Source organism: Pezoporus flaviventris, unplaced genomic scaffold (genome assembly GCF_033815535.1).
Source record: "Pezoporus flaviventris isolate CSIRO_AGI_PZ_B2104156 unplaced genomic scaffold, CSIRO_AGI_Pfla_v1 ptg000215l, whole genome shotgun sequence".
Taxonomy (NCBI): Eukaryota; Metazoa; Chordata; class Aves; order Psittaciformes; family Psittacidae; genus Pezoporus; species Pezoporus flaviventris.
The window spans coordinates 432,115-493,609 of NW_026892763.1; the positions used below are offsets into that span (position 1 = coordinate 432,115).

At 50.0% G+C, this 61,495-nt stretch overlaps 2 protein-coding genes across 2 annotated transcripts; one reads left to right on the top strand and one right to left on the bottom strand.

Moving 5' to 3' along the window:
• Positions 1-8,161: 8,161 nt before the first annotated feature.
• On the top strand, positions 8,162-9,436 carry TPBGL (trophoblast glycoprotein like). The gene has a single exon (XM_061442155.1). The coding sequence runs from the start codon at positions 8,197-8,199 to the stop codon at positions 9,271-9,273; it is 1,077 nt and encodes a 358-aa protein (XP_061298139.1). The 5' UTR covers positions 8,162-8,196; the 3' UTR covers positions 9,274-9,436.
• Positions 9,437-20,224: 10,788 nt separating this feature from the next.
• Positions 20,225-60,166, bottom strand: PGM2L1 (phosphoglucomutase 2 like 1). The gene is made up of 14 exons (XM_061442152.1): positions 60,039-60,166; positions 45,004-45,171; positions 38,462-38,568; positions 36,256-36,340; positions 34,743-34,826; positions 32,867-33,060; positions 31,339-31,528; positions 31,028-31,125; positions 29,814-29,994; positions 27,910-28,003; positions 26,264-26,393; positions 24,888-25,077; positions 23,833-23,966; positions 20,225-20,695 (listed from the first exon to the last, which is right to left on the bottom strand). The coding sequence occupies exons 1-14, from the start codon at positions 60,147-60,149 to the stop codon at positions 20,593-20,595; spliced, it is 1,869 nt and encodes a 622-aa protein (XP_061298136.1). The 5' UTR covers positions 60,150-60,166; the 3' UTR covers positions 20,225-20,592.
• Positions 60,167-61,495: the final 1,329 nt, after the last annotated feature.

The following is a 61,495-nucleotide window of genomic DNA, read 5'->3' on the forward strand; positions in this document are numbered from 1 at the left end:
AGGAGGGCAGGATCCCCTCCCTGAGCTGCTGCTCACGCTCTGGGGGTGCAGCCCAGCACACGGGGGGGTTCTGGGCTCAAGCACACACTGAAGCCGGGTCATGGGGAGCTCCTCCTCACCCAACACCCCAAGTCCTTCTCCTGAGGCTGCTCCATCCTGTCCCCCCCCCAGCCTGGGTTTGTGCTGGGTTAAGTTTGTCTCAACGCACCTCTGTGTTGAGAGGGATTTCTTAATCCTGACAAACAGACCCCATTTGTGTATCTGAGCTGCTACAAGGAGGGAAACGGGGTCCCTGTAAAACTTCATGAGCATTTTACGTGCTGGATGTCTCCCACTCATCACCAAGAGCAGGGCCGCTCTGCGCTGGTAAGAGCACATACGTTTAATAAGGCAACATAAGCCATTAACACGCAACAGAAAGGGTATGAAGAGGATTGCTGGGCTCCAGCAGAGAGCCACCTCTGTCCATCACTGCTTCCCCCTCTCCCGGTGCAGCTCAGCCAGCTGATCCTATCGATGCTGTTTAATGGTCATCCCTATGCTTCCTGCCTGCTGTGGGACGGGCAAGGTGGTAAAGGGCTCTGAAGGGCTCCTCACTTGAATTGTCTCTGTCCTCGTGGCAGAACACCCCCTGGAGCCCCTCAGACCCGTTTATCTCTTTGCATTGCTTTGGAGAGCTATTATCTCATGCTTTTGAGGGTGTCAAACCCATTTCCAGAGTGACAGGGTGTGATGGAGAGCCCGACCTCCCGCTACCCCATGCTGCTCGGGGCTGAGCTTCATACCCAGCTGCAGAGCTGCCTGTAGCATCCCCGATTACCAAGTCAAGTGGAAGCCAAGGGAGGGATGCTATTAGAGAGCGAGCGGCTGACGGGTTGCTCGTGCTCCCTCCGCGCTCCGACATGTGCTTCTGTGGGATATATTTCATTGCCAGCTGAGCTCTTGCTACCACACCAAGCAAATCAAAAGCTATCCATTTTCCTGCATGTGGGACCAGGGGGGACAGCCCGATACAATTACTCATATCAGAGCTGACAATTAATAATGGAGACATGACAAATTACACACTCACCTTGAGAATATTGCATTAAAGCTCAGTGAGGTGGCCCCTGGGCACCCTGAGTATGGAGATGTGAGGTCGTGGTTTCGATGCCTGATGGCAGAGGTAAGCTCTAAGGTCCTCCTGTGAGAATGGTGAGGGCAGGATGGAGGGATGGGGATCCTTGGGGATGCGGCTGTCACCTGGGGACATTGCTATGGGGACACCCTCTTGGAGCAACCTGCTCCTGGGGGCTTCCCTCTTCGTCCTCGCAGGATGGGGCATGGCATGGAGGAGGCTGAGCCTGGCCCCCAGGAGGCCGTGATGATGATGATGGTGATGATGGTGTGCTGATGTGTAAAGCTTACCCTTAACATGGGGCTGCAAAAGTGCCAGCAAAGCAATTCAGTCAAGGACATGCAGCTCCACTGCTCCCACACCACCCAGACCCCTACATCTCTTTATAGCAGGCAGTGAGTTTACAAGATCCTTAGGACACATCACATCGGCATGTCCAGGTCAGCAGCCCCAGCACCAGCTAAGCCTTAAGCATCACCCCTTTGCAAGGGGGAAAACCTTGTGATCATCCCCTTCCAAGCCATGTCACCCCATGAATTACCTCCGGAGCCCAGACTTGCTGCAAGACTACCATGGGGCTTGCTGCCATAGCCATGGACTAGAGGAAAACCAGAGAGAAGAGCCCAAGCAGGCCATGATGCACGGGGTTTGCTGGTACCCAACCCTGTGAGTCCTGAGCTGGGCTGGTACAGCTCCCAGATCTCACCCCCATGGCTCAGCATGAAGATCCCATGAAAGCCAGGGGGATGAAGAGCTCATCCCTTTCCTCTGTCCTGAAGCAGAGCCAGTTCTGAGCTGTTTGCAGACAGGGGATGTATTAATACCCAGCTTCGGCAGAGCAAGGCTGCAGGAGAAAGGCTTGGAGCCAAGGTGTCTTCACCAGGAGGACATTGGACCCTGGGATGGATCATTCACAGCTGGTAGCAAGAGGATCCATTCTATTTGGGGTTGTGAGGACCCTTTTGAAGCAGCATGGGAGCCCCTGATGTGCAGACACAGAATGGACGTCTCCGATCAGCCCCAGCCCATGATTAGCCTGTGACCTCAGTAGCACAGGTTGGGATGGTAGCACACAGGACCCAAACGATCCCATGTCACATCCATAAATTCACTTAATCTCCTTTTCTCCCTGTACCTTGGTGAGAAGTGGGAAGAGTCCGTGGTGCCCCCTTGGACCATCGGTGGGAATGATCCCGTTGGATCCCATCATGATGAGGATGAGTTCCTCCCCATGTACCAGGGATGGGGACGGTGACTTTTGGGGACCACATCCCGCTGGCACGGCTCACCGCATCTCCTACATCCGAGTGGGATAAAACTTCCCACATCGGTGTTCTCCTGAGCTTTCTGGGGATGAGGAGCACTCTGACTCCTTGGGAGGGTCAGCCCATGCAGGTAGAGGAGCACCGCGGGCAAAACCACTGATGCAAGCAGAGCCAGCATGCCATCAGGAGGAAGAGTGTGCCCTCGGGCTATTTTTGGCTTGTTCCTCTTCACCATGGAGCCACTGATCTATGCTATTGTCACTGCTGTGACTAAGGGCTCTGCAGTTGGAATCGCATCCAGCCAGGGTCGGAGAGGAGAGGGTTGCATGCGGCTCTCAGGGGACTGGTAATGGGAGAGAGCCCTTCACCTCCTGTTTACACTTTAATGCCCATCCAGGTTATTCATTATTTATTGCTAATGTATTTATAGAGCATTAGTAGCTTAGCAGGCATGTGGGGAATGGTTCCTCTCTCCATCGGATAGCGTGGTATAAATAGAGCGGTTAAACACAAGACGGCTCTGCCGACCCGCTGCCTTTGTACCCGAGCCCTGCTGAGCTTAAGGGACCATCAGTCCCCTCCTGGGCCTTGTGGCTTTGCCATGGGGGATTATTTGTCCTGCTGGGCTGGTCCAGCATTGGCTTTGTGTATCTGTTGTGTTCTGGGTACATAACAAAGCCAAACCCGGCTGTGGGCACCCAAAGCCTCGCGCCTCAGCACCCATTAACCTGTGCCCTCGTCTGGCCGTCACAGTCCACATCTGCAGGGTTCCACCTATATGGGGTGAAAACCCACCCTGATGACGCCATGCCCCATGCTCAGGGGATCTCAATTCAATGCCTTCACTTTCCCCCTGCCTCTCCCTCTGCAGCTCATCAGGAGCCATCCCCCCAGCCCAGCTCCTACCACAGCGACCACGACCAGCCCCAGCAGGGCTGCATTTGCAAGCCCATAATGTTTAAATGCAGGATCCTTGATACCATCTTAAAATATGCAGCCATTAGCTCAGCGGGTCCAATTCCACCCTGCTCTCCGGATGCTGATGCATCAATTAGCAGGGATGAGACCTTGTGGGATGGATGAAGGCTGTGCTAGCACAATGACCCTCATCATCCTCTAACCAAGGGGGATATGGGACTGAAAGGGACGTGGAGCTGCTGGAGCGAGTCCAGAGGAGGCCTTCAATTGGGTTAAAAGTAGATTTTTCCAAGCCTTTTGCAACCCCAAGAAGATGCAAGCAAAAGAGGGAGAGAAATCCCCTGGGATGAAGCAAAACCTGAAGCACGACCACTCACTTGAGTGCCAAACCCTTTGCAGATCCAAGTGGGAGGATTTTTCTAAGTGTGAGAAGTGTCATTTCCAACAGATTTCTGTGGGAAATGTCAAAAGAAAATATTCCTCATTTCCCAGCCTTTTCCCAAGGATCCTCCTGCAGAGAAACGAGGAATTCCGGTGTCACGGGTATGAGTTTCAAAGGGATGCTGAGCAAAGGGTGAGAGCTGGGTTCAAACCCTGCAATTTACTGATTAGAGGATTTCCCAGCAGTGAAAGGGATGCTCCCACGCTGCCCCAACGCGGTGGCTGGGGCAGAGAACCACCACTTGAAAGGGACCGTGAGGAACAGCAAGGAAAACCCAAAGGGAGTCAGAAGAAGAAGCAGAAATGCCCCATCCAAGGGGGCAGAGGAGGGAAAGCCACCAAGTGGGGTGGCTCCATTCTGCTCCTTCCTTCTCTGTCCTGACATATCTCATGATGCTGTCACAACCCTTCCCCACGACTGATGCCCAGGCTGTGGTATGATTCTATGGTTCTATGATTCTATGGTTCTAAGAGCATCCCCTTGCAGGAGCAGTTCAGCCTTTGCAGAGCAGGACTTGACGCTGTGCCCAGAAGCTCAAAGGCCAGGAAATGATTTAGTTTTCCTCTTTAAATAACCTATGATGTCTTCAGCTCTTCCCTTCTCACCAGTCCTGTGTGATGGGGGAGACCGAGGGCCATGGGTTTAGTGATGCTAACTGCCAGCTCAGGGCTGGAGAGCACCAGAAGTGTTTCTGCACCAGCCGTGCTCTCCTGCTCCTTTCCTGGCACGGACTCACCGCCTGGAAGCACAGGGACAGTGGGAAGCTTTACACCCAGCTCTGGTTTTCACCCTGCCTGCAAACTGCAAGGAAAACCCAAGCGAAAATAACATGGATGATGACAGATCCCGAGACCCCAGCGAGATGTGGGGAGGAGGAGGAGAGCTTCAGCCTCATTTTGCAGCAGTGGGGAATGAGGAGGGGTGGAGGGGGAAGGAACGAGGCCATCACCGAGAGAAGGAGCCAGAAAAAGCTTTTAATGTCTTTTTGGTCCAGGCTTTACTGAAAAGCCACCTGCAACCAGCCAACAAGAGCGGCACCAGCAATAAGGAACCAGGGTAGGATGTAGTGGGAAAGGAGCTGGGAAGCCCAAAGGGCTTCAGCTCTGAACCAGGGAATCATCCCTAAGAGAATCAGCCCCTGTGTCCAACCTGGCCTTGAACACTGCCAGGGATGGGGCAGCCACAGCTTCTCTGGGCACCCTGTGCCAGCGCCTCAGCACCCTCCCAGGGAAGAGCTTCTGCCTAAGAGCTCAGCTCAGTCTCCCCTCGGGCAGGTTCAAGCCATTCCCCTTGGCCCGGCCCTACAGGCCCTTGTCCAGATAACACAGAAGGGGAAGGAGAAGCAGTGTCACAGAGCGTGAGGCTTTGCACTGGTCAACGAAGGCACCGTGTAAGTAATCAGTTCTCTTTGGAAACCTCCAGAAGAGAGCAAGGCGCTGAGTAACGTGTGCATTGAATTGTAGGAACAGATCACATCAGCCCAACCCAACCTCATCCTGTGCCATGGTGATGGGCATCGGTGCAATGGGGATCTTTCACGCAAGGAGTCTTTGGTGCTGCTCCAAATGCAGAGTTATGGTCTAGGAGGACCCCAAACCCACCCATGTCTAACAAGGGGTCAAAGGGGAGCCCATGCTTGAGGAGGTGCAGGGTTCAGTGTGACCATTAGGGATGAAGAGCACCAACCTGGTGGTCAATGCCCACATGTCAGGACTGAGAGTGCAGACGGGTTAAAGGGGTGGAAAACTGATCCAGGGCCATCAGGAAGGACAGGGGAATGTCGGTATAGAAGGGAGGAACACACAGGACCAATAGAGGAGATCATAAACCCAAAAGGGACCCATTTTGGGGGGGATGATGACAGAGATGTCGTTCCGCTCCTTGGGGTCCCTGGACACTCAGGACAGATAGGACCCAGCTGCAGAAAGGTCAGAAAACAGCAGATTTGAAGAGAAAGAGGGGGAGATCTTGTCCTCCACTCCTGCATCTGAGAGGAACATCGGTCCTGAGCTGGCTTTGGGCCGAAACAAGGAGCAGAGATGCTACAGCGTGGAGGGGAGCAGCAGTTGCAGATGCTGGCGCAGCTCCCCAGGGGCTCCCAGCTTTGATGGTTGATTCATGTCCCATGCTGGGAGTTCATCCCCCCCACACACACACACCCCAGCCATCCCTGGGGATGCTGCAACGGGCAAGGAAAGCACCATGGCCCCACCAGACACGAGTCCCCAAGTCCCCAAAGCCACCCTGCTGCAGCACGGCACGAGAGCACTCGGCTCCTCCAAGCCTTGGAGCATCTCCACCCTTCAAAGTCAAAGGGTTCAGCTCAGTTGGAGCTGCAGAGCGCCTCGTGCTCTCCCATCACCTCTAATGTCATTTGCTGACCATGGTTTATGGCTTTTGGAGAGGGAGTGATGAGCCCTGCTTCATCCTTGGGGTTTATGACAGAGGCGCCTTCTCAGAGGGGCCACAGGAGAAGGACTAAAGCCATGTCCGCATCCCAGCAGATGGGAGCTTGCCAGGACATCCATGCAGCACAGTGGACCCATTGGCCACTTAGTGAGACATTAAATACAAGCAATTAAATGTGATCAATGGGCCCCAAAGTGCTTTTTGGGGGAGAGGAGGGTCCGTCCAGGAGCGCACGACCCACATCCGCCACTCCCCACTCCTTCAATGTGAGAGGGGACACTGCCCCACGCTCAGGTGTTTGATGGCACACAATTATGTGACATCTTTCCAAGTCGGTTCTTCTCCCCCTGCCTCTTCCATGAGCTTCCTTGAGTCCTTGGGCTGCTGATTGTCACTTTAAATATGGGGGTTGCTCAGTTTTGGGGTGGTTGGGGGCAGCATCCGAACGCTACCCTGTCCCTGCAAAATGCAGGCGGAAGGAATCCCAAGGTGAGGAAGAAGTGGAATCCTATGGGAAAATGAAGATCCAAGAGAAAATATGCCCAGGATGGAGTTTATTTAATGTGACCCACAGTTCAGGTCTGGGATTTAGAGGGATTTAGGCACCCAAAAGGGGTCCAGCACCCAAATCCTGCTGCTGACCACGCTGCTACTCCTGGCTCCAAACACAGCATCACCCCAGCATCCAAAAATCCCATGCTCATTCCAACACCAACCCTCATGGATTTGGGATTGTAATCCCCCACGGACAGCCCCCTGGAATGGCAGGGAGAGCAAAACAGGCTTTGCAGCAGAGGTAATGCCTTTTATTAGCCTGGCAGATACAATGAGGAGAAAACAAAGCCGGGAGCTCTGCTTTTCCAAGCCGGGCTAATAAAAGCAATGACCTCCCCATCGCTCAGCATCACCTTTCCTGGGAGTGCTGGCATCCCGGCGGCTGGACCTCATGGCTCCCCACAAGGCTGGGAAGGGGATGGGCAACCACAAGGGATGATGTGATCGAGTCCCAGAAAGCAGAAGCAGCGATAACTTGGAGGCGGGGGTGATCCTGTCTGTGCCTGTCTCCAGGCTGCAACGCGCAGGGATGCTGTGGGGTGTCCAGCCTGTGGGGACCAGGGTTGGAAGGGGACTGAAAGAGCCCCCCCCCTCTCCTCCATGGGCTGGAAAGGGACTGGGACAGACCCTATCCCTTCCCAGGGCTAGGGTGGGGGGGACCGCAGCAGCCCCCTGCTCCCCCCATGTTGGGAAAGGACCGGGAGAGCCTCCAAATCCTCGCGGGCTTGAGAAGGGATCGGGATGGCCGCAAAACGTTCTCCGGGGCTGGAAGGGGACCGGGACAATTCCCCCCTCCCCAAATCCGCCCCCCCGGGGGGATGAAGGGTGACAGGGACAGCCCCCAGCCCCTCCCGGGCTTGATGGGGATGGGGTCACCCCCCCAAACCCTCCCCGGGCTGGAAAGGGACAGGGGGACGGTGTCCCCCAGGGCAGTGGAGCGTGTCCCCCCCCTCCCATAGCCCCCACAGCAGCGGGGCACGGTGGGGGCCGGAGCTTGCGAGCGGGTCCGAACCGAGCCGAGCGGAACCGAACCGAGTCAAGCCGTGCCAAGCCGAAGGGAGCTAAACAGAGCCGTGCCGAGCCGAGCCGAGCCGAGCCGAGCCGAGCCGTGCCAAGCCGACCGGAGCCGGGCTAAACCCAGCCGAGCCGCGCCCCCCCGACGGCAGCCGCCCGCGGCTCTCCCCCGCCCAGCCCGCAGCGCCAGGCAGCCCAACCCAGCCCCTTCCTCCTCCTCCTCCTCCTCCTCCCCATCCTCCTCCTCCCCTCGTTCCCCCCCCCCCCCCCCCCCAAGCCCGATTTGGGCAGCGGCGCGTCCGGTGGTGCCGGGCAGAGCCGCCGGGTGCGTGCGCGGCGCCGGAGGCAGCTGAGCCCGGGGGGGGGGGGTGAGTGCAGGGAGGCAGGGTCCGGCCTCCCCCACCCTCCATCACCCCCTGCACCCCCCCACGGCACCCCCCGGGCCCCCCCTTCCCCTGCATGCCCGGGCAGCGAGCATGGCCCGCAGGCAGGAGCGGGCAGCGGGCAGCGGGCGCTGGCTGCCCTGGCTGGGCTTCGCGCTCCTGCCGCTGGCCGTGCCCCCCGCCGCCGCCCCCGGGGGCTGCCCGTCCGCCTGTTACTGCGTGGCCACCCCGGAGCAGGTGCAGTGCCGGTACGAGAGGCTGGAGGAGCCGCCGAAGGAGCTGCCGGTCACCGTGCACAACCTCAGCATCGCCGGCAGCAACCTGAGCGTCCTGCCCCGCGCCGCCTTCGCCGCCCGCCCGCTGCCGGACCTCCGCCTGCTCCGCCTGCGCCACGACAACATCCACAGCATCGAGGACATGGCCCTGCAGGGGCTGCCCGCGCTGCGCACCCTCGACCTGAGCCACAACCCCCTGCTCTCGGTGGCCGCCGGTGCCTTCGCCGGCGTGCCCCTGCTGCGCACGCTGCAGCTCAACCAAGCGCTCTTGGCCGCCCCGTTGGAGGACCAGCTCGCCCTGGCCGTGGGCAACCTCAGCCTGCGGCGCCTGGAGCTGGCGGGCAACGCGCTGCGGGCGCTGCCGGCCTCCCTCTTAACCCCCGGCTTGGAGGAGCTGGACCTGCGCAACAACTCCCTGCAGCGGCTGGTGGCCGCCGAGCTGCGGAGCCTGGATGCTCCGGGCTTGAGGGGCTTGAGGCTCACCTTGGGAGCCAACCCATTGAGCTGCGACTGTGCCCTGCGCCCCTTCCTGGCCTGGCTGCGCTCCGCCGCCGTTGCCCGCGTTCCCGATGCCCGCAGCCTGCGCTGTGCCGCGCCGCCGGCGCTGCGCGGGGCCGTCCTGCTGCGCCTGCGGCCCGAGGGGCTCGTGTGTGCGGATGCTGAGGGCGGTGAGCCCGGCAGGCTGGAAACGGCCTCGTACGTCTTCTTCGGCATCGTCCTGGCCCTCATCGGCATCGTGTTCCTCATGGTGCTCTACCTGAACCGCCGGGGCATCAAGCGTTGGCTCCATAACCTCCGCGAGGCTTGTCGTGACCAGATGGAGGGGTACCACTACCGCTACGAGCAGGACGCTGATCCACGCTGTGCCAGCGCCATCGGTACCCCCGGCCTCTGACGGCATCCTCAGTATCCCACCGTCCCTGCTCCGGCATCCAACCACCATGCCGTACCTCGACACCTCTGCTCCTGGCATCCTTCTTGCCTCGTCCCCATCCTCATTCCCTTCCCCGTTCCCATCCCCATCCTCATCCCCATCCCCATCCTCATCCCCTTCCCCATTCCCATCCCCATCCTCATCCCCAACCTTATGCCCATTCCCACCCCATCCTCTTCTCCATCCCCATCCCCATCCTCATGCCCATCCCCATTCTCATGCCCATTCCCACCCCATCCCCATGCCCATCCCCATTCTCATGCCCATTCCCACCCCATCCCCATGCCCATCCCCATCCTCATCCCCATCCCCATCCTCATCCCCTTCCCCGTTCCCATCCCCATCCTCATCCCCATCCCCATCCTCATCCCCTTCCCCGTTCCCATCCCCATCCTCATCCCCAACCTTATGCCCATCCCCACCCCATCCCCTTCTCCATCCCCATCCCCATCCTCATGCCCATTCCCATTCTCATGCCCATTCCCACCCCATCCCCATGCCCATCCCCATTCTCATACCCATTCCCATCCCATCCTCTTCTCCATCCCCATTCCCATCGCCTTGCCATGGCACCAGTGAAAACTAGTGTCTGAGGATGAGCCGGCCTCGGGGATGAGTGCTGGGGTGCATCAGAGTGGGGTGCACCCTCCCTGGAGGGCTCTGGACCAGCTCTCCCTACCCATGCCCCAGTCAACCCTGTCGCACTGATTCCAGAAGCAGAACTGGATCCATTCACCCCATCCCAGTGCCCGTGGGCAGGGGGAAGCACATCCTGATCCTCCCCATGGGATACCAGCACACGCAGCCCCGATGCTCCCGGGAGGATTAGGAGCAGCTTCCCATGGTTTCTCCGTTGGACTGCGGGATCCACAGTGAGTGTTTGCTTGGCGCATCCCGGGAAGCAGCGGGCCATACCTGAGACTGTCCTCCTGGATGCTCCTGGAGCCTGGACTTGACTTTGACCATGTACAGCTCTCTTTCCTATTAGATTTCTATTTGAGAGAAGCAAAACTGAATTTCCTGATGCTTTCCCCTTTTATTTTGCTTCAGACAGAGGAAAACGCTCCATCCGGCCGCTCCCCCTGGGAACCCACATCCTCTTCCAAGCCCGTTGATCCGTTTCATTTTGATCAATGACATTCCCAGCTCTTCCCAGGCACAGAACCATGCAGCTGGGTCGGAAACTCCTCCGGCAGCGTGCATGTTCCCCAGCGCACACGGGGACAGCCCTTCTCTAAGATGTATCCTAGACCAGTGTCAGCACTTTGTAACTTAAACCAAGCGAGCGCAGAGCTCTCGACCTCCTCCACCCGCCCGTGGTTGCTTTAGAAGCTGTTGTATATCCTAGAGCAAATATATCTAAAGCTGCATCCACGCCGTGGTCTATTTTCTGTAGAGCTCCTTGCGATGATTCCCGATATCCCCTCGGCTCAGGTGATGCTGATGCTGGAGGAAGGTGCCTGTGGGCTCCTTCCGTAGTTTTGCTGCTGCTTGGAAACTTCTTTTCCTGGCTTGGTTTGGTGGGCAGGGATGCGGAGAGGTTTGTGCACAGAGCTTGGGCTCTGCCAGTCCCGATCCTTCCCTCGTAGCAGGGGCTGGAGCTCAGGAAAATTATCCAGGTGATGGTTTCCTAAAGGAGGTTTTGTCTCCCGGGTGGTTTGGTGCCTAATCCGTGCGAGAAGGGAGTGATGAGGGATGCTGCGAGAGGCAGCACGGCTGCGACCCGCAGCATTCCCAAAATGGGAAAGCTCCCCATAGCTTTTGCACTGTGGCACCCTAAAATGCTGAATCTGGGGGCTTAAAAGTGAAGTGTTGCATTGGGATGCATCCGTGTTTGCCTTCCTCCGTGCCAGGAGGATGATAGGGGAAGCTGGGCAGGGGTGAGGCTGGAGGCTGCATCCTTACATCCGTGCTGGACCAGCCCCCCGTGTTTGCTCGGTGTTTTGGGATCCCTGATGCAAGGAGCAGCAGGAATCCGGTGCGTTGGGTTTGTAAGTGAGGGGTTTGTGGGATTTATGGACCCTGAGCCTCCGTGTGTGTGCGTTCAGCTGCCGGGTGGAAAGCTCTGCTGGGGGAAAGCACAATGATCCCCATCCCAGAGGCTTTGGGAAGGATGCGACCTGGCGCAGGATCCTTTCCATTTGATCCCTTTGCTTTTCCCCCTTTGGCTTTTTCTCCCAGTATCGAGGTGGGCAAACTGGGAAAAGGGAGCTGATGCAGAGCCATGCGTTTGGGCTGTGCTCAGGCAGGGATACGGCACCAGGAGACAAAATGAGTGTCCTGGATGCTCTGGGCTGGTCCTGCTGAGCTGGGAGCTGCTTCCCCACTGGAGCTCAGTCCCGATTCATGGGGAAGCCCCAGAGAGCCTCATGGCTCAGCTCATCAGAGACGAGCTGCTCCTCCCATCTCCTGAGGTTTTCTCCCTATCCTATGGGTCTGTGGGCTCCATCCCCACCTCACCACCCCATGCAATGAGTTATTGAGGTTTATGGGGAAGAAATCTCAGCCTGCCCCTCGCCGCCATCCACTTTCCCACCTCCTCTTTCCTTTTCCCATCCCCACGCAGCCAGAACGAAGCCGCAGAGCAAGGGAAAAGGCAATGGGGTGGGTTTGCACATCTGGCAGCCACATCTGGCAGAGCACACCATGCCAGGAGTGCACACTGCTGGGCATTGAGGGCTGTCCCGGGCTGCGACTCAACCGGAGCAGCATCAATTCAAGGGGATGATGATGGGAAATCCTTGAGATTTAACATCTGGCAGTGAGGAGGGGAAGCAGCTGGAAGGGTTTCATAGAATCATGGAATCCTGGAATGGTTTGGGTTGGAAGGGACCCTAAAGCTCATCCAGTTCCAGCCCCTGCCACGGGCAGGGACACCTTCCACTAGAGCAGCTTGCTCCAAGCCCCATCCAACCTGGCCTTGAACACTTCCACGGGTTCTTTTTGCAGGCAGATGGGTGCTTGTTGGACCAGGAATCGGAGCATCCGGTGCCTGGAGATAGATAATGGGAAGGAAATTGCCTCCGGGCAGATAGGAAAGCAGCCAAACTCATCCAGACCCCAAATCCCTTTGGGCATGAGGGTGGCTGGTGTGGGCAGCTGGCTGCTCCGGCTTTCCCTGGGCTTGAAGGGAGGGTTGTGGTGGGGTTTGGTTTCCAGGGAGGAGGATATTCCTCCTTTCCACAGTGGGATATTGGGAACATCGTGGTCCCCATCCTCACTGGGTACACTGAGGTTCATGCACCAGCCCTCCCTGGGGAGGCAAAGCCCTGTCACCCTGTGAAGGTGACATGAGGGTGGTCAGATGTGGTGGTTGGGTGGGCAACCAGCTGCAGGAGCTTAATGCTTGTGGCTTGCTGATGCGAATGCTATTCCATACAGCACACACCCCATGGATGACAGAGCAGGAATAGGGAACCTCTGGACTAGCAAAACCAAGACTCAAAAGGTGCTTTTGGGTCCCCAGAGGCAGCTGCTCTCATGTTTCCAGGTGGTCCCTTCCCACAAAGGGCTCTGGAAGAGGGATATGAACCTCCCAGTGAGCTGGTGCCCAAGAGGAAAATCATCCTGATGGCTCCTTGAGCCAAATGAAACCCAGGATAGAAACAGCATCTGGGCTACGAATCAAGTGCAGGATGCTCAGAGCCCTCTGCAGTGGCTCGTCTCCAAAAAAGAGGGGAACCCCCCAAAACTCTCTATTTAAAAGCCCTGCGTGTGAGATGCTTATAAAGCCACCGGTGTTTTTGCAGCCCCTGGTCTTTCAGATCTGGTTTTCTTCCCTTGTTTTCCAAAGAAAATCCATGCAGGAGCCAAGCAGTGAGATTTAGACAAGGGGGTGGATGTGGGTGCGGCTGGAGTTGGACTGGGCAACCCTACCTGCATCGTGCATCCATCCATCCCTCCCTCCATCCATCCATCCATCTTCCCCCTGCACACATCCCTGTGGGATGTAGGTGCTCGTGTCGCTGGACCAGCGCATCCCGGGTGTGTTTTTGCTCAGGTTCAGTGGAAGCTGCTCTGTGGTGCCGGGATGCTGAGCGTGGTCTCAGTGCAGAAGAGGCCAAAGCTCCCCGTGTGGTGATTCCTGCTTGATTCATCAAGTGGAGATACCTGGGCTGAGCATCATCCTGCTCCCTGCTGACATGGGGCTGCGGTGCCCTGGAGTTTGGGCAGGGAAGGAAGTCAGTCTCCCCCTTCCAAGCACGCACAGTGTTAACAACAGCTCATCCCCTCCAAGCACGCTCATCCCAGGAAGCTTCACACCACGTTCCTTCATCCCCATCCTCTGTGAACAGCGATGAAGCAGAGGAGAGAAACCCTCTGTGCTTTCCATGTATTCCTTTAGGATGAGGAGGTGGGAACCGTTATCCTGAAGCACTGGGGAAACCGAGGCACAAACTGAACCAGCTCCTGCTGTCACGGAAGGCTTTGGGCACAAACCACACAGAAATGGGGTTCAAACCACACGAGGTTCACTGAGAAGTAGAGGCTCCAAGGCTGTGACAGCCCCTGCTCTGTTTGTCCTTCCTGCAGCTCAGAGGTGGCCCCTGCAGCCTGCCAAGGAAATTGGGATTAAACAGGATCCCTGCTACGCACCCGGAGTGCTTCCATTGGCCAGGCTGGGATAATGCTGGAGGTGCAGCAGCAGGGTGCAAGGATGGGCAGGACAGGGACCTGGGCAGGAGGAGATCACAGAATCCCAGGCTGGGTTGGGATTAAGGGACCTTAAAGCTCCTCCAGCCCCAACCCCTGCCACGGGCAGGGACCCCTTCCATAGAGCAGCTTGCTCCAAGCTCATTCTTATCCCTACATCCCTTGTCCCAAGCCCCTCTCCAGCTTTCCTGCAGCCCCTTCAGGCACTGGAGCTGCTCTCAGGTCTCCCCTTCAGGAGCCTTCTCTTCTCCAGGCTGCCCCAGCCCAGCTCTCTCAGCCTGGCTCCAGAGCACAAGGATCACCCCATGGATCAGAGACGGGCAGGGGCAGGCCAGGCAGCACCAGGCTGGGATGCTCAAGCAGGGCTGGATGGGAGGCTGCTCCCCACACCCCAAAGGGGGCTGACCCCCCTGTCCTCATGACCTCCCTGCCGCACAGGTCCCCCTCATCCCCCCTGGGAGCTGGCCCAGCACCACTGGGCAGATGGGGAGGGATCTTCCCCCCTAATCTGGATTATTTCTGACAATAAACCTGCTTTCCCAGCTGTTTTAAACATGGTTTTGGCACGTTGGGATAGGCGGGATTGTGGGATGAGGGAGAAGCTCGTAGGGGTGGAAGTGATGGGTAACACAGGGAGAACACGTTGCTGTCCCTGTGCCACTGAGGTCCACCTTTTGGCACTAGAGCATCCCTGAGGTGGTTTTGGCCGCACATCACCCAACTCATGGGGTTGGGATCATTCGTGGTCCTTATTCTGGACACTCAAGTTTTCCCCTATCAAATGCTACTGGGAAATAACTTACATTGAGGGACTGGTGTCCCCAAACCCATCTCTCCTCACCCCATCTCCCATCCAAAGCAGAGCTGGGATCTTCTGCAGCTCCCATCGGGCTAAAACAGCTTCTGGCCATGCTGATCCCCATCAGCCAGCTTTGGGGGGTCTCTTAGAGAGCTGGGATGAGCAGGATGATCCCTCAGCTGCATAAGGATGCATGGGCCCCCGCTGAGCTGCTCCATCCTCCCGGCACGTTCCCAAGCACTCATCCTGACATTTACAGATCCCTATTTTTAGATGATCATCAGCTGCATTCCTAATTGGTGAAGCTCCTCGGCCTCAGCTCGAGGGAGACAAAACCAGTCCCTTCCCTGCAGGTCCCTCCCCCTCCTGTGGTCTTATACTGGTGGGACTGGTCCTGTGGTCAATGGTGCTACATGAGAGCTGCTCGCTCATTCACTCACCCTTTACCCAGACCTTCCTGCTTCAAAGGATGCCCTTGAGAAGGACTTTTCTGTGGTAGCTTTTTGGGGGGAGTTTTCCATGTTCTTCACAAAGAGGAGCCTAAAAGAATCTCTATAATGTGCAAGTAAAGAACCCGCACCCCAGCACCTTGGAGATGCTTCTCTGCAGGGGCCCAAAGAGCCCCTGAGCCCCCAAACCTATGGAGATGCTGCTCTGCATGTGGAGAATGGTCCCCTGTGTCCTCAATCCATAAGGATGCTGCTCTGTATGGGCAGGATGGACCCCTGAGCCCCCAAACCCATGAAGATGCTGCTCTGCATGGGCAGGATGGGCCCATGTGTTCCCTAAACCCACGGAGATGCTGCTCTGCACAAGCAGGATAGACCCATGAGACCCCAAGCCCATGGAGATGCTGCTCTGCATGGGCAGGAGGTACCTCTCTGTTCCCCACACCCATAGAGACACTGCTCTGCATGGGCAGGATGGACCAATGGGACCCCAAACCCATGGAGATGCTGCTCTGCATGGGCAGGATGGACCCCATGGGACCCCAAACGCATGGAGATGCTGCTCTGCATGGGCAGGATGGACCCATGGGACCCCAAACCCATGGAGCTGCTGCTTTCCACCCCGATGGGGCAGGCTTCCAGAGCAGCTTCCAGCCCTCCCCTTTGAGATGCCCACACCAGCAGCCTCAGAGGGGGTTTCCATGCACCCCGTGCAGCCATCTGACAGCTCAGCCTTGGGAGGACAGAGGAGCTGGGGACCACAAGCAGCCCAGGAGCTGCTGCTCAGGAGACAGGGGCTGGATTTGGCCATACCACTGGGCTTGGGGGCGGTGTTTCTGTTCCTTGCTCCATGCCTCAGTTTCCTTTTAACATTGAGTGTGAGAAGGCCGTGAAGGCTCCAGCAGAAGGAAACCTTCCAGGGCAGAGGGACCAGCAAGAGGATGCTGGGACTGCTCTAGTGGGAATCCCTGGAGCTGAAGCCTCTCCTTTGGGTGGGCGCTGCCTTTGGGGTGGATGCTGTTGGGGACAGCATCCTGATGCGAGAGAAGAGATCTCACCCAGCATCATCAGGGCTTCAGGGAATGCTGCTGGTCCTGGGGCATCGCTGTCAGTGCTCCTCCTAGCCCAAGGTAGGAACAGTTCCCCACCAGCTCAGCTTTTGGGCCACCAGCATTGGACTAAGGAAGACAGAAGAAAGATGCAGGATTGCTACTACGAAGAGAAGGTTTTATTACTTGTAACACTTCATTGAGCTGAATCCACAGAGCAACACACAGAAACGGTGCAGGAAAGTGCAAATTCCCACTCTGCAGTTGGAGGACTCCTGGTTTTACAGAACAGGCACTGGGTAAACAAGAGCACAGAGCCAGAACTGCCCAGGATTCGAGACAAGGAGAACGATGCAACTTGAGATACTCCTGTCACCTCTGTACAAAGCTACTCAGGAGCAAAGGGGAGGATGGGGAATGTCCTGGGTCTTTTAACCAACAAGGCATCACCATGCAAAGAGCCCCAACTCTTACTTGAGGAGAGGGCAAAAAGGGGGGAGGACAAAATGAAGTGATGCCAATATTGGTTTGCAGATTAAAGAGAACATCCAAGTGCTTTCCAAAGCAGACCGCACGCTCCACCATGCCCCCTATGATAGAAACCATGACTCCACTTCCCCCTCAATACTCCCTTTAATAAAGCAGGAGGTGAAACCCCCAACGCTTTGGGAGCCACACAGAGCAGGGACACAAAGTGCTTCCCGAGTACTGCTACAGCATGGGTAACACCAGGGATCTCACCACACAGGTATCCTCCAACAGGAGATACATCACCAAGCACCACCCAAGGCAGGTAAAGGAGGCCAGGCAGTGATACTGGGTGCTGTAACTCGCCTCAATACCTGAAACACATTGCATTCTAGCTCTCAGTTTACTCTGTGGATGACAAAGCCAAGTATTTCCCCTCCTCAGAAGGAAGAGGTGGGTATTTGCTGTTAAGGAAATGAGACCTCCTCAGGCAAAACCCCAGCCCAAAGGAAACCTGGCTCCTTGGAGGTGCATCCTGCTGGGTGCAAGGGAAGTGAAGGGCAAGTGATGCACGACTGACCCACCATTTGGATGGGCACCAGGACACAAAGCAGGGGCTACATGACTTTGGGCTACAGCTCAAGCTGTGCTTGAAGCTTCCAGTCACTCACCCTGTGTTAAACACGCTCCCTCCTCCTCCTCTTCCATGCAGGAGTCGAGATTCAGTCGTGCTGTGGCAGGAAGCATCCTCTAGAGGGGCAGGAGGAGACCCCTGAACAGCACTTGAAGGTATTTAAGCCACACACTGGCCACTGTATCACAACTAGAATAAACCACTCAGCTAAAAGCTCTGTGTTATAGATGTCCAACCCTGCCTGGCAGCCCTGTGCTTACAGATGGCCTGTCCTAGACCCAGGGAACCAACTTCATCACGTATCTGAGGGAGACAGAGGTCAAACCTGTCACATCAAGAAGGGAAAGGGCAAACCTGAGCCCTCCTAACTTCAACAAATGCTAAACCCAAGTCATTGCTGTCCAAGCACAGTTAAAGCCAATGACTGGCTGCAGACCAACTCTGAAGAGGCCTATTTTAACTGGAAGCTCCTAATAAGCACCATCCACGGTGTACTTTGATCTGTTATCTGCTTCCTATTCAAGTCGGGAAAGCCTTTGTTCTTATCTGGAAAGTAGTAAAGAAGAGCTGACAACTGAAAGAAGGCTGTGCACAAGCCCAACAAACTCCAACACGATGCAGAACAAAGTCAGAAGTAAGATAACTCCACAACTTCACATAACAGAAGGGAAGCGAGATCAGAGGGAGGAGATAAAGGAGGAGTTCCACAAACGGAACAGTATAAATATATCCAACAGTTCAAATACAGTAGGAAAACAATGGTAGCAGCAGCTTAAAACCAGCAATAACTATTATACCCTTAAATACATTCAACACGTTGTGCCTGTTGCTGTCATACATCTCTAACTCACTGCTCAAATCTATGGACGAGAAGAATTCCAGGTATTAAACTCCCTGTTATTTGCCTTTATTATTAAAGACATTTAAACTATGAACAGTTACCAACTTCTAAGAATGCTGACTGGAAAACAATTTGCTTCCATACTGCATTTATAACACTTGTCTACTGATAGAAAGCAGATCCCTGGGGGAAGATGCAGGCTCCTGCTCTTTGCAGGAGCATCAATGTTAACTCAAGACATAACTCCTAATGCTAACTGCTACGATACACACAGAGCTGGCCTTACCACACACACTATGCTTTTTAAACCTTTGTTCAAACTTAGGTTCCAAGCCATTTGTTCTCTATTACTAAAAGGCTATTGAAGAATGAATCCAACCTGCCCAAGGCTTTACTCTGCTGCCACTGAAGGAATGATGAGTCCTCATGCAGCTGGGATCCAGATCTGCACCTCTTTGTGAAAGCTGAAGCCAAAGCAGCAGTCAGAAGTACCTTCACACCTCCTGACACCTGCCAAGCACTGTACAACAACATGAGGATACCCTAAGTGTAAATGCTTTCACCCCATTCCCCCCATCAGTCAAATATACAGTCAAAGAGAACCAACCAGGTTTTTTGGCATTAGATACATTTCACCCCATTGCAGAACAATCTGGAAGCATTTCCTCTGAAAGTAATAAATAAGTATCAGTGGCCAACAAGACTTTGTGCAACACAGACCTCCTGCAGCACAGGTACATTCATATACAGCAAAAATACTTCTCCATGGTTATAGTGCAAAGCTGCTGTCAGCATGAAATACCTAACATGAACCTCTGGTGCTCTTTGGAGCTGTGGGAATGGGACACATACAAACCCACTGCCCAACCCTGTGGCATCCAGCTGTAAGGGTATAATAAGAGAGAGGACAAACGGAGGGATTTAACAATAGTGGCAAGACAAGAGCTTTAAATTAAGTGCACCTTAGGTTCTTCTCACCTAACCTTCAATATAGCCCTTAAGAGTTTATCTATTTCTTTTACTGTGAAGTGATAGCAGGGAGATATCCAGAACATACTGACCTTATTCTGGAGCCTTCTATAGCCATTCAGGACACATTAACAAGTATTACTCTCAGTTAATCAATACCCAGTTTTCCTTGAAGCACTGCTTCAGTTAAAGCATCTTTCATGGCTTTTCTATGCCAAAACGTGGCGTTTGCTTTCTGAAATCCTACCTATGTCCATGAGAACTTCTGTACTGGCCTATTTCTTGGGGGGGAAAAAGGGATGAGCTGTGCCATTTTAATCAAGCAAACGTAGGAAACAGATGGGAAGTTGTTAGAAACATGCCTTAAAAGAGAAAAAAATACTATTGTGACTGCTCTTGTAACAGAAATCAGCTTACAAGACACCACAAAAAGTAATGGCTTAGTAACTAGGAAAGACAATATGATGGTATCTGGGTCTCACCTCCATGTCCACTCCTTTTGTAATACACAGGCAATAGGAATTCAAGCCATAAACCCCCCAAAAAGTCACCAGCTGGAATTTACAGTCAAAGTTACTGGATTATTTCTGACACCTTTACTAAAAGGTTTAAGATCTCTTTCTCCCTTCAGGGCCATGGGCTAAAAGAAAGCAGGTGCAAAGTAGCTCAAATGGGCAATTTAACCAGGGAATGAGTAAGTCTCTATCCCTCTGGAAGCACTGTGTAATCCAAACCCAGGCTGCAAGTGGAGCTCTGTGTGGTGCCACTATTGTTACACCGTTGAGTAAATAAGGTACACACAGGAACGTTACAGCGCACCAAGAGCACCTTGGACAACAGAAGGTTACTTCAGGAGCTGAAAAAGGTCATATTGAACAACTTGACTAAACAAGGAATGCAAAGCACTGGACTCTACCTCCACTTGTTGGGAAATGAAGAGCTGTCATGATACCTACACTCACACACAACAGCTAGGAAGAAACAGGCTTCTTTGTCAGGCTGGAGCAATCACTTCCTTTAAGTGACTATCTGATTATAAAGCCTTTAGCCCACAAAAGCTATTTGATACCTGAAATGAGTTGAAGACATGATCTAGTGGTTAAGATCTGTCTTAAACCTGCGAGGGCAGTTCATTTGCATTGGTGCAGGTTAACCATGTCTTTTGGTCAAAAGGATTGAGAACTGTAGTAAGAAAAGAAATTCCATCCTTTTCTCTCACCTCCTCTCCTTATCCCAATTTGCTTTTCCAATGTTCTTTTGGTGAAAAGCCTGACAAAAGAATGCTCCTTTATAGAATAAAACCATAGCTGTTTAACACACATACACACACACACATATATATTAAACTGAGTTGTGTTCTTGGTTCCTTTGTGACACAGGGCAGAGGGTCACTGCTCTGAACACCAGGGCCAGCAGATCTAAGCCGAGCGCCAGATCAGTCCATTCTTATCAGGTTCAAGGAAATTCTCAATCAAAGCTTCAATCAGCTTCTGAAGCTCTTCTTCCAGCACGTTTCTGTCACTGGACAAGAGAACAAGATGGTGTCAGAGGTCTGATACACACCAAGCATCCATTTACAACCTGAAAAGCAGGATCTGATGGTGATGGAGCTGTTACGTTTCCTACCAGCATCACAGTGTAGAGACTCCAACCTTCTCACTTCAACCAGCTACTTTTCCATGGGGACTATTGCAATATCAATTTAAATTCATTTAATTAAAGAACAAATTAATCTCCACTAGAGGGCTCCAGGCTGGCAGAGGGGACACGACAACTCCTAACTGCAAAACCAATGCAAGACTGGTCAGACACGGAGTGTAAATGGGTTTAAAAGAAGAATGAGCTACCAAGAGGAGGTAGAAAACCCATATTTTCCTCCACACAGCATCCAGATGCCCATCTTGGGTGACATGGCTTAGGCTGAGCTGTCCCTGCCCACAGCAGGGGGTAATGGAACTGGATGATCTTAAGGTCCTTTCCAACCCAAACCATTCTGTGATTCTATGATCTAAGTTTTCTGATTGTATTTTGGCTAAAGAGCCATTTAGGAGGATTGAGTAATCAAGGCAAAGTGTCGTGGCTCAGAAGAGGACACTGTAATGTGCTGATCCTTTCCCTATTTAAATGCCCAGACATTCATTTGATCCGCCTGCACTAATGCATTGCAAAACTGCTTTAAAAATGCATAACCCTGTGCCAGAAGTCTCAGTGGAAGGAGAGGAACTCAGCCTGGTTTTAACAGAGAACAGGCAAAACAGGCTTATTTACATCTGCTTGCTTCATTTGTGGAACTGAGACTCCATCATTGCACTTCAGGACACCACTGCCTCTTAAAGAGGCCACCCCAAAATGCTGTTGTTAAACTGCCTTTCCTGATGTTCAGCTCTTAAGAATAACCAATAAACAGGAACCCAGAGTACTTGGAATGCTGTTACAGAGAGGGATGTCTTTGGAGGTTCCTACAGGCCACTTTATGCCTTGAACCAGGGAAGCTTGAGAGCTTTTCAATTTAGAATCATAGAATCATTTAGGTTGGAAAAGACCTCTAAGGCCACTGAGTCCAGCCATTAACCCAGCACTGCAAAGCCATCACTAACCCGTGTCCCTAAGTGCCACATCTATTCATCTGTTAAATATCTCCAGGGAGGGTGCCTGCAGCCCTGCCCTGGGCAGCCTGTTCCAATGCCTGAGCACCCTCTGGGGCAGGGATTGTTCCTCAGCTCCATCTAAACCTGCCCTGGTGCAGCTTGAGGCCGTTTCCTCTTGTCCCATCCCTTGTTCCTTGGGAGCAGAGCCCAGCCCCTCCTGGCTCCATCCTCCTCTCAGGCACTTGTAGGCAGCCATCAGGTCCCCCCTGAGCCTTCTCTTCTCCCCACTGAACCCCCCAGCTCCCTCAGCCCTTCCCCATCACACTCGGGCTCCAGGCCCTGCACCAGCTCCATTCCCTTCTCTGGCCCCACTCCAGCCCCTCAATGTCTCTCTTGCAGTGAGGGGCCCAGAGCTGAACACAGGATTCAAGGGGTGGCCTCACCAGTGCCCAGTGCAGGGGCACAATCCCTGCCCTGACCCTGCTGCCACAAGCCAGGATGCAGTTGGCCATTTCGTGTTCCTGATAAGAATGGCCATTAACCACAGGTAATAACAAATTAAATGTCAATGCACTTTTCTGACTTACCAGAACGAACAGCAGCAGAAGCTTAAATGATGCAAAGCGTCCTCCTGTCTGTTGTTCCTCTCCCCACTACCCTTGTCTGGCCTTTACTTGTGTTAAGATTAGGTAAAAGACAGCATTTCTAGCATTTGTTTCTTCCTTTTTGGTGCAGCTTCTTACCCTAAATATACCTCGCCTTTTCTTTCACCAAATGGTATGTTGCCCACTCCCAGGTTCATGGAAACATGTTCTAGCTGAAGTGAGAATTTCCATACCCACATAAGTGCTTTCACATGCCACACGAGCAGAAAGCTCTCTGACTGAATAAATAGCAAGGTTCTAGCAAAAGCTGCCACTCAGAAAACTGGGATATAGAATCCCCACTTCCCTGACCTGCTCTTATTCCATGGTCACTACAGAACAACTAAAGCATGATGCAGAACATAGGCCATACCTGTGTTGATGCCCTTCATGTAGCTCCTCCCTGGGAGGGTGCTGAGGTGCTGGCACAGGGTGCCCAGAGAAGCTGTGGCTGCCCCATCCCTGGCAGTGTTCAAGGCCAGGTTGGACACAGGGGCTTGGAGCAAGCTGCTCCAGTGGAAGGGGTCCTGCCTGTGGCAGGGGTTGGAACTGGAGGAGCTTTAAGGTCCCTTCAAGCCAAACCATGCTGTGGTTCTATGATTCTATATACAGCAATAAAGCACAGATTCCACAGCAATCTGTGGAAAACTGCCTAGGCATGGATTTGTGTGTCCCCTCACATGGACATTTTCCAAGCAAGGGCTATCTACCACTCACAATCTATCCACTGACTGCCTAAATCTGACCAAAACATTCAGTGATAAAACCATGCTCAGCCTGAATTCCTGCCAAGAAGTAGAAAGAAATAGCAAATCAGAGGCCCCTATATATTATTTCTATTCTCTGCTCCACAGGAATGTTGGAATAAGAGTCTAAAAGGGGGAATACTGCTGCAATTCAGGTTAGGAATCCAGTTCAAGAGCTGGTTCTCTCCATTAGCCAGGCCAAGAAGCTAGGCTCATACACACTCCTGATTTCACTGGTGCAAACACACCCTGTATTTGCACCCACCTCTTTTAACTGGGAATAGCTTAATCGAGGTGGCTGTCAAAACGGGACAGGCCTTTACTACTATTCCTGTAGCTCAGAGCAACACAGATTCCCAAATGCAGCAAGAATTCACCAGGGTTTAAGCAACGTGCCATCAGCAGCACTTAATCACTCTTTAATTTGAAGTGAATGAGGAGCTGGGTTAATAAATGAGTCTCCTCATGCAGCAGATGCCGAGGATTCAGTTGTCTTATCCACTACAGAGGGGCTCCCTTAGGAGCAGGAATGTGCATCACTGGCGAGTTTAACAGGCTGGAACAGTCAGTGAGGCTCAGGTCTCCAAGGAGGTAGCAGAGGAATCACCCACAGGCAAGGAATTGGTTTCTTTCTACTGACTTTCATCCCAAATGCATGTTGTAGTGTGCTCTCTGCTTACCTCTGCTCAGGCAGTGCACACATCTCTGCGTAGTACTTGATCTTTGGCTCTGTCCCACTTGTCCGAAGGGTGGCAACGCAACCATTTTGGAAGGTGAAAGTGATCATCTGACTGCTTTTACTCACTGGCAGCACCTATAAAACCAACATCATCTTATTACACAAGACCCCAACTTCCACAAAAGGGGGTGATTTTATGTTTGCTTGGTGTTAACTACAACATTCAGTACGTGCAAAGCTAAATAGACATGCTGGAATCCCCCCCTGTATACATCCACCAGCCAGTGCAAGGCAAGAACAAGTCGTTTCAGTCTGATGAGACTCAGTGTTTAAGGATAACAGAATGGCCTCTGGCTCCAATTGGAATTCCAACATCTGGAAGCCTGCTAGACAGCTTCAGAGTTGAAGAACACCGAGCTCACTTCAACTAATAAAATCAATTCACTGTTACATGAAAATAAGTATTATAAGAAAACAAGTATTCACTTATTAATACGTATAAGTCTGCTCTGCTCTTGCAAGATGCCACTTGCAACACTCTGTGCAGTACTGGTGTCCTCAACATAAGGAGGGGATGGAGCTGCTGGAGCAAGTCCAGAGGAGGCCATGAGGATGCTCAGGGGCTGGAGCATGGAGCCAGGCTGAGAACATTGGAGTTGCTGAGCCTGGAGAAGAGAAGCTGCGTGGAGACCTCAGAGCAGCTTCCAGTGTGCGAAGGGGGCTACAAGGATGCTGGGGAGGGACTCTTCATCAGGGACTGCAGTGATAGGACAAGGGGTGATGGGTTCAAACTGAAACAGGGGAAGTTCAGGCTGGAGATAAGGGAGAAGCTCTTCCCTGTGAGGGTGCTGAGGCGCTGGCACAGGGTGCCCAGAGAAGCTGTGGCTGCCCCATCCCTGGCAGTGTTCAAGGCCAGATTGGACACAGGGGCTTGGAGCAAGCTGCTCTAGTGGAAGGTGTCCCTGCCCATGGCAGGGGGGGGAACTGGATGATCTTAAGGTCCTTTCCAACCCAAACCATTCCATGATTCTCTTGCAAAAGTCCCTCATAACTCACCGATATCTTATTTGGCTGGCTGCTGTCATAGCCAGTGGTGACATCTCGCACATGTAAGATATTGTAAATGCCACAAAGTTTGGGATAAGACTGAGGAGCATCAAAGTTCCGAAGTCTCTCAAATATCCTTTTGATAGTAGGAGGATCATAGCACAAGAAATAGGAAGTCTTTGATATGTGGTACCCGTACCTACAAGCAGATGAACATTTTCAGTTACCAGACTGTTTTCTTTACATTTAGTAACTAAAGAAAGCTCCTGTGTGGAAAAGCAACACAAGAATGCAGTTGTCACAGCTGTGGGAACAGGTATTTATAGGCAAACGGTTGGACTCTGAAGCAGATTTAGCTGCATTACTCAGATCACCTTCAGCTATTTTATAAACTCAAGTATAGGTCTGAGCTCCAAAGAACTAAAATCCAGTCATTTGGCTTGGAAGCCTTCAGGAAATTAATACCCAGTATCATTCCCTCACCATCAAAACTTGTCTGCCATAGCCATAACAGATTATTTCAATAGCCTCTGAGGAAGGTGATTGATGAGTCCATCCAAGTTAAAACTACTACCCCAAATCAGACCTAATGTAAGTGCTCACCAGGTGCTGGGCTGGCAGGATATTAGGCAGAAGCTCTTCCCTGTGAGGGTGCTGAGGCACTGGCACAGGGTGCCCAGAGAAGCTGTGGCTGCCCCATCCCTGGCAGTGTTCAAGGCCAGATTGGACACAGGGGCTTGGAGCAAGCTGCTCTAGTGGAAGGGGTCCCTGCCCAGGGCAGGGGTTGGGGCTGGATGAGCTTTAAGGTCCCTTCCAACCCAAACCAGTCTGGGATTCTATGATCTGCTGTAACTGCGCTTCCAGTTCCATTAGCACAGGAATTTCTGCTGATGAACAGGGTTTATCACAGCAAATGACTTAATTCTGACATAAACATGCTCCTCATTTTGCTGCAGTGAATTGTCTGTAGCTACTGAACACAGGCCATTCCTTTAACCCCTCTTCTAATACAAACCTCTGCAATAGCAGCACGTGACAATCCCCAGACTGTGTTGAAGTCTAAATGGTGTTTCAAGAGAGGCACACAGAGCACAACTAAGATACAGCCACACACCACAAGATAACAAGTGACATAGTGAGAATTTAATGAATTTGATCTGCTGGACCTATAATGCAAAATTCTTTCACAGTAGGAAAGGGCTCTTTAGTCCTTTGGGAGACGGAGCATTTAAGTAGTATCTGGAATACTGGAGACTGCAGTTCATCATAGCATCAGAAAAAAACAGCTTGCAATGAGAAAACAGCTGAGGGATGCATTAGAAAGATTCATTATTCCCAGCTCCTGAAGAGTGAAGTGGAACATACTAATGGGAAATACAACTTACGTTTCATATATCTCGATGAGTTTCTGTGCTAGCGAGAGGTTCTTGCCCTCCAGGTAGGTTGCCATCTCAGCTATGACCACAGCTGCACTTACACCATCTTTATCCAACACTGATGTGCCACACATGAAACCTAGAAATCAAGTTGTTCATGAGAAAAGTAACCTGAGATACTACTACACCGATTTACTTGATTGGCTTTTTAACCTTCTTCCTGTAAAAGGATATTGGCCAATACACATAAACTGGTTTTATCACTGCATATGCATTCCCCTTGTCTAAGAAAGCTAAATTAACTTAGGATTGTAGGGCTGGAAAGATATGTGCTCTAATCAATTCATTCCAGATCAATAACATCTGCTCTCTGAAGACCTCTCTCACAGTACAGTGCTAACCATAAAAATAAGCTTGTTTTGTGCAAGCACATCAATACTGCAAAGAGTCTTGTCAGTAATGAGAATCAATCAAGAGATATAGCCTTGGTAACCCCCAAATCAGTGCTTCTCACAAATGCTGGGATGCTTTCTTTGTGAAGGGATGCACGAGCAAGATCTTAACTCCTGGTTTAAAAGCTGCTCTGATTTTATGAAAGAAACTGGCATGGACATAAACCCTCTTCAGTGTGTACTTCAGCCTTCCAGTGCCTAAAGGGGCTGCAGGAAAGCTGGAGAGGGGCTTGGGACAAGGGCCTGTAGGGCCAGGCCAAGGGGAATGGCTTGAACCTGCCCAGAGACTGAGCTGAGCTCTTAGGCAGAAGCTCTTCCCTGTGAGGGCACTGAGGCGCTGGCACAGGGTGCCCAGAGAAGCTGTGGCTGCCCCATCCCTGGCAGTGTTCAAGGCCAGGTTGGACACAGGGGCTTGGAGCAAGCTGCTCCAGTGGAAGGGGTCCCTGCCTGTGGCAGGGCTTGGAATGGGATGAGCTTCAGGATCCCTTTCAACCCAAACCATGCTGTGATACTATGATTCATTTTCAAACATCATATTATACAGGAATATGATGTCCCAAAAGCTGCCATTTATACCAAGTGGAGAATTCCCATAGCCAAAACATTCACTACACAGCTCTCCATGGGTAAGTGGTGCCAGCAAGATTACCAAGATAAACAGAGTGCTCCAGTCAAGGTCAGCAGGAATAGTCACACACTTCCATAAGGTATGCAATGCTATTCCTGCATGTCTGGATTCCTCTCATATTGTATGAGGGGACAGTATACACCTCCTGAAGGTGCTGCAGCACCAACATGATGGGAAGTGTGACCAAAGCAAACCTCCTCCCAGTTCCACAGAGCCATTAGTAGCGAGTCCTCACTGAGAGGACCTGGGAGATATTAAACTGATTAAGAACAGATCCTGTGCTTCACCTCAGCTAAATGACCACACAACAACAGTAGTCGGGCTCTGGCATCTCAGGACTCTCAAGCTGTACCAGATGAGGCTTGTGTCAGGAAAGTACAATACCAGAATCAGAGATTCATGTATCATTTATCATCATAGTTGGCAAATTGATTTGATGAGAGCAAAATATCAATACCAGTAACTACATGAATGGAAATAAAGTGCTTTTGATTTGTTCCATAACTAAGACCACTTCTTTTTAGTGACATTTACCCACACTTCTCACCATTTTAAAATGATATGAACGTATTTACCAATAGACTCTTCAAATGCAAAGAGAACTTCTTTCCCATTATCTAGCAGATTTTTTACTCTACTTCCAATCCACTTAAATCCAGGGAGTGTTTCCTGAAACAGAAAAGATAAAGAGTGCATTAAATATATATTTTCAATGTCGTTTCAAGTCAAAGAAGTATATCCACTATTAAAAAAACATCTCTTTAGATGATAAATCTAAAACAAAGAGTCACTGGATAACGTTTTACTAGGGAACAGTCAACTAGGACATGAGTATCAAATCAAGGAGTAAGTGTGCTTGAGAGATGATGGTTCAGTCTGAGATCAGAAATGATCTTCCATGGTGGTTTATCAGGTGAGACAGCAGCACAAAGTTACTCAAAAGGAAAAGTTCTAGAAATACAAGCAGCATTTCAGGGTGATGGAGGGAACAGCACTGCTTGTGCTCTTCAAATCATGCAAAAGCAGGCAGCATCTTAGATGCAGTCCTTCTTAGAGAGAAGGAAGGGGCAAGAAGGGAAGGGGCAAGAAGGGAAGGATTTAGAGGAGACCAAGGGGTTCTGTAGATTCCTCATCCTTTTTTTCCAGTCCAATGTGCTCCTTTCCACAAAAGGAAAGGTATTTTGAGAGATAAAGCAATTCAGTACAAGGCAGCAATATCCAACCTGCCTGAATACTGAATGTCCTCCTGTGAGGGTGCTGAGGCGCTGGCACAGGGTGCCCAGAGAAGCTGTGGCTGCCCCATCCCTGGCAGTGCTCAAGGCCAGGTTGGACACAGGGGCTTGGAGCAAGCTGCTCTATGGAAGGTGTCCCTGCCTGTGGCAGGGGTTGGAGCTGAAGGAGCTTTAAGCTCATCCAGTTCCAACACAAACCAGTCTGGGATTCTGTGATGAAGCATATCTGGCCAGTCACTCAAAATGGATTTCACAGTTATTTTCCATTTTACTTTTTAGTTCCTCATTGTTTGGCAAAATGTTTTTTCCTACTACACATGGCTTTAATTTAGATATGTATTAAAAACAAGCCCTGGATCTTTCCATGTTTGTGCTAAGCTCTAGAGCACTTAAAGTCTCTTATGACAGTCTCAGACATCAGAGCAAGTACATAATTTGAATGCAGGAAGTAAAATACAGTCACTGGGGACAGCCCCACTACCTCTTTTAGCAAGTCCTTCACAAAACTACATTAAAGATCTGAACAAAAGAGCTCCTTTCTCTGTCACAATCTGAAGTAAAACCTACTTGGAACCTGGGCACCTGGAGGAACACGGTGTAACCTCTAAGCACTTGGTACAAAGCCACCAGAAAGCATTCCATTTGTGTAGGAAACACCGAGTTGCACAACTTTCATTCTCTCGCACAGAGGAATTTACCTCTAGGGAAATAACCACGACAAAAGTATTCCTGTTTTATGTAAGTTAGGGTTTAACTTGTGTCACCTCTTACAGCCTCCTTGCAGGTGAGTTGAAAAGTTAATGCGATTTAAATTCAGGGAAATTCTTTCAAGAAAAAAAATCAGGAATACTTCCTTAAATCTCACAGTCTGCAATCACTGTAACATGCATTGAGAAATGCTGCAGATGGGGTAAATGCTCCATCCCTGGCAGTGCCCAAGGCCAGGCTGGACAGAGCTTTAGGTGACGTGGTCGAGTGAGAGGCATCCCTGCCCATGGCAGGGGGTCTGGAACTGGATTATTTTAAGGTCCTTTCCAACTCAAACCATTCTATGATTCTACATGGAAAATAGGCCTGTTCAGGTAAAACAGCATTCTTCACACACTGGAATGCATAAAAACTCCAAGCCCAAAGACTGGAAGTCATCTATTTGTCCATTTCATAAAGTCAGAAGAGGGGGGAGCTAGATGGAGAACGTGGCAATGAGATTTTACTGAGCCAGAGGACCTCATAAACCCCATACTTACTTCAAAGTGAAATCCTTCTTTAAGTGCAATTGCCCTCAAAATCTTTGAGGACACTGTGGTTGCCAACATGTAAATGTTCTTCACATCAGCATCTTCAGAGCAGTTTTCCTTCCAGCATGAGAACATCCACCACCCAAACAAAGCTGCTAGCTCATTGCCAGTGAACACCTTCCAGCACCCACTGCAGACAGGATAGAAAGGTTAGTGCTCATTCAAGGTATCCCAGGAGCATCCACGCAGGGGGAGATGCTTCTGCAGGCACTGGAACAGGAATCTGAGTGCACTGCTGATAAGCTGCTCTACACAAAGCCACCATATTAACAGGACTTCACATTTCTCACATCTCAATGATTTACAAGCCCAGTGCATTCTGTTAGCAAGTAAAGATACCATTGTAAGTATCCTTACTGTCAGCTTCAGAATAGCTTAGACCTTTTTAGCTTATCAACCAGGAGTATAGCAATCTATACAGCCAACACTTGATAGGCCAAGGGGGAATGGCTTTAAACTGAAGGAGGGGAGATAGGTTTAGGTTGGACATAAGGAAGAAGTTCTTTACTGTGAGGGTGCTGAGGCGCTGGCACAGGGTGCCCAGAGAAGCTGTGGCTGCCCCATCCCTGGCAGTGTTCGAGGCCAGGTTGGACACAGGGGCTTGGAGCAAGCTGCTCCAGTGGAAGGGGTCCCTGCCCGTGGCAGGGGTTGGAACTGGAGGAGCTTTAAGCTTCCTTCCAACCCATTCCATGATTCTATACGCTGCAGTCAGGGGTACTACAGACAGCTACTTACACAATGACCAGAATTTTGGCCTGTCAGTGGAAGAAAAATAGTTTCCATTCAATATGAAGCAGCCAGGGAAAAACAAAGAAACATAAAACTTCCGATAGCTACAGTCCCAAGGCAGAATGTTTGCCTAATAGAAGTGAAAATACAGCAACAACAAGATTTTGCTGTCTTCAGTAACCACTGAACTGTTTAATTTGGCCTTTTACTGTAACATGAATAGATCTGGTGAATGCTCCACCCCTGGCACTGTTCACAGCCAGGTTTGATGGGCCTTGATCAGCCTGGTTTAGTAGGCATCCCTACCCACGGCAGGGGGTTGGAACTGGATGAGGTCCCTCCCATCCCAAACCAGTCTGGGATTTTATGACATTCTGTGCCTTTTCACTACTACTTCTGCAGAAAGAGAGAAAAGAAACGATCCCATCACTCACTTCTCCTGCTGTTCCGCCACTGCTAGTCTATCTGCATCTGGATCAGTGGCCACTACTACTTTAGCACTTTCCTTCTCTGCAAGCCTCAGTGACAGCTCCTGGTGGAAGAAGAGGGATGGGAAGAACAAAAAAAATCACAAGAGCAAATAAACCCAGTCTTCCTACTTCGATATTACATGCATATGTAATCTCATTCAGATTGTATTAACTGAAAGCCAGGTACTCCCTGCTCTCTTCCTTGGTTTTTCAACACTATCATACCCAAACAGAGGAATGCTCACAGAAATCTGATGAAATAGAAACAAAAATACCAGCACACATTCCCCTTCTTCAGGATTTGGGCATTTGACAGTGGAGAAGTCTGGATCTGGATCTTTTTGTTCAGGTACTGGAATGGGAGGCTGGAAGCCAAAAGCTTTGAAAGCCGACTGCACGTAGTCATGTCCAACTCCATGAAAAGAGGTATGAACAAACTTCAGAGTTGTTTGCATATTCAGCTCCCTGAGGAGGAAAGAAGAATTTCAGGAAGATTTTAGTTATTTAACAAGATTCCTTTCATGGGGGAAAGCAAAAGCAAAAGAAAATGCAGTTACACTTTGTACTGTTCTGCTGATTCCTGCATTGATTTCAAAGGAGGAGCAAAGGAAACGTGCTCATTTGGAGTTTCACTAGAAATTGCTGGTTGAAAGCTTCTTCCTCTGGAAAACGAGATATTCACCTTCTGCTGAATCAGCTGAAAGTCTCCCAAGAACGAACTGCTGGTTTGTGCATCAACCTCCAGCTCTTCCACCACCCTGAGGATCTTACTCTGGCTCTGCTCTACCTACATTATTCTTCACCCTCCTTTTATTCTCCTCTTCTGCCCCAGCTAACCTTTACACTTAATCTTCTCACCTCTATTCCACACATGTACACTCTGTTGTGCATTGCATTTAGTTAGCTGAGCCCCTTTAACTGAGGTCTTTTGATGGGTGGTCTTCCTTAGCATGAGTAGTAATGGGAAGCTGAAGTTGCTGGAGCCTTAGGCTACAAGCAGGTAACTCCCACCTAAAGCTGAACTGAGTTTACAACCTGTGTTTATTTATGCAAAGGAAGGCCTTAAGCTCAGTGCAAACTGGAAGGTAAAGGAGTTACATCCATTAGCAAGGAGCACCAGAGGTAAGATGACATTTATGGCCCATCTGGAGACAAGGAAAGAACCCAATGACTGATAAACTTTTGTCCTGGGTCCCTCCCTGGAGGCACCCACCTCAAGCTGCTCCTATCCCTGCATCCCAGTTATTAAATGAGTTTTCTAAGTATCACACATCTGATATTGTGCTGTGGGAAGCCTGAGGCACAGAATTCTCTGTCACAACCTCACTTTTAGTCTGTATTTATCTTTGAACACATTCATTTATATCAAATCATCAGGGTGCATTACTGTAGCACAGTGCCCAAAAGCAGGGTTTTTCATTAGCAAGTATGATTTAGGCCTAATGCTGGTGACCATTTAATCAGAGGAGGGATGGGGTAAGACAGAATGGGGAGAGGACCAGGAATTATTGCCCACATTGCACAGAGCAATGGCCTCAAGCAGACAGTGGTGTCTGGGGCAGTGGAGCACCCAGCTTCTGTGAACCATAAAGACACATCAAGTCACTGGTCTGGGACAATAAAAATCACTATAAGCAGGGCTGAAACTATTACAATTTGGGAAGACAGCCCAATCCCTATGCCCAAGTGAACAATGTTTCTGTATGGCAGCACTGCATGCTTTATTACTGAAGTCAGTTTTCCACATGGAACCCAAAGCTCCCTTAAAACCATCATTTAAGTACATTTTGCTTTATCCAGTACCTGTAATAACAGATCTTTTTCAGGTCTTCCATGTAACAGTCACAGATTTTCTTCAGAGGATCCTGCCTAAGGGGACTGGTATCTACTAGATTCTCATTCCAAGAGCCATTCCATGGTTCAACACACTCTTCTATGCACTTGATGATTTCCTTATCGTGAGGAGAGGTGATCTGCGCTCCATTTTCCCAGTAAACCTGGTGTAAGTTTAAAACAAAACAGTTTATTCACAAAGATTAACTTGATAAATTCTTTTAGATACAGGATTCTGCTGACTTCCTGCTCCTTGAAGTCAGACAGGAAAGGGTAACATCAGACCGGCTTGATCCTCCAAAGTCATGTGGAATCACAGTTCAGCATTCCAGCTGTGCGACACCACAACCTGGTGTCCCAAAAGTTGGTATTCAACTATTATGACTGAAATCATGAGGACGTGAGAAACCAAAACTGGGCACTTAGAGTGCAGAGTGTTGTGCAAACCGAACAGAAACAATCCATTACCTTCCTCACTGTCTGGCATTCCTTTCATAAAGAGACACAACTTGGGTTGGAAATCGAAGCCAAGCAGATAAGCAGTGTGCCAAGGTACATGGTTTTCTGTAACTGAAAAACTGGAAACCCTGTGAAACCCTGAGCTATGAAAAGTCTTTGTTAAAGAATGATTTAGATGCCAGTTTTCCCACAGTTGGTTGCCAATAGCATGGTTGAGCTCACAGAGCAGATCAATTTGTCTCTCATTACTCAGTGCCTTTGAAACTATGGCTTGGTCATGTTTGGTTAAAGTTGCCCAAAAGCCTTTAGAAGCTGCTGGATTCATAGAGGAAATAGTGACAGATAAAACAATTCTTGTGGAAGACTAGGATAAAATCCAATATCCTGACATAAGTGCTTTGTATCAGAGACACAAACATAAGAGCTTCTTGATAAATGAAACACCTGGAAAACAAACGTGTCTCATTCATCACTATTCTACGATTCCATTTTCTTCTTCATTGCTATAGCTAAGCAAAGGCTGCTGAAGCACTTTACAACTTGTTCCACAGAGGATAAATGCAGTACAGGCACACCCAAGAGTTATCTGTGTGCAGAAGAAGGCTGGGTTTTCTATCCTTGCCATTACTCACTGACTTGATGCTTTTAGAAGGCCAAGTTTAGATAAAGTTTAGAGTTTAGTTCAGATTCATATAAAGTTTGGAACAAAAATACTGTTACAACACTGCATAAGCAGCTTTTACTACTATGGATGGTTACACTGCTCCAAGCTTTCAAAATGAAGGCACCCACCTTTCTCTCAATGCCCAGAATAACAACCTTAGAGGGAGCAGCACAGTCTTAAACAGTCATCATCTTCAGCACAGTCACCTACTGTGTGGGTTAATCCACCTAGGTTCTAGCTTAGTTTCAAACTCATTTTTAAGTCTAAGAAGTGAACACATAATTAAGCATTCCTCCAGCTGCTGATTTGACTCTATGGAATGTCACAACAGACCTGGGCTCAAGAAACACAAGCAGTGTGTTCCAGGTGCAAAGGAAAGCATGTGTAACTCAAGTTAAAGACAGATGAATTACCTGAAATCATTTCTCCTTCTAACCTACACATACATGTGCCACAAAGGAAGACTCTTCCCTGTGAGGGTGCTGAGGCGCTGGCACAGGGTGCCCAGAGAAGCTGTGGCTGCCCCATCCCTGGCAGTGCTCAAGGCCAGGTTGGACACAGGGGCTTGGAGCAAGCTGCTCTAGTGGAAGGGGTCCCTGTCCTCCTGGAGGAGCTTTAAGGTCCAACTCAAACCAGTCCACGATTCTGTGCTGAGCCAAATGCCCGAAGCAGGTAACATGGAAGAGCAGCTGGCTGTGACACGCTACAGGCTTCAAGCCTTACCTTGTACCCGTTGTCCTCCTTCCGGTTGTGGGATGCTGTGATCATCACACCAGCCACAGCATTGAGCTGCTGAACAGCATAGGGCTACAAAGGAAACCCAGAAACACTGATTTAGTCAAGAATTCTGCAGCTAGAATGGCACAGTATCATTGTATTATTAGGAGAGTTACACAATAGGATGCTACAGGAGAAGTGGCTCTTAACATTTCACCAGTTGATTTGAAACTGTATACATGAATGCTCATCATTCTCTTTCCTGTAGTTAATAGGGAGAGTTGTTGCATAGGAAGATTATTCCATTTACTAACTACACAAACACAATTGTTAACTGACCAACTAAAAGCCTACACTCAGATTACACTAGGATTGAAGAGAAAATGGGTCGAAATAGAAAGAAGGAATCCACCAAAGGGCTTGTGGAAAAACAAGTGACAGGTACTTTCTGCTAAAGAGCACTCAGTTCTTTCAGCCTCCCCTCAAAACAAGATCCATAGCACACCAGAACAGTTTACAGAAGAGAAACCAGGGCAAAATGTGATTCTATTGACTATGTGCATGCAGGAGAAGTCAGAACCATTCTTGTTACAGCCTCCCTCAGCAGGAGCTAGACAGGCTGGAGAGATGGGCAAAGAAATTCAATGAAGTGCATGGTCCTGACCTTGGGGATGAATAAACCCTGGCACCAGCACAGGCTGGGGCCTGACCTGCTGAGAAGCAGCTCTGTAGAGAGTGGCTTGGGACCTGGTGGACACTAGGTTGTCCATGAGCCAGCAATGGGACATTGGGATCAAGGTGGCCAACAGTGTCCCAGACTGCATCAGGAAGAGCACTGCTGGCAGGTTGAGGGTCCTGATCCTCCCTCTGCACAGCCCTGGTGAAGCCTTCCCTGGAGCATTGTGTCCAGGTCTGGGCTCTCCAGTATGAGAGACCTGGAGCTCCTGGAGCAAGTCCCACAAAAGGCTGTGAGAATGATGAAGGGTCTGGAGCATCCCTCCTGTGAGGAAAGGCTGCAGGAGCTGGGCCTGTTCAGCCTGGAGAAGAGAGGCCTCAGGGGGATCTGATCCATGCATACAAGTACCTGAAGGGAGGGTGTCAAGAGGATGGGGCCAGACTCTTCTCAGTGGTGCCAGCAATGGGATGAGAGGTGACAGGCTTAAACTAAACCACAGAAAGCTCTCCCTGAACACGAGGAAGAACTTGTTCACTGTGAGGATGACTGAGCACTGGAATAGGTTGCTCAGAGAGGTTGTGGAGTCTCCTTCCCTGGATGGAGAGCTGCCTGGGTGCAATCCTGAGCAATGTGCTCTGGGTGACCCTGCTGGAGCAGGCAAGCTGGACTAGATGACCTCCAGCCTCAGCTCTTGGGTGATTTTGTACCAAGCAGCCTCTATTTTCTCTTTAAATAATGGGATTTCATAAAAAAAAAAAAAAATCACTAGTTTGCATTTTTAGTGAACTTTCAAGGACTCCCTTACCTGCAGGGCTCAACAATATAACAAAGGAGATGACTTACCACAAACGGAGTAGGGACATAGGTGGAGAAGAAGTACACAGGTACATCTTTAGCCAGCAGGACCGCAGCAGTGAGCTTTGCAAGTCTATCAACAGGAAGAAGAAAGCATTCAGTCAACCCAACTCCCCACAACGCTCCAGCAGCCATTCGTGTAACGTTCATTTCACTTGTTTGTTAAATCCCCCTGGTGTTTTCTTGCTCACACTAAGAGCAGTGCCCTATAGCTTCTAGACTTCATGTAATGCAGTCTTCAGGTTGTAGAATCCAAGTCAGTGCTTTTAATAATTGCTTGAACAGCACAAGGCACTTCAGTCAACACCATAAATAAATCAGTGCTATCAAACCCTCTTGGTGTGATTCCCATCCTTCATTCAAGGACAGAACCAATCTACCAGAAAGTCTGAAGCGCCAGATGTCTGCAACAGCAGGTTTGGGAAAGGATTCAGCATCCCACCCAGCAAAGCTGGTTTGCCAGCCTTGTTCAGCAGCTTCAGACAATATCCATGAAGAGATCTCTTCCCAAACATACTTCTGCAAACCAGTACACTTTTACTCAGAAAAGGTTAGAAACAGTAACAGCAACTCTTGGTTTAAGCTGCCTTTATAATAAGCTTTTCCTCTTAAGAAGCAGGGAACTTAATTCTCTTCCAGGTAACTCATATGAAACTGTTCGGTTCAAATCAGACACACACAGCTCAGCAGTTAACAGGAAGTCTCAGAATCAAAATAGGTGAGGGATTAAACAGTGTAAATTTGCTTTGCTCACTTGTCATGGGAGATAAGGAAGCAAGTATTAACACTTGTCTGTATGCACAAGTATAGAGTAGCCTAAGTTTCAGTGACTCAGAATTTCACTGTGGCACCTATCGGGTATCATGTGAATATACTTCAAAGAGTTTGAGAGCTCAGGTTGTGGTTGAAGCCACTGACATTTTGCTCCTGTAGCACAACAGTTTACATCAACTTAATTACAGGATACAGTCAGACAGTCTGACATCTCCATCAGCACTGGAGCTGATGCAAAGAAAGGAGCACCGCTGCTCACGTAGTGCTGGATAAGCACACTGAGCCAACTGAAAACCCCCTTGTGGGGAGGTTCACTTTGATTTCAGCACTACTGGAACTCTGTGTCATCCCAAGGGGACAAAAGAAACACATAGTTGAGAACTGATCGATTCTTGAACCATGGAATACAACTGCGCTGCTATCAGATCTGAATTCCAAGCTCTGCATGGCTGAAAAGGAATGTATTTTCTTACACTTCCACCTTTTTAGGCTGTGCATAACTCAGATGATTTGGGTAATAACCTTGCAAACACAGCGTAACAGAGAAAAAAAAACCTTCTGCCAAAGCCTGGTTGCTGACATGCCACACGTTCTGATGACCAGGGTGGAGAGGCAGAGCTCAGGGGGATGGAGAAGCTCTAAGACAGACACTAGATTCTGTGCTCTATTGCACTCCATCCCTGCAATATTAAATGCTGACAAGCATTAAATATCCCAAACTACATTAGTTACAACAATTAGACACAATAACTACATTAACTCCAACAATTAAACAGTTAGCTAATGGGTTGAGGTTTGGTGAGAAACATCATTCAGGGAGCAAAACATGTGTTGTAATCACAACGGGATTAGGATTCCTTCGAGAATTCAGAAGGCAGCTCTTTTATAGGTCCACTTTCCTTGCAAAGGGCACGTTTCAGCATCACTGTAAGTTTACATTTTAAGCATTCCAGGTAAAACATTCCCAATGTAGACCTGGGATCACAGATGAAAATAAGGGTGCCAAAACACCAGGTTATGGCTGGCTGCAGGTAGAATTATTCTCCCCCAAGCAAGCTTAAATCAGGTGTTGAACGTTATCAATAGTGTACTAACATTTAGTGATTTCAAGTTAGATGTTAGTACTCAGAATCTACCTTCACATTCAAATTTCTCTCCAGGCACATCAACTTCTTAATGTCTGCCTAATGATCTTGGGCATTTAGATTGTAAATTCTCTGGTGAAGGGACTAGTTTATATGCCACATTTGCTGACAAGGTATTATAAAGGCTTTAGTCCGTGCATCTCTTCCTTACTACTTAAATGGGCTAAGGGAGGGGAAAGTGTGTGTAGCTGGTGACACAAATACTCTGATGGAACAGAAAGCATTTAAAAGCACAATTTAATGTCTAGACTTGCAAATGTAATCAATACTCATACTTCTTACTGCTGCAGTTGCTGGTCACCTGACCTCGTGTGTCATATCCAACAACAAAGCCTCTCTGCTTAAAGTCTGAGAAACACCTCTCAAGATACTTGTAGATCCCCTGGAAATAGAGAAAAGAAGAGGTTGGGAAGAATTAGCTCCAGTGCAGCACACACAAACGTCACGAACGATCTTCCATGAGGGATGGAGAATGTCAGGAGGCAAACCCCAACTCAGCTAAAACATCAAGCATGCTATTCACAAAAGCAGCATCTTTTTTTCCCCAGTGTTCACAGAAAGAAAGAAATCAGAGAAAACCAGGGAAATAAAACCCACACTACAATAAATGACCTGACAGCATTAGCAGAAAGCTGGAACCAGCAAAACCCTTGAGCAGTAAATACTTGTTTTCAGTCCTTCCTCTGCTTTTATGTATTCAAATCACCTTGGAGACTCAATGGAGAATAATCCACTTTTTGAAAGCCTATCCACTGTGGCAATGTTAGGCCAGTGCTAATCTTTATCCTTTTGCTCACAGTACAAGTCAGGCACCTTTTCATCACCATTTCAAGCCGTCAGTTCTAAATCTGCATTAAAAGGATGCTTCATCCTCACCCACTTCCTCAACCAAAGGTTTATTACTAGTGACCTGCTCCAGGTGGACAGATTGAAGCCCTCAATGTATGTATGATGCAGATACAACAGCAAAAACACAAACTGCTTTCTCTTCATCAAGGCAGAAGATTTCCAGTGGAAAGGTATCAGAGATCAGCCCCATGCACGGAGGAGAAAAGGGAGCACACTTGTAAAACACATTGGGGGTGAGGAGAAATATGTGCTGAAACATACACAGGGAAAACCAAAGAGCTCCTTGGTCAGCTATCCCTCTACCAAAGGGGAGGAGATGGATGCTCTTTGGAATCACAGAATCATAGGTCAGATACAGTTGGAAAGCACCTTGAGATTATCTAGCTCCAACCCCTGCCACGGGCAGGGACCCCTTCCACTGGAGCAACTTGCTCCAAGCCCCTGTGTCCAACCTGGCCTTGAACACTGCCAGGGATGGGGCAGCCACAGCTTCTCTGGGCACCCTGTGCCAGCACCTCAGCACCCTCACAAAGAGCTTCTGCCTTATCCCCAACCTGAACTTCCCCTGCTTCAGTTTGAACCCATCACCCCTTGTCCTATCACTGCAGTCCCTGATGAAGAGTCCCTCTCCAGCATCCTTGCAGCACCCTTCAAACTGAAAGATGCTCCGAGATCTCCATGCAGCTTCTCTTCTCCAGACTCAACAGCCTCAACTTGCTCAGCCTGTCAATAGCTCATTACATGATGTTCCAGCTTCACCTTTCCTGTGGCCTCCAAGTCCATTAGTTTCCCGGTTAGAAACTCTCTGGAGATCCACCACAGACACAACCTAGGATGGATCAGCAGTTTTAGACAAAAAGGCACTGCTGTTAATGGAAGCTGCCAGAGGCTACAGTTCACTACAACCAGAACACAGCTCTAACACAAATACAATGCTCTGAACATATCGCAGCCAATGGCATCCTAAAAAAGCCAGTTCTTGTGAGGGTCAGTTTCCTCCTGACACAATGAAGGTATGTTCTGCAGTAGAATTAAACAGGTTTCCCTCCAACATTAAGTGCAATGCACCCAGTCTGGATCTGATCTGATGTGGAGCCAGGCTGAGAGAGCTGGGCTGGGGCAGCCTGGAGAAGAGAAGGCTCCTGAAGGGGAGACCTGAGAGCAGCTCCAGTGCCTGAAGGGGCTGCAGGAAAGCTGGAGAGGGGCTTGGGACAAGGGCCTGTAGGGCCAGGCCAAGGGGAATGGCTTGAACCTGCCCGAGGGGAGACTGAGCTGAGCTCTTCGGCAGAAGCTCTTCCCTGTGAGGGTGCCAAGGTCCCTTCATCCCAAAGCAGTCTGGGATTCTATGATCACCAATGAGCAATCTCTGAGCTGGAAAGCCTGACTGACTCCTCACGAAATTCAATGAGCTCAATTTATTTGGTGTTTCTTGCCCTTTTCCCCCACAGAACGTGCTTCAAAACAGGAAGAACTGGATACTGGCATCTCTCTGGAGAATTATGTCAGCTGCAGATGTCTATAGAGGGATTCAGACAGCAAAAAACCTTTAAAATCAATACAAACCCTGCATAGGGACAGAAGTGGAAAGTACCCGCGCACAATCGGCAGCTGAAGTCACCTTCACACCGAACTGAACTGTGTTGATACAAACACACATTCACCCTGCCCTACAACCTACCAAGAACCTTCATTCACAACTGTAAAGAGACAAGAGATAGAGGAATGGAGAAAACTTGATCAAGTTTGACTTGAGCACACTGAATAACATGTAAAGAGATTAAGAGCAGATGATGAGGAGGAGGAGGAGCAAGAGATGATGATGGGGAAGGGCTGAGGGACCTGGGGGATTCAGGGTGGAGAAGAGAAGGTTCAGGGGGGACCTGATGGCTGCCTACAAGTGCCTGACAGGAGGATGGAGCCAGGAGGGGCTGGGCTCTGCTCCCAAGGAACAAGGGATGGGACAAGAGGAACCGGCCTCAAGCTGCACCAGGGCAGGTTTAGATGGAGCTGAGGAACAATTCCTGCCCCAGAGGGTGCTCAGGCATTGGAACAGGCTGCCCAGGGCAGGGCTGCAGGCACCATCCCTGCAAGTGCTCACACCCCATGGAGACGAGGCCTCAGTGCCATGGGGCAGTGGTGGCCTTGGCAGTGCTGGGGAACACTTGGACTAGGTGATCCTGAAGCTTTTCCAACCTCATTGATTCGGATTTCATTCTACAATTCTATGATTTCCCTATATGAGATTCACAAAGGGAGATCTAGATTGCTTCTCCAGGCATGAATAATCCTTTTGTATGTCCAATCGCTCAGGATTCATTTCAAAAGAGAAGTGAGGGGAAAGCGATGCTATCACGAATGGGATAGAAAGATTTGGGGTTGATGAAATCAGAAAGCTGTTACTGTCTCTCTTGAAGCCCAGTATTGAAATGTTTCAACTCTTATCTTCATCTTTGCTTATACAGCCAGAAGCAATGATGCAAAGATGACTGGTTTTGTCACTGTGGGGTCAGTGACTGGTTACTCACCCAGTACGAGACGCAATTGGTTCAGTGGGGCAGAAGCAATATGTGAGCAGGAGATTCAAGGCTTTATGTGTAGGTTACATCCCTACAACCATCAAAAGCAAAAGTCATTCAAAAGCAACTTCTGAATATCCTGTACCCTTCTGGATCTTTTAGTGACATCAATATAATCACGCAAGGACACAGCACGTGCCTAAGCATGCATCTGAGCTAAGGTTTAACTGAAGGGAATGCTTTAACTTCACTGAAATCTCCTTGTTTTGAACAGACATTCCTTCCTGGAACAGGACACATAGAGCCAAGGCTGTCCATTTTCACATGAGGTTCAGCCAAACTGTTAATGTCATCACCTTCTGAAGCAAGAGTACTCAAACAAAGAGATTAAATCCAATGCAGCTGACTTCAGAAACACGTTCTCATCTGCTTCCCAGTCTTGACTGATGAACAACCAAAAACAGAAGCTCTAGAGAGGGAGCAAAGGATTTCAGCCCAGACTGGTACTTTCAGAAACCAGTATTGCCCATGAAGCTGAACTCACAAACACATTCCCTGCTGACCAAAAGGAACCTTGCCCTTTCTGCCAAGAAAGGGTCTCACTTGGGCAACCCAAGTTCAGTCACGCTTCCACGAGAATGGAAACAAAGGCAGCATGCAATGTCCAGGAGATCAGGGCACGAGCAACTCCAGCTTCAGTCTGCACAAGCCAAGAACTGACTTACTTCCTTTGTGTTAACAAGATATTCTTCTGTACGGCTGCATCAAAAGGAGCAGGAGCTCAGGGAGGGGATCCTGCCCCTCTGCTGTGCTCTGGGGACACCCCCCTGCAGTCCTGGTCCAGCTCTGGGGCAGCAGCACAAGAGGGACGTGGAGCTGTTGGAGAGAGGCCAGAGGAGGCCACGGAGCTGCTGCGAGGGCTGGAGCAGCTCTGCTCTGGAGCCAGGCTGAGAGAGCTGGGCTGGGGCAGCCTGGAGAAGAGAAGGCTCCTGAAGGGGAGACCTGAGAGCAGCTCCAGTGCCTAAAGGGGCTGCAGGAAAGCTGGAGAGGGGCTTGGGACAAGGGCCTGTAGGGCCAGGCCAAGGGGAATGGCTTGAACCTGCCCGAGGGGAGACTGAGCTGAGCTCTTAGGCAGAAGCTCTTCCCTGTGAGGGTGCTGAGGCGCTGGCACAGGGTGCCCAGAGAAGCTGTGGCTGCCCCATCCCTGGCAGTGTTCAAGGCCAGGTTGGACACAGGGGCTTGGAGCAAGCTGCTCTATGGAAGGGGTCCCTGCCTGTGGCAGGGGTTGGAGCTGGAGGAGCTTTAAGGTCCCTTCCAACACAAACCAGGCTGTGACTCTATGAAGACTAAAGGTGGGAAGAGACATTTAACTGTATTTCATATACACAATACAAAGCCGTTTGTATTTTGTATCCTCATAAGAAAAGGAACCACAGAACATCCATTTTCTGACTCATGCTATTCATTCTCAGAAGGATTCAACACTTGTCTGTTTGCCTCCCACCACCTTCACTGCAGTGAGACAAAGCCCCATTTTGCAGATTATTAAGCAAAAAGCATTCAGATTCTTATTTACCATCATAAAGTACATGCAAGAATGCCTATCACAGTCAGGAATGATAGTTTAACAGAACTACAACCCCAGATAAATCAATGTTCATATTCAGACTCTTTCAAGTGCTCAGCGTCTGGATAATATCACATTAATTTCCAATGTACTGTGAATTTATTTCTGATACAGGTTAAAGTATTGAATGTACTTGTTCTGAGGGAAAACTGATAGAGGAATACATCAACTGAGAACAGCCTGGTACTGTATAAGCAGCAAATATAAGAACACATCCACTATGAGATAGCAATATAGAAAAGGAGCATGGACCACTTGTGATCAAAACATCAAGTGTCCCTTCCAAAGGTGTTTATTGAAAAGGTGGGGAAGACATGAGAAAACTGGGGACCTTTGAGGAAGAACAGATCATCCACCCTTGAGCAAAACAGTGTGTCAAAGAAAGGCAGAGACCATGAAGCCTTATATTAATCAACAGGTTGATTTATTCAGGCCATCACACATATAACTCATTAACATTGCTTGAAAGAGAAGCAGGGAGAGAAATGGAGAAGGGTGTGATCGCTTCCCAGCCCTCATTGGCATGCAAGACCAAAATCAAGAGAGGAAAACACTGATAGCAGAAGCCAGTGAAGAAATGCATCCAGAAGACTGTACTTCTGTTTGTTATCAACTTAAACCACCAGTCAAAAGAATCTGTGATATGGTTTAAGGAAAAGATGTGCCCGAAGTGAGGAATCTCTGCCACCAGTCTCCCCTACAACAGCACTGGTGCCACTCACAACCCCATAGCAGCTTCTCTCCAGCTCCTGAGCTCTCTGTTATCAACTTTTGTGTCCTTCTAGATGTACATCCAGCACCACCAGCAAGCAGAGCTTAATCTCTGGCAGAGAAAACTGGGATTAAAGTTCCCCTGGCCAAAACTGTACTCACACCAAACCCATCAGACCCTTTCCAACAGCACTAACAGATGACTATCAAAATGGCAGTCAGGAGCCAAATCTAAGTTCCAAGATCTCCCTATGTGTATTTGAATCAGGCAGTCCACCCCATAATATTGTACTCCAGAATACAAAGAACTAGCCCTCAAAGACAGCAACATCCATTTACAATGTTTTCCTTAGCAAATAATTCTATGGTGATGTCTCTAACCCACATACACAGCTATTAAATCATAGATAAGCCATGAATCAGCCCTCTCTGATACAACATGTAACATAAGATTTGCTGTTTGAGAGTTTAAATTCATATCTCAAATTACCTCCTTGCATCTCCAGTTTAAGAAGTGCCAAGAGCCACAGGGAGACTACAGTCATGGCACTGCACTAAACCCCAGTATTTTCTACAACCCATGTAACTGGAAGGATTCCCTGGAAGTTAAACAATTTACAATACAGATGCTCTTCAGTCATTCCACATTTGCTTTTTCATCTTGCTTCCTGTTCATTTTCTTGGTAAAAACTCCTTTTTTTTTCCATATAGTTATGAACAGCTTTAGCTAAAGATGAAAGAAAAGGCTTGTTTGCTTGGGGCTGGGTTTGCTTTTAGGTTTTCTTGATGGGCTTTTCCTTAGTTTTTTACTAACATGCAAAGCTCTTACAACAGCCACTCATTTCTCCAGCTACAAAGCAGCATAACAGGCCATAAAAAAATGTGATTGGCCATTCCACTGGCCAAATCCCAGTGGAAAGGATTATATCCTCCTCCTCATGTGCCCAGTTAAACCTGATCAAGCTATTTTCCTTCCACACTAACCGCCCCGTGCTATCACTCTTCTATTGAATGCCTGCTCTGTTTCACCCCCAGCTTGTGTTTCAGCAGTACACTACATGTCCCAAACACTGTGAGACCATTCAGTCCTCACCTACACAACTACTCAGCTTACCTGTGTGGACTGGATCACTGTAAGATCATTAATGTAGCAGAAGCCAGCTCCCATGGCAGAGCGAAGGCCGGCGGTCCCAAAGGTCAGCCTGCAGCAGAGGCGATCCCGCAGCTCTTTGTGCTTCCCATTCTGCAACAAGCTCTCAATCTGTTCTTTAGTTTTCTGGTTCTGAAAAAGAAGATGAAGATCTTCATTTAGCTCTTGAAACCAGGATGTGAACTATATGCTCAGTGGGGTTAAATCATTCCTAGTTCTGCAGTGCAGCAGGTACTTCCTATGCTATAAAATGCCCATCTGCACAAACTCACCTTTGTTGTAGCACTCATTTCTAGCACAGAATCCCAGATTGGTTTGGGTTGAAGGGACCTTAAAGCTCTTCCAGCTCCAACCCCTGCCACGGGCAGGGACCCCTTCCACTGGAGCAGCTTGCTCCAAGCCCCTGTGTCCAACCTGGCCTTGAGCACTGCCAGGGATGGGGCAGCCACAGCTTCTCTGGGCACCCTGTGCCAGCGCCTCAGCACCCTCCCAGGGAAGAGCTTCTGCCTTATCTCCAACCTGAACTTCCCCTGTTTCAGTCTGAATCCATCACCCCTTGTCCTATCACTGCAGTCCCTAATGAAGAGTCCCTCCCCAGCATCCTTGTAGCCCCCTTCAGACACTGGAAGCTGCTCCGAGGTCTCCACGCAGTTTCTCTTCTCCAGGCTCAACAGCTCCAACTCTCTCAGCCTCATCCTTATAAATAAGGCTTCAGGAGCTCTTGCTGCACCTATCTGCTGATGTGTTTGCCCAGTTGCTAATACACCTTCCAGCTACAGGAAGCCTGGAAATGGGAAGCACAGACTTCAGAAGAGATTCTTCCCAACGCAGGTTCCACCAGCTCGTTCTGTGCTGCTGGAAGACAGACAAGAATCCTGACTTCAAAGCACCATTTCCTTCCTTCCCAGTGCAGGAGAAGTCTGTCAACAGGCACAGTAAGAGCAAGCTGACATTGTAAAAGCAGAAAGCAAGCTTGCCTTTTCAAGTTACATCAGCTGTTAGGGAGGTGAGTACAAGAGAGTGAAAGCTCCTATTGATCACAGCTGTGCAATAAAGATGGGTGCTTCTCTGAGAAAGGCCCAGACATTTTGGATACTTGCCCTGCTCAGGAGGCAAGGGGGAAAACACCAGTAACTACTGCTCCTGAAGGGAAGTATCGCATGCCCCATTGTAACAACCACTTTCACAACCCTCCAGACTTAAGACTTTTAACTTTATTTACGAGGACCAAGAATTTTGTCAGTAAAATGCAGAGAATTGAACCAAACCTTTCCAATTACTTCTAAGTTCAGAAAGAATCCATTTTCCATGATACAGCGACTAAAGAAAGAATCATCCAAAACAGTCCTTGGGTTTACCCTTCTGAGGAAGTCAAGTCACATATTGACAGTGTCATGGTTCATAGGCAAGCCTCAGAGACATTCTCCCTTTCTGGTACCATTGTCAGTGGCTCTTACACCTCTTCACCTACACTTGCATAGCTCATTGCAGCCAAAAGCTCTATGGTGCTGTTTGTAGAGTGGGTACCGTGGTGGGGACTTGCTGCACGAGGCTGCACCAGCTCAGACCAAGGGCTGGTTAGTCCAGAACCCTGATAACAACTGTCAGCAGATGCCAAAAGACAGGAATAAGGGCAGCACAACCATGGCAGGAAGCTCAACAAAGACTTAAGGGTGATCTCAGGATTGCCTACATAGGGAGATCCTCACCTGCACAGGAAGGTTCTCTGTACAGCAAAAGGGAGATGAACACGACAAGTCAGGACAGAACACTGCTGTCATCCCTCACCTTTATCAGCTAAAACCCATGACTAAAATGAATGGCCAGCAGACAAGGAAAAAGTCTGGCTAAAGAGAAGAGTAGGAAGCAATTCCTGTGACCCAAAACCTACTCCATTTTAGAGTCCCTTAGATTCTTCCCTAAATGCAACGTTTGTCATTTCCATGCATAGAGAACACATTTTCTCTCATACACAATTCAGCTGAGGGGGTGATTATACACGTCTGAAAATCTTAATTCAAGTAGTTACCTTAAGGTAGGAAATACTACAACCCTGTGTTTTAAAGTCACTCGTATGCACTGCAAGGTGTGTTCTGTAGCAGGATACAGACACTGATTATATTATCAGTGTTTTCCTGAACTCTCATCACTGTCAAAGCTATGAACTTCCGAATGTACACACTGCAAATACACAGACTGGTAATCAGACCTGAGCAAACTCTTCCCTGTGAGGGTGCTGAGGTGCTGGCACAGGGTGCCCAGAGAAGCTGTGGCTGCCCCATCCCTGGCAGTGCTCAAGGCCAGGTTGGACACAGGGGCTTGGAGCAAGCTGCTCTATGGAAGGGGTCCCTGCCCGTGGCAGGGGTTGGGACTGGAGGAGCTTTAAGCTCCCTTCCAAACCAAGCCTGTCTGTGACTCTATGATTCACAGTTATTCAGCTGATACTGATGCTAGGAAACAATGGGACATAATAGCGAAAACCTTACTATTACCCATGATGATTAGAATTAGACAGTCATGCTTATACCCACAGCATCATCCTGGACATGCCCGAGGGGACCTAAGGGACAGAAAAAGAAGGTGAACCCAGTTTGACAAAAAAAAACACAGTAACAGAAGAATATTGATGTGTGTCCTTTGACAACAGGTACTAACAGGGAGTGATTCACCCATAGGAGGCTGTTTTGAAAGATGCTGTTTGGATGAGTAAGGACCCATATTAGAAGGGCAGCGGAGCTGGTGCAGGGCCTGGAGCCCAAGTGTGATGGGGAAGGGCTGAGGGATCTGGGAGGTTCAGTCTGGAGAAGGCTCAGGGGGGACCTGATGGCTGCCTACAAGTGCCTGAGAGGAGGATGGAGCCAGGAGGGGCTGGGCTCTGCTCCCAAGGAACAAGGGATGGGACAAGAGGAACCGGCCTCAAGCTGCACCAGGGCAGGTTTAGATGGAGCTGAGGAACAATTCCTGCCCCAGAGGGTGCTCAGGCATTGGAACAGGCTGCCCAGGGCAGGGCTGCAGGCACCATCCCTGCAAGTGCTCACACCCCATGGAGGCGAGGCCTCAGTGCCATGGGGCAGTGGTGGCCTTGGCACTGATGGGAATGGTTGGATTGGATGAGCTTGAAGGGTTTTCCAACCTGGATGATTCCACTATTCAATAATTTATAGCACAGGGATTCTAAAGGCTCTGTGAATTCATTTGGTTATCAAGAAACTGTCTGCTGCCATCCTGTTTGGATGAGACGTCTCCCAGGTCCTATAAACACAGCACAACCCAGCCAGACTTGCTGACAACACAGGGGATGTAGCAGATAAGCAACACACAGCTGTACAAAGCAGTGACTCCAGTCATGTAATAGCACAAACTGCACAAGTGCTTCTCTAAACCAGTGCTCCTTCAAGCAGGATCCCAAGGAAAGGTTAAAACGGCAAAGGGAATGTGAATGGCAAAGGTGGAGCACCCTGACATTTAAAATAGAGGTCAGCCAGCTCCAGCTCGGGCACTGCCTGCCCCAGGGCAGCCTCTGCAGCACTGGAAACAGGGAAGATCTGCAGGAGCAATGGGGAAACACAACGAGGAGAGCTGCACACCTGGAGGAGGAAAAGAATACTCATTACAGCTTGCTGCCAACTCAGAAGCACAACCTACACAGCCTGACAACAGGCCATGAGCACCAACGTGAGAGACATGGGCATTGAAAAGCAAATGAAACCATGCCTGTTCACACTTCAGATGGCTCCGAACCCAAAGCCATCCCTCACAACCCAGCTGGAAAATGGACTACAAATGAAACAAACCCAACAAGGCACATCAAATATTCAATCCCAGAAGTAAAAAGCTTCTCTTTCAGTGTTCAGGAACAGCCAACCAGAACACAAATGAGTAATGTGAGGAGCAGCAGAGGCAAAAGGACATGAAAACCTCATTTCACACTATCATAATTCAATACTTTGTTTTGCTTTAAAATAAGGGCTATTAAATGACACAACATCATTAATGGGTTTTTAGGATACGCTGCGTTGCTCGTCTGCAAGCGCAGAGTAACGTGGAGTGCATTAGAGTTTATGGCCTGGAGTTCTGCAGGTCTGAACCAAGAGTTTACTGAAACATTTCTTTTACAAATAGGTTAACATGCATTTTTTATTAAAGACACCTTATTTATTTCCAAAGGGAAGAAAATCAGCCACAAGAGCATCCAACTAGCACTGAATTTGCTGCATGGAGACCTCTGAGTAGCTCTGAAGGGGGCTACAAGGATGCTGGAGAGGGACTCTTCATCAGGGACTGCAGTGATAGGACAAGGGGTGATGGGTTCAGACTGAAACAGGGGAAGTTCAGGTTGGAGATAAGGCAGAAGCTCTTCCCTGTGAGGGTGCTGAGGCGCTGGCACAGGGTGCCCAGAGAAGCTGTGGCTGCCCCATCCCTGGCAGTGTTCAAGGCCAGGTTGGACACAGGGGCTTGGAGCAAGCTGCTCCAGTGGAAGGGGTCCCTGCCCATGGCAGGGGTGGGAGCTGGATGAGCTTTAAGCTCCCTTCCAACCCAAACCATTCCATGATTCCATGATTTTGTTTGCTCAGGTTGCACTTGGTCAACTAAAAAAAAAAAAGTAAAAACCATAAGTTCCAAGTGAAGGAAGAAAGTCTCCAAGCTTCCCACAGATGACCTGAAACTCCCTGGCAACAGAAAGAAGGAATTTTCAAGCCTTGGAGTAAATTTATCCATGGTGATGATCAGTCTCACGCTCTGGGTTATGCTTTCAACAGCATTCAAAAACTGATCTCAAGACTGTTCCCACACTGTGGCACAGCACTCACTGCTTTTCCTTTTTTCTCTCTCCAAGTTGGAGCTTCAAAGCTTCAAAGCCAATGGACCCCTTCAGCTTCCTGCAGCACACTGCTTGGGCATGAAAACCATTCACCACGCTAAACAGAGACTTTAAGAGTCAGGGAGGGCTAAACGACAACGACAGCTCCCACTGTTGACATTTAACCCTGAGGAAGAACCTTTAGGATCATCAAATCCAACCACTCCCCAGCACTGCCAAGGCCACCACTGACCCACGGCACTGAGGCCTCGTCTCCACGGGGTGTGAACCCTTGCAGGGCCGGTGCCTGCAGCCCTGCCCTGGGCAGCCTGTTCCAATGCCTGAGCACCCTCTGGGGCAGGAATTGTTCCTCAGCTCCATCTAAACCTGCCCTGGTGCAGCTTGAGGCCGTTTCCTCTTGTCCTATCTCTTGTTAGGTGGCGGAAGAGACCGACTCCCATCTTCCTACAACCTCCTTTCAAGCAGTTGTGAAGAGCGATGAGATGCAATGCACTAAATGTGCAACACAATAACATTAGAGACTGGGGTTACAAAGCAGAAAGTCCAGTACACCTTTACACAAAGCATCTTCTCTGCAGTCATTAGTATCCCCACACAGCCACTCTCCACCAACTCCAACCTCCCCGTTATGTGATGCAGGAAGCACTAGGAGGGTGTATCGGATGAGTCAAACTAGGCAGCATGCCCTTGTACTTCCAAATTCCAAAGAAATATTGTCAATGCCATGCAATTCCATGACACTGAGGCAGGAGGCTTACCAGCAGCTTTAAGTAGTTCACTGGTGTATTCAGCAAATAACTGTAACAGATCACTGCTTAGCAAAGAATCTGTCAAGCTTCTGAAGCCCAAAGCAGTGCTAAATGCCCCAGCCCTGGCAGTGCTGGAGGCCAGGTTGGACACAGGGGCTTGGAGCAAGCTGCTCCAGTGGAAGGGGTTCCTGCCCATGGCAGGATGAGCTTTAAGGTCCCTTCCAACCCAAACCAGGCTGGGATTCTATGACTCTAAGCCAGATGAGGCAGCAGCCCAGTGCCAGCACCACACTCAGCTTAGAAACACAAACTGAGACAACTCAAGTGCCTGCTCTTCACCATTGCCTGGATTAGTACATCAGGAAGCTCTGTTAATCACAACACAGCAACCTAGAGTAAGCAAAAGAGAAGCCCCTTAGAGATTACCAGCTACAGTGTCTGGACAGTATATTTAATACCCTTAAACAACAGAGAGCTGCCTAAAGCTTCCTGTCTTAAGTAGAAAAACTAGGCTCTTTCATACCAAAATAGCAGTTCCTTAATAAAAGCAGTGCTCTAAGATATCCTGACAGCCCCAAGGGCTCTGACATAACCATTCAAATTCTTCTCATGGATTCAGTGATTTAAAGAGCCCACAGAATTCCGAGCTTCGCCTACAATCAAGCAGCGTGTGGATGTCGAGGATACGAAACCAGGATTGATTCCAACACCCACCAAACACGCCACATCCCCGCACTGGTGGCCAACAAGGCTCTGTGGAAGAGCAGCTTCAGCCCCCACAGACAGAGGAGCAGCTCAGGGAATGTGATTCAGGAGCCCAGCACTGTGCCAGCGAATGCAGCATCAATACTGAGGCACAGAGGGGAGGGCAAGGGTGCTGTGGTGAGCTCAGCACCTGCAGTCATACCACACCAGTGCAACTTGTGGTCTTCCCTAGGGTCTCCCAGGTAGGGATAACCCAAGGTAGGGATAAACTTCCTCTCAGGTAGGGTTATCCCAAGGGGCTCACTGACATGTATAGGTTTATCCTTCATAGCCCTGTGAAACTGAGCAGGGAACCATAGAATGGTTTGGGTTGGAAGGGAGCATAAGGCTCCTCCAGCTCCAACCCCTGCCACGGGCAGGGACCCCTTCCACCAGAGCAGCTTGCTCCAAGCCCCTGTGTCCAACCTGGCCTTGAACACTGCCAGGGATGGGGCAGCCACAGCTTCTCTGGGCACCCTGTGCCAGCACCTCAGCACCCTCACAGGGAAGAGCTTCTGCCTAAGAGCTCAGCTCAGTCTCCCCTCGGGCAGGTTCAAGCCATTCCCCTTGGCCTGGCCCTACAGGCCCTTGGTTTCTTGCAGCCCCTTTAGGCACTGGAGCTGCTCTGAGGTCTCCCTGCAGCAATATCCCAGTAACCAGGCTTCAATTGCCATCCTGCACTAGGACATTGTTAGAGAAGGGGGGAAAAAAGAAGCTGAATCCATTTCAATACCTTGACTCTGGCAGGGTCTGCCTGAGCCCAGCAGCTGGCACCATGTCTGGCAGAAGCATCCCTGACTCCCCTCAGAGAAGGGAGAGCAGGACCATTCACAGCTGCTACTGGTTTTCAAAGGATTACTAACTAGTGGACAAGGCATCTGACAAAGAGCAAGGTCCTTCCATCCCACAGAGATCAGCCTCCCAAAGGTAGGCAAAGCAGGGAAGAGGGCGAGACCCACACACAGGCTCCCATCCTACAGGGATCCATCCTCTGCTGACAGCCAAACAGCTTTAACACACATCCAACAACACAGAGCCCCACACAGGTCAGGAGGCTGGACAAGGCAGTAATCAAGAAGCGACAGACACGATTCCTCCTGCTCTGGGTGGGGAAAGGGGTCCTGACCACTGCTGGCAGGGTGCAAGGAGGCAGCAGATAAGGTGGCAGCAGCCAGGAGGTCCCTGGAAGGAGCAGCTTGTGCTACCTGAACAGCCACTCCTGGGGCCAGGAAAGGGGCAGGGAAGGCAAGAGGGGCCCTTGGCTGGTGACTGGGCTCCAGGCAGGTTTCTGACTGCAGCTCTCCCCTTGGTCCAGCGCAGTCAGAAAAGCAGCACCAGTTCCCTCAGCCTCACCTCAGAGGGCAAGTGCCCCAGCCCCTGACCATCCTGGAGCCCCTCAAACCACTTTAATCAGTACCCATCTTGTACTGGGGGGCCAAAACCAGACACAGATCTGGATGTGGGCTAACAAGTGTGGAGCAAAGGGAGACATTCCTTCCCACATTGGCCCAGGATGCTGCCAGCCTCCTCTGCTGTCAGGGAAGGGAAGGCTTTGCAGCAGAGCCCAGCCCCAGCTCACAAGGCCACAGGCAGTTCCTCTTTCCCAGCCTGTCCTCACTGAACTGAACTTCATGTCCACTCCCTGACCCATCTGCTTCCCTTGGGAAGAGCAGTTCTGCCCTCAACTGTTTACTTCCCAACCTGGCAGCACCTACAAACATGATGCAGGTGCCCTCACACATTAATCTGCCATTTTACGATGTAAATTTGGGAAGCATTCTTCTTGTTTTAACAGTTTTGAGGCTTGCCACTGGATACGTGGGAAGCAGAGAGCAACCAGAGGTCAGGCAATGTCTTCCTATCCTGTTTCAAGTACATCCAAGGAGTCCTCTCATCCTCACGGAGCAGGGTTTACATTACTGAGGAGCTGGGAGGAAAGAGAATGGGAGAACCTCTCCTTCAGTACTTCAGCTTCACAGTCACGGAGAAGAAACATGAAACACTTGGGACAGAGACAGGCTAGGGCATGTGTTAGAGCTCAGATGTAGTTCTGCACTTTATAGAACACCAGAAAATAAGTCCTGCATTATTTTTCCTATATAATTATTATACTATTACAGATGCATGCCATCTCTAGAGAGCTGGTACTACAACCTTATAAAACGGGGGGGTTGGCAAGTTACCTGTTTTGTCTCCGACTTCAGTTCTCAGGCAGGAGCTTCATATAACTTGTGTAAGTGGTCTCATGGCATTAAACTTTAAAGTTGTTATAATGGCTTTTAAGGAGAGGGAAGAGAATGAGCTAGATGCAAGATAGACATTAAGCAAATAAAGATTTACTGCCTCAATCAGATGTAGGGCAGAACTGTGGGGTCACATCCTGCACCAGTTGAGATCCTCCAACATCAACGTGTTTAAAGCAGTCTTTGAGCTTTCATTGAACAAAATACATATATATATATTCTGCTAAATTCAGTGTAATGCTGCTTCATCCTCAGTTTCCATGTTCTGCAGTCACCTGCTGAGCTAGAATTAGACTCCTTTTGTAGCTCATCAGGATACATAATCAGAAACAACTGGAGAATTAAAGCACAAGGACATTAGCTGAGTATCCCTTACTGGTCCTTTCATTCCCAATCATGTTAATAACATGTACTTACTGCCGGAGTTGGGTTTCAAAGCTAATCCTGTCAAAGTAAGCAGCAGTTCACAACTCTCACTGCAATCATTTTCTGCTTTACAAACACTTTGCATGCAGCCAGGAAGGGAAGGAAAGGGTCTCAAATTTGCTTAGAATTCAGCAGATTTGACAGCAGCTTTTGGGTTTTAGTCAGCAATTGATTTAAGCCTCTTTTTAAATGAGATCAGCGTTAGTTCCTAAGATCCAAACACATCAGAGCATCTATTTGTAGGCAGTCCCAATGAAGAACAGAGCACTGTTCATGGCCTAGCTAATCCCTACATACCCAATTTAACACCAGCAGTGGCACTTGCATCAAGTTCTCATTTCCAATTTCTCTTAGAAATTGTAGGTTCTCATTTCCTCTTGTTAGGCAAGAAACAACTGGTTTATACTCAGCAACTGCATCAACATTTTAATGTCAAAATCAGTTGGGCAACTGCAGGCAAGCAGTTACAGAGACCAGTTACTGTGGTGGGAGAAGGAAAGGTGATGGAGTGAACCACAGCCTCTACACATGGCTGTAGGTGCTGTATTGCATAGAATCATGCCATGGTTTGGGTTGAAGGGACCTTAAAGCTCATCTAGTTCCCACCCCTGCCATGGGCAGGGACCCCTTCCACTGGAGCAGCTTGCTCCAAGCCCCTGTGTCCAACCTGGCCTTGAACACTGCCAGGGATGGGGCAGCCACAGCTTCTCTGGGCACCCTGTGCCAGCGCCTCAGCACCCTCCCAGGGAAGAGCTTCTGCCTAAGAGCTCAGCTCAGTCTCCCCTCCGGCAGGTTCAAGCCATTCCCCTTGGCCTGGCCCTACAGGCCCTTGTCCCAAGCCCTTCTCCAGCTTCCCTGCAGCCCCTTCAGGCACTAGGGCTGCTCTAAGGTGTCTCCTTAAGGAGCATTCTCTTCTCCAGGCTGACCCAGCCCAGCTCCCTCAGCCTGTCTTCACACCCAAAAGGTAGAAGGCTCCCTGCATGACATCCCTTGTCTCTGCCAACTCACTGGGAATACATGTACAATTCAAGTTTATCTTCTGTTTCATTCCCAAATCCTGGTCCCACAGTGAGCCACACCACCTCCACAACAGTTGGCTGCTTCTGGTAGGGAGCCAGGCTGAAAGACCATTTTAGGTACAGTCTACATCCATTCTGCCTGTTTGGAGTGCCTCGTGGAATAGTTTTGCTTTGTGCACCAAAACCAGTCCTCAAATACTGTCTCCTAAGGCCCTGCACCTGCCCTGTACATTGCACAACCCATATATACCAGGCTTAAGTCTTCACACTAACAAAACCATCACTCCACCAGCACTTGGAACTAACAGCAGTGATGTGCTCCTGTGGCAGGGAGGCTGCATGGACCATAGAGATGGGCCTCAGCCAAGCACCATGGAGCATTAACAGTGAGCATCCACTCTGGAGGATGTGAAGCCACAAGCAGTGTGACTTGCAGCCACACTCCACTGTAGAAAGCACACACACCCCACACTGCTGATGTGCTGCTTCCCTCAGAGAGGGGGACATCACACCAGCTTTTCAGGAATGCTAAAACCTGGAAATCCTTATCTCTGAGGAAGAATAGTAAAAAAAGCTCTGAACTAGCAATGCTCTGATTAGGAAGATCCTGAGAAAGACCAAACACTGATTGCAAGAGGAGCAGCAAGCAGAAGCACAGCTCAAACTCTGCTGATTTAATTCAGTGGCTCAGTGTAGAGAATAGGAAGAGGCAGGCAAAAAGCAGGTCACATCACTGTGCTGTTCATCACTTACATTTATAAACACAGAGGTACCCAATACAGGGAAATCCCATACTATCCAAAGCAAACCTTAATTCTCAAGTCTTATTTCTGACTCTCACGGTTAAAAGTCTGCATGCACAGAACAGCAACACCCTTTCCCACTTCCATAAGAACACCATAGACAGCATACAGCTTATTTATCAATATAGCATCAGTAGACAGTATTACCGTGAAGTACAGTTTCAAAACCATCCTGATGGACTTTCTATAGCTTAAAACCTTAGAACAGCACTGAAGGACAGTCCTTGTGTTATTTCAGAGCTCCACAAAATGGTTGTACCCATTTTGGTTGTACCAGCATCAGGTTTGTGTCCCTGTTTACCCAGAATCAACTACTTCAAGTATTCAGTTTTATCTTCAATGTTTTAGTATTAGTGCTTGCCAATTCCTAGACTTCATTTCCCCATTTTTAGTCTTAAATAATCACTTAAAAGGTCTTCAGATAAAAATACCACAAGTTGAATAACAGGAGCAGCTTACTGGTCTCTAACTACCAAGTCCATTTCCTCTTGAAAGTCACACGCATCTTAAAAAGCCACTTAAAAGCATCCTAAAAGCCACTTTTCCGTCTTAAAAGTCACAAGAACGACAAGAACACCGAGGAGCGCTTCAAAACAAAGCCCTGAAACCAGCCAAGCCACACTGTCAGCAAGCAGGAAGCTATTCATGCTCTGACAATGAGGCCATGAATTAGTAAAGTGAAAGTACAGTGAAAGGGGCCTGTACAAACAGCACCTCGAGAACCAATTCAAGTTTTCCCCTCCATGTGATGCTCTGTGCCTTTGACAACCACATAGCATCCCTTTTTCCCCCACCCCATACACTCCACAACAGCCCAGGAACAGTCTGTGTACAAACACTCCTCCAAATCCCTGTTGGAGATGGGTAAAGCTACACTGCCCTGAGCACACAAAGGGAACCAGAGCCTCGTCAGTGATCTCAAAAGGGCAATGAATAAACCAGCAGCCAACAGCTTGGGCTGAGGCTCCAGTCTTGCACACTGAGGACTTACTGGGGGAAAGCAGAGGGCACCCATCAGTTACTCTGACTTGAAGGCAAAGCTGTGGATCTTTCTTTGGGATCAGGTTTTTCATTAAGTAGATGGGGATCTTGGGGGCTTTTCAGCCTGGAGAAGAGAAGCTGTGTTGAGACCTCAGAGCAGCTTCCAGTGTCTGAAGGGGGCTACAAGGATGCTGGGGAGGGACTCTTCATCAGGGACTGCAGTGATAGGACAAGGGGTGATGGGTTCAAACTGAAACAGGGGAAGTTCAGGTTGGAGATAAGGCAGAAGCTCTTCCCTGTGAGGGTGCTGAGGCGCTGGCACAGGGTGCCCAGAGAAGCTGTGGCTGCCCCATCTCTGGCAGTGTTCAAGGCCAGGTTGGACACAGGGGCTTGGAGCAAGCTGCTCTATGGAAGGGGTCCCTGCCCGTGGCAGGGGTTGGAGCTGGAGGAGCTTTAAGGTCCCTTCCAACCCAAACCACTCTGGGATTCTACCTTAATCATCCTGGTCACTCCCACCAGGTGCTGAGCCAGTACCTGACCCCTAACTTGCACCAAAACCTCCTCTGCTTCAGCATACAACAAATGCTCAGCTGCTCCACGGAGCACACCTCATTTCCATGCCACTCTGTAGTTAAACCTTGCCACTCTATAAAATAAGACAAGCACATAAAGTCATTACTACAACCAAGGTCCAAAACTCTAACATTTGCTCTGAAGAGAGGTTTTATTGGGGATAACTGCTCCAACACAGCTTTCCACAGGAGCCAAACTCCTTTAGAAGCATCAAGGCAGAGGTGGAAGGACAATAGGAAAGTTAGGGAGTGGATTAAGAGGAATTAAAGGGAAAATAAACAGAACAATGACTAATTGTTGACATAGTTTACCAATGAGGATCAACCACAAGGAGGGTGCCTTGTGCCTCCAGGCCTGTCTCAAAGACAAGAGTGAACACACAGCAATTAATGAGAGAATGGGAAAAGAGGGAGATTTAATTACTGAGCTTCCTTTAAACCAGTTGCCAAGAGGCACTAATGATGATGCACGACAGAGGTGGGAGAGGAAGAAAGCAGAAGGACCATCATCTGGTCAGGTTTCTTCCACCCACGGCCCAGACTGGAAGCAGTTATGGTTTAACAAGAGGTTAGCACACAGAACCCCATCCAAAAGGATGGAAACACAACTCTATTCATTAATTACAGCAAGTAATTTTCAATTAAGTTAGAGGACAAAAGCTCCCCACAGCAAAATACTGCTGTGAATGTAGTGCATGGATTTTTGCCTTGCTCAGAGGCTCAGGAAGCTGGTGGGAGGGGAAAATAATCCCTCCTCATGCCATACTTTGTTGGTTGGCCTTGCTCCCCTGCCCCACAACACCTTCACCTCTTGTTTCCATCCTCTACAGAGTGACTGCAAGTGCTTCAGAACCAGGCAGTGTAGCCCTCACTGTAGAACCCCCAGTGTGTGCCCCTGCTGGAGCATCCAGTCCTCCTTCTTCAGGTGATTTTGAATACTCAAAATCCACAGAAACTCTTTAACATCTCTCCAAGTAGTAAGTTCAATAGTGCAGGTCATGATTGTCACCTAGGGGAGCAAGGGTAAGCAGGTGCCATCAACCCTACTCTTCAGTTTGTATTTTCTTGGTTCATTTTAGCCTTAGAAGGAGCTACAGAAACAGTTAAATTTCACTAATCTGGTTTTAATCCAAGTATTTTCCCCAGTAACCTTCCTATTAAAAATGTGTAAGTTCTCAGAGGAGACCTTATCCATGTGTAAGGAGTTAAAGGGGGGCTACAGAGAACACAGAGACTCCCTTTTGTCAAGGAGTCCCACGAATAGACTGGAGGTGATGGGCACAAGCTCCTCCTGGGGAGATTCCCACTGGACACAAGAGGGTTTTCTCCCCCAGTGAGAACAATGCAGCCATTGGAGTAACCTCCCCAGGGAAGTGGTGACTCCCCAGCATTGGGCACCGTTAAGATGGGGCTGCACAGGGTGCTGGGCATCCAGTCTGGGTCATGCTTTGCCTGGAAAGTCTGGACCAGATGATCCTTGAGGTCTCTTCCAACCTGGAATTCTGGGATTCTTCTACTCCATACATTTTGAGGACAAACATACATTAAGCTGCTTTAAAAAAGACCCACCAACCTTTCAATCCACCAAACCCCCCCCACATTTACCGGAGCTCAGTCCACATTACCAAGTGTATTATCAGGAATGCTATTTCCTTCTTCCACTCCTTCCCTCCCCCGTGCCCCTATTCCCAGCTATTTCCACGACAGCAGCTCTGAGCACAGAACACGCAGATGGCAAGTGCTGATTCCTGCACAAACGAAGGGAGAGAGCAGATTCCCAAGCAGCATAAAGCCCATCTAAGGGCCAACAGAGAGCTCACTTGTAGCCCTCCTGCTTCGAGCCCGACAAGGCTGAACAAGGGGGAAACAGGATAAACACACTGATAACCACTCTCCGTAAAGTAAAAGGGAAAAAAGCAGGAAAGCAGCCACATAAAGCCACTGTTTGTTGACCCTCCTCCATCTCCCAAGGTATTTTTAAAGTACAAGCCATGATGTTTGGGCAAACGAGCTGGGAAATAAAGTAACCCTTCCAACACCGTATTAATGTTCTCGTTATTATTATGGCCTCAGGTTTGCTTTGGATGGGTTAATGGGAGCTAACAGAGCCTGCAGCCCTCCTGACACCCTGATGAGGATGGCAAGGGAAGGCGTATGGCAGAATACCCGCCTCTAAAGCCTGCTTCTTTGTAAGGGATGGCGTTCAAGCAGGACAGAAAACACAGCCACGCCATTTGCCTCCAACAGCATCAAACCACCCTGAAACGAGGTTACACGAGACCACGCCGATGTCTTCACGGAGGAGCAGGAGCAACACGAAGCAGGTGCCGTGCTCCATGTGGCAGCGAGATGACATCACCCCATCAGGTACAGCCCTGGGGGGGGGGGGGGGGGCCGCTTGCCTCACCCTTCCCCTCTCCCAGGGTACGGAATTCCCAGCCCCGGCAGCACGGCGGCATCGGGGTGGTTATTTCCCAAAGCCACCCCTCAACCCCAACCCCAGGGGAAAGGGCGAGGAAGAAGGGGCCAAACACCGCGCTCAGCACCGGCGATGGAACGCGCTGGAAACCAAAAGGACCGGGTGTAACGGAGGCGATCCCGCTGCACCCCCCCCGCCCCAAAACCCCGCCACACACCCACCTTGTCCCAGCTCAGCCACTGCCACACCGCCTTGTCCAGCTGCGCGTCGCCGGTGCTGGGGGCGATGAGCACGTTGGAGTTCACATCCCCGGGGGCTCCGCACTCGCCCATGTCGCCGTCCGCAGGGGTGGAAGGAAAGAGGGGGGACAACAACGGCGGCTTCGCTTCTTTCACTCCGCCGCGGCACCGCGCATCCCCTGAGGGGAGGGAAGAGCGATGCCGGTGCCGCGGTGCCGGGGGGAAGCGGGGAGCACCCGCTATTTACCTCAGGGTAACGGCGCCCGCCGCCTCGCACCGGCAACGCTCCGAGCGCGGCCCCGCTCCCCGCCCTCCCGCCGCTCGACAACAACCGCGGCCCCGCCCCTCCCGCGCCGCCGCCCCGCCAATCACGCCTCGCCCACCCCACCGGGGTGGGGGGGGGGGGAAACGAGCGGCGCTGCAATGCGTGATGGGAAATGTAGTCCGAGTGACGCCGCTAACCGCCGAGGGGTGGCGGGAGAGAACTACAACTCCCGGCATCCCTTGCGGCGCGCCGCTTTCGCCTCGGGCTGAGGGAAGCGGGCTGCGCTGAGGGGAGCGGGTTCGCTTCCCTCAGTGATGTCTGCTGCGGGGGGTCCTGCTTCTCCGGCCGCGTTCCCTCGCCGGGAGCCCCGTCTCTCCCCGCAGAGGTCCCGGCTCCCCCGCGGTGGTGGCACTGGACCCAGGGGCCGGCAGCCGTCGAGTGTCACAGAGCGCTTGGCCCTCAGGGGGCCTGAGCAGGGTCAGGGTGGAGGCAGAGGGCTGGATGGAGGCTCCCTCCTTTTGCTTGGTGCAGACCGAAAGTGCACGTTGTACCTCTTAACACCCGCTCTAACAGGCGCTCCGTGCCTCCTGGTGATCTACGTGAGGAAGAGCTGAAAACCTCCCTGGTTCTGCTTCAGCCTCCGAGGCAGCTTTCATGCTCCCGAGCGCGTCTCTTCACTCTGAAAGGGTAATGGAAGCAGCACAGCCCCAGGGGAAGAGCTTCTTGTTCAGAAGCGTCTCCAGCTGGGCTTCGGAAGCGATTCAGTTTCCATTAGGAGAAAAATCACAATCCCCCATCTCCCTGCCCAGGCTGCAGCAGTTCTACTTGAACTGCGCTGAGCGGAAGACCATGGTGGTGACCACATCCCGCAGAGCATCCTCATCCCGCACAGCATCCTCATCCCAAAGCCCATCCTCATCCCGCAGAGCACCATTATCCTGCAGTGCATCCTCACCCTGCAGCACATCCTCATCCCACAAAGCACCCTCATCCCGCAGAGCATCCTTATTTTAGATAGGATACAAGGAAGAAGTTCTTTCCTGTGAGGGTGCTGAGGCACTGGAATGGGTTGCCCAAGGAGGTTGTGAATGCTCCATCTCTGGCAGCGTTCAAGGCCAGGTTGGACAGAGCCTTGGGTGTCATGGTTCAGTGTGAGGTGTCCCTGCCTAAGGCA

Coding starts and splice junctions, on each gene's coding strand:
- PGM2L1 (XM_061442152.1), bottom strand. CDS start 60,149: ATGGGCGAGTGCGGAGCCCCCGGGGATGTGAACTCCAACGTGCTCATC. Junction 29,995..31,027: donor GTGGCGGAACAGCAGGAGAA/GTGAGTGATGGG, acceptor TCCTGTCTGCAG/TGGGTGCTGGAAGGTGTTCA. Junction 20,696..23,832: donor TGTGCACTGCCTGAGCAGAG/GTAAGCAGAGAG, acceptor TCTCTTGTCCAG/TGACAGAAACGTGCTGGAAG.
- TPBGL (XM_061442155.1), top strand. CDS start 8,197: ATGGCCCGCAGGCAGGAGCGGGCAGCGGGCAGCGGGCGCTGGCTGCCC.